At 46.0% G+C, this 69812-nt stretch overlaps 2 protein-coding genes across 3 annotated transcripts; one reads left to right on the forward strand and one right to left on the reverse strand.

The window, feature by feature from the left end:
• The first annotated feature begins 4206 nt into the window (after nt 1-4206).
• EIF4A3 (eukaryotic translation initiation factor 4A3) lies at nt 4207-10796 on the forward strand. The gene is made up of 12 exons (XM_086482309.1): nt 4207-4413; nt 4590-4662; nt 5489-5555; nt 6546-6608; nt 7080-7212; nt 7856-7936; nt 8375-8516; nt 9046-9184; nt 9683-9798; nt 10056-10163; nt 10261-10388; nt 10602-10796. The coding sequence occupies exons 1-12, from the start codon at nt 4245-4247 to the stop codon at nt 10616-10618; spliced, it is 1236 nt and encodes a 411-aa protein (XP_086338435.1). The 5' UTR covers nt 4207-4244; the 3' UTR covers nt 10619-10796.
• A 1818-nt stretch (nt 10797-12614) lies between these two features.
• Nucleotides 12615-55308, reverse strand: ATL2 (atlastin GTPase 2). 2 transcript variants are annotated; one of them, XM_086482310.1, is made up of 14 exons: nt 55179-55308; nt 35567-35847; nt 30607-30741; nt 29100-29204; nt 27911-27961; nt 25731-25787; nt 24637-24729; nt 24215-24353; nt 23239-23366; nt 21100-21156; nt 19783-19854; nt 16771-17202; nt 15200-15214; nt 14537-15098 (listed from the first exon to the last, which is right to left on the reverse strand). In XM_086482310.1, the coding sequence occupies exons 1-14, from the start codon at nt 55306-55308 to the stop codon at nt 14991-14993; spliced, it is 1803 nt and encodes a 600-aa protein (XP_086338436.1). In that variant the 3' UTR covers nt 14537-14990. The 2 variants fall into 2 exon arrangements, with proteins under 2 accessions (XP_086338437.1, XP_086338436.1); XM_086482311.1 differs by lacking the exons at nt 15200-15214; nt 55179-55308 and having other exon boundaries at nt 12615-14578; nt 35567-35619.
• Between the last annotated feature and the right edge of the window lie 14504 nt (nt 55309-69812).

The raw sequence follows: 69812 nt of genomic DNA on the forward strand, positions 1-69812 counted from the left end.
ACTGCCAGCCAACATCATGTTTGATCTAGAAGCTAAAATTGGGTTGAGGTCAGCTTCAAAAGTAAATGAGATTCAGCCAAGCTGAACCAAAAAGCAGAACCCAGAAAGCTGATACAGAACTGGTGACATACCCAAGAGCACCGATTTCATACCAGGTTTGGAAGAAGCCTACCTTCAGAGAACTGTTACCTCAAAGTCTTAAGCCAAAAGAACCTGAAACAAGTCTTTTTTTTTTTTTTTCTTTTCTTTTCTTTTCTTTTCCTTTCTTTCTTTTTTTTTTTGAAGCTGTTTTGTTCAGGATCCTGGATGGAGCTGTCCTGGCTGTCAGGGTAGTCAGAGATTCACTTCCACCTTAGTGCATTAAAGCACAGCTACTTTAAAAGCATTTGCAAATGCCTTGCCAGTCCTTGGAATTAAAAAGCACTACGGTGAAAAGTACTTCACATCAAACAAAGAAAATGTGGATGAAGTCCATGCACTATAAAGGGGACAACCTGAGACACAAGAGGTGCAGAGATGTCAGCACTTCTGAAGCCAATGTTAGGATTGGGGTGATTTTTCCCCTCTGCTAGGACATGCAGCCCTCTCCCTCACGTAAAAAAGATAAGGCTTGACAGCCCTCTGTTGTTCTGTATTACCATCCCACTCCACCTGCACATGGTTTGCTCCTACTCAGGCAGCTCCCAAGGGAGCCTTTCGGTCACCAGAAGTCCAGATCATAACCAAAAACTGACAAGTGGGAAACTCTCCTCAAGTCACCACCCTCACATGCCCAACTAATGTCTATTAAATCACTCCCATCGGAAACGAAACATCTTGTCCTGAATTGTTCTCAGTAGAACACATTCTTTAGCCTCCTTCTTTTGTGGAAACGAAAGGAGAAACCTTTCTAAACGTGATGGCTGGATTTGTGTCTGGATTCCCTGCAGGACATCGCAGAAACATCAAACACAAATTAAACACCCTGTGTAGGGAACCGGCAATAACTTATGGTTCCTTCTGCAAAGTTAATTGAAATCACCTCCAAGGAGCTGCAGATCAAGGGTCAACCAGGATTCTTTTAACAAAGAAAGCTTTCTGCCTTTCAACTCACTCCATAAAGTGCTAAGTCTCGGCTGCTTGAGGGACATTGATATACCCTGGAAAAAGGTGGTCAAGCGGCTGAACAAGCCAAATCACAACCCTCAAGGCTCACCCTTCCATCTCCATCCTTTTCCAGCTTAGGGAATAAATCTTTGACCTCCTAAAAAAAATAAGTACAATAGAAGAGAAACTCGCCAGCTGCAGGAACACAGCTTAAAGCATCCAAACAGCTGCTTAAAACAAATCCCATCTTTTACAGGGCAAATGGAACACAATTAAAAAACTCTTTTTGCAAACTAACAATGCTCTATTTCCACGGACACCCAAAGAAACAAACTCCTCTCCACAAAGTCTGATACACGAGCCCCAGTAGTGGATGCAGACAGGTGTAAAAACCACTTGATTCCTGCTTCCGTTTTGGGAGAGAAAGGGGATGAAGGCCCCATGCCTACTCTGGGACCCTGAAGATACAGTGGCGCTGTAATTTCATTTTGGAAACAGTAAGCTATTCACAGAGACACACAGTAAAAGGACAGAATACAACAGGAACAAGCTGCGACAAGGGAAACCTCGACTGGTCATAAGGAAAACATTCTTCCTCCTGAGTGCACTGCAGCCCTGGGACAGGCCCAGAGAAGACACGGGGTCTCCATCCTGTGAGATACTCAAACCTAGACTAGATAAGCCCTGAGCAACCTGATCTAGCTTGAAAGTCACCCCTGCTGTGAGGAGGACTAGCCCAGATGCCTCCAGAGTCCTCTTCCCACCTAATCCTGCTGCGGTCAGACACTACAGACCAGCTCCTCTCCAAGGGAAGCTGTCTGTGTTCCTAAGGAAATGCAGCTGTGCTGGGGTATGCCAGCTCAGGACCGGTGCTTGTGGTCTAGGGGAGGCAAAGTTTACTTTTCACAGTCACTTCCTTCGACTCTACAGATTCACTGCCCAGAACTCACTGTCCATCCCTCTCTCAACAAGCCAGCTTTCAGCCTTTCCCTGCTCACCTCCTTCCTCAGCTCCTTCGGCCAAATGCTGGCTGAGGAAAGCTTTACCTCCTGCCCCTGCCTCCTCTGGGAGGGCCTGGACTTGAGCCTCAGCCACATCCAAGGAAGGGCTGCGCACCTGCTGGGAGCTGCAGGCTACCTCAGGCTTCCCAATGAAAACGCAGCATGCACCAGCCATCCTACAAACAGCGCCCCCACAGCTATTTGTGAAACAAAGCTGCAAGGACCAAGCCCCTCATATCTGTATTCATCCCTGTAAGGACAACGGAAGAGCACAGCCAATGTCACTGACATGACAAGTATGACAGGGACCAAACAGCATGGCTCCTCCGTCACAAACTCAATCCAGGCATGTTAGCACCATGCCACCCTCCCACATTCCCCCACAAAGTCAGAAAATCTGTACCATGTCCCCTCCTGACAGCTTGCCAATACATTACACATAAGGAGAAGGGAGACCGTCATACCTTGCGCCTCCAGCATCGTGCTCACAACAGCTTTACCACTTTCAGCCTCTTTGTTTGCTTTCAGGTTCTTTAATAAGAAAAATGAGGAAAAAGCATCACAGTCTGCCCCAGGGTAGGGGTGACACACCCCAAACCTGCCGGCTCCACTCAAACATGCAGCTCCTCACAGATCTGCTTAAGACCAGAACATGTGCAGCACTCAGCCTGACTCACCTCAGGCACCCTCAGACATGCTGGGACTGGAAATGTTTGTGGTTTTGAAATAACTTCATTTTACCACGTCAAACATTTTAGATCAGGACTCATAAGAGTTCCCTGCCAAGCAGGAGACAGCCTTTTCCCATAAAAGTTTAAGGGTTTGCTCAGAGCCAAGTATCCAGGGTACCCACAGCAGGAAGAGGGTAAAGCCTCTCCTCCGTTCAAGGATGAAAAGATCAGCGTAGAAGAAGAAAAAGGGGAAAAGGTGGAAGACACAAATTCTGCTGAAATCCCAGATGGGAATGGAAGATAAGGGAGTGCAGCAGACCCACATCTAAACCCTCTGCCCCAAAAGCAAACCTAGAGATCCAGCTCCGTGAAAACTGGATCCCAGCTACTTGCTGGGATGGACAGAGAAATAGAGAGGGCATTGGCTGAAGAAAGGCAAAGCATGAGTCCTTCTCTCTGGTCTCTGTTGAGAACCTCTAAATCTTGCTCAACTGCCTTGTCTGAGCTCAGGTTTGCAAATCAACTGTCATTTGACACGCCTAGGCTTGCAGAGGAGGTGACAGGGGGCTGACAGCCAGGCTATCCTTCCTTTGCAAATTGCTTGGGGTGTCCCCAGATCTAGACACTTGGCTTTTACACAGGCAAGACAGGCCATGTGTAAAGACTTACGGTTTTCTAAGGGCGACGCATCACCATGCAACCACAGATCAGGGACCACCCACCTCAAGAAAGAGGTTAAGCAGGGAACTGAACCCGCGTTCCCCACACATAACCTCTGCTTCTCTCCCTTTCCATAGGATCACAGAACGGTTTGGGTTGGAAGTGACCTCAAAGATCACCTAGTTCCAATCCCCTGCCACGGCAGGGACACCTCCCACTAGACCAGGCTGCTCAAGGCTCCATCCAGCCTGGCCTTGAACACTGCCAGGGAGGGGGCAGCCACAGCTTCTCTGGGCAACCTGTGCCAGTGTCTCACCATCTTCAGGGTGAAGAACTTCTTCCTTTTATCTAATCTAAACCTGCCCTCTCCCAGCTTCCAACCATGACCCCTCGTCCTATTTTCAAGGTACCCCTCGTACCCCTTTCCAAAGTGTTTTAAGAAGGAGCTACGGCCTCACACGAGGCAAACAGGCCACGCAGGCGGCGGTACCAGCAGCCAGCCCACAGCGCACTACAGACACGCAGCGCGGCGGGAGGGGTGGTGAGGATGCTCCCCACACGCTGGTGCAGGGCCCCCCCAGCACCCAAGGGCCTGCAGAGACCAAGGCCTAGGCCGCACCGGCCCTCCTCAGCCCCGACCCCACTCACCACGTCGCCGCGCATGCGTACGCCGCGTCCTCCCGCCCTTCCGCAGGGCCGCGCATGCGCACGCTGCGTCCTCCCGCGCACCCCTCTGCTCGCGCGCATGCGCAGCGGCCCCGTCTCTTGGTCCGCGGCGGCAGCGGCGCCATCGCCGGTGCGTGAGGGGCTAGCGGCGGCCTCAGCCATGTCGGGGTCGGCGGGATCTGGCGGAACGGGTTCGGCGCGGAAGCGGCTGATGAAGGAGGAGGACATGACAAAAGTGGAGTTCGAGACGAGCGAGGAGGTCGATGTGACGCCCACCTTCGACACCATGGGGCTTCGGGAAGACCTGCTGCGCGGCATCTACGCCTACGGTGCGGGCGGCAGCGAGGGGGAGAGGGGAGAGAGGGGGAGGGGGGGGGGGTTGTCGCCGGTGGCGGCACCCGGATGTGGGGCGGCGCGCCTGCGCGGTGGAGCCGCCGCCTGCTCGGTTCCGGGGCTGCCCCGGCACCGTTGACGGTAACGGTGACGGTAACGGCCGCCCCCGCAGGTTTTGAGAAGCCCTCGGCCATCCAGCAGAGAGCCATCAAGCAGATCATCAAGGGGAGAGACGTGATCGCCCAGTAAGTGGGGCCGCCGGCGAGGGGGTGGCCTGCTCGCGGGTGCTGGGGGGGAGGGGGGCCCTATCCCGCAGAGGCTGCGGGCCCTGCGCAGGGTGTCGGTCACGCCCGCTGCCTGGGAGCTGGAAGCGAGGTCTGTCACCCGTGGTCCCGGGCTGCTGCATGGCAGGATTCGGGAGATCACCTCACGAGTGATGCAGGGCTAACTTGCACAAAGGCTGCAATCCTAACAGTTGTTAATGTCAAAGTTTATTAGATTTAGGTGTGTCCCTGTAATAAGGATTCAGCCAAGATACTGTGTATTCTTAATGAATAGCGTTCCGAGACTCTTTGGAATGTTCTCCAGTAAAGCCAGAGAAGTATAGAGACAACAGCAGTCTCAATCAAGGGAAAAAGTAAGCGGAAGAAAATCCATTGTGTCGCTACAGACAAAGAAGGATATGCATGCCACTAAAAAAAATCCTTTCTAGGTCACTAGTGGGAATTGTTAACCTTCCAAATTGTATTGGATTATCTACTGTTTTCTTTAAAAGAAAAAAAATTATGTACATCAAATTGCAGGAAGATAAAGTGATGCTCTGTTAAGGAGTAAACGTGCCAGAGCTGGGAACCCTGCAACAGAGCACTCTGTCTCTGATACTGCAGTTCTCAAAGCTGCTTGTCTGCAGATCACACCGTGATCGTTGCAGAACTTTGTCAGATATACTGTTAGCAGCATTGACTTCCTTGCGGTGAAAGAGTGGCGTAGAGCAGAGGGGTGGAATATATTGAAATTGCCTCTATTGTTTGTCCAGGCATCCAGAGTACTCACCAAAGATTTGTTTCTCAGGTCACAGTCAGGAACAGGGAAGACAGCAACATTCTCCATCTCCGTTCTGCAGTGCCTGGATATACAGGTAGTTCCATAGCACGTGCTAAAAGTTATTTGTAACTAAACTTAATAATAAAGGCCTTCTTTTTTAAAGTGAATAAATGAAGCTTTATGTTGAAATGTTTTCATTACGGGTAGTGAACCTCTGACAAATTTCTGACTGCAAATTTCACCAGACTGTACTCTGTAATGATTTTGCTGTTAAACCTACCCTGGCAAAATAAGTTCAGATAAAGCCTTGTAATTACAAAGCTGGCTTTAACAGCTGACCTCTTTCACATGTCAGAGGGTCAAATCAGTCTCTTAGCCGGCAGAATTGTCCTCAGACAGTCCTAACAGCAACCTGTCTGAACAGTTGGCGCACATCGCACAGAATTTTGACTGCCAAGTGTTTGCTTTTGTTCTAGTCAGGGATATCGTGTCCATCCGATTGTTATTTTACTTGAATGTGTAGATGCTGTTGAATAAAACTACTATTTTCCGTGGGCCAATACCCTCTTAAATAAAGCTTAGATTGTTATGCACCTGTCACTGCCTGGGGGCGTAAAAATAAATGGTGCATGTTCTAAAGGGAAAGGTCAGCTTTTTGCTTCATTTCGGTAAAGTGCTCGTAATATTTTTCAGGTGCAACACTTTGCAGCATCTTGGAATCCTTGTGCAATGCAAAGTTTTTATGTGAACTGAAGATATGAAATTGAAGTGATTTAAATTTGTATCTGTTCTTTTTCAAGAAAAGTACACGCTCCTGTAATTGTTTTCAGAAATTAGGTTGGAATGAAAACTGAGCTATCAAAGAACTGCTTCAGTGTTGTCAAAAGTAACTTCATTAAGAGGCTGTTCCTGTGTAAATGCCTTTTGTTCGAGCAGCTTTTTAGGTGTGCTGACGCTTGCAAACACTAGGTTTTAGCACAGAATTCTGTGATTAATCCTTCAGATGTACTGTGGGATCTGTAATCTTTTATGCTTTGATATCTGCCCGGTGATGAACTGTTGTGTGATCACCTCTTTTAATAAGGTTCGCGAGACCCAGGCACTGATCTTGGCACCAACCCGGGAGCTGGCTGTGCAGATTCAGAAGGTGGGAGCATTTCAGTTGCTGTCTGTAAAGTACTCAAGGCCTGGGGCTGATTCCCAGGTGTTCCTGAGCAGAGTTCCAAGCACAGCTTCTGCTTTTTCTTTCTGTTCCTGAAAGGCCTAAGAAATTCTGACAAAGGGCTGTTTTGCTTATCTGCATTGTATCCGTTCTTGCTTACGTGACCCTGTTGGTTAGCAGTCTAAGGTTTTACATGTTCCTAACTGAATTTTTAAGGACAGCACTTTTAAAGCAGTTCCCTGGGGAACTCAGTTCCCAGTGTTTGAAAGCCTGCTGTTGAGGAGGTTTGGGTAACGGACACTAAAAAAAAGTCCCTCTAGCTGCTTCTGCGTCCATCTCTTAAACCAAAAAACCCACCCAAAACCCCACTGTATGGCTATGCAGACCTGCATCCCTTCACAAATACAAACTTCGGGAGAGCTCAGTTAATTAAGCTGTTCCTTTGTATCAACACAGGGGCTTCTTGCTCTGGGAGACTACATGAATGTCCAGTGTCACGCCTGCATCGGAGGGACCAACGTGGGGGAAGATATCAGAAAACTGGATTACGGGCAGCACGTCGTCGCTGGCACACCAGGCCGTGTGTTTGGTAAGGAGATGCGGGAGGCTGCCATCAGCTTCAGACATGAGCTGAGCCATGGGAACCTGCTGCAGCTTTTGTGCGCTTAGGTTTGAAATAGCCCGAAAATGACGTTTGTTGCAACAGCGTTACTGGAACGCCAGTGCAAAGTATAACAAGGTAATCGCTTACTGCAGCAATACCTGGGAAAGGCTGGAGAGAGACCCGTGGGGGTGGCACTGGGATTTTCTCCGTGTTTTGCTTTTCATTGTTGTAATGTTTTATTTATATGGTGGCATGGGAACAAACAACAACGTGTGAGTTTGCCTCATGTTTCGATGAAAAGTTCATCATTTTGTGTTTCTCGCATCCAGCTGCAGATACTGTGGGAGACTGGGTCACCTGGCCTGTGCACCCCACAGCTGGGGTCCTCTGAGCTTCCCTGCAGCAGCTGCTTCCTTAGCTGGGCTGCAGAGGCATGCCCCTAGGTTGCAGGTTGTAGTGGGCAAGCTGTGGCCTTTGGGTGTGCCTTCTGATACCAAACACCAGCCTGTGTTGGCAGCAGGGGAAGTGCCTGTCCCTCCTCCACCGGAATGCCCTGCCAGCAGCTGGGAGCAGTGCAGGCTCACTGGTTTTTAGAGCCCTTTTCATCTGACAAAGCAAAATCTTACAGATATGATTCGTCGTCGAAGTTTAAGGACCCGTGCCATCAAAATGCTGGTTCTGGATGAAGCAGATGAAATGCTCAACAAAGGTAAAATACTTGCCTCCCTTTTACTTCCTTTCTCCTCAGCTCTTTGAGATTCCAGGGTGTCTCAGCTGGCAGTCCGGCTTTTACACAGGCAAACCAAACAATTGGTTTTGCCAAAGTTAGATGATTATCATTAATTACAGCTTGTAACAGGTTAAACTACTTAATATGCCTTGTCTAGTTAGGTTGTAGTGCCCTTTTCAGTAGCTGCAAATTCTCGAGTGCTGCCTTTTGTGCTTTACTCTGTGCCATGGCCGCATTGTAGTGCGTTTGGGAAGAGAGGAGCAATATGTGACGCTGGCTTTGAGTTACTGATTCACTTTGTTGATGTTCATCTCGTAGCATAGGCCCAATACTGAATTCCAGATCAAATGGTGAAAGAGCAGGATATTTGAGAGAAAGATGTGCTAACTGTTCTGTGCTACTTGATTCGCTTCTCAGGTTTTAAGGAGCAGATTTATGATGTGTACAGGTACCTGCCTCCAGCTACACAGGTGGTTCTGATCAGTGCCACTTTGCCTCATGAAATTCTGGAGATGACCAACAAATTCATGACGGACCCCATTCGCATCTTGGTGAAACGGTGAGTGAGCTTCCTTGGGAAGAACAGCAGCTCTTGGAGTTGATCTGGCCCTGGGCGGTTCACGGTACAAGCGGCTTTGAAATGTGCAGAGTCTCTCTCCCATTCCTTCTCACCGTTGCAGTTTGCCTAGGTGGCTGCAGGCATCCTCATGTCTCTTGGGCTTTATCCTCGTCCAGTTCTGTTTGCTGCTGCTCAGCCTCATCTTCCCCACATATAGCAGTCACTTCTGGAAATCCACCTTTCACACCTGCCCAATTCCTGTGCTCCTCCTGAGGACCTTTTTTTAGGTCTCCTCCATTCATTTGCTCTTCTGTCGCGAGCCAAAAAAGCCCTTAGCCAACTGACCCTGAATGCCCTTAGAGGTGGAGCCATTCGAGAGCAGGCTTCTCCAGGGATTTTGTAGAACAATTTGAACTTGAGTACAGACCCAGCAACCCACAGCACAGAGGTGTGATCTCTGCTGAAGCATGCCCAGCCCTTCTAACGACACTGTATGTGCTCACCTACTTCCTGTTCTCCTTCCCTGCAGTGATGAGTTGACCCTGGAAGGAATCAAGCAGTTTTTCGTGGCTGTGGAGAGGGAAGAATGGAAGTTTGACACCTTGTGCGATCTCTACGACACACTCACCATCACCCAGGCTGTCATCTTCTGTAACACCAAGAGAAAGGTACAGCTGCCATGAGGTGGGCATGTTACTTTCTGAGGGCGACTCGGAGGAGGGTGCTAGGACAAACACAGTTAAGAGGTCTGGTTGTTTCCCTGTTTGGGAATAGTTTAGTGAGAACAGAGGTTTGTCTTTGGGATGTGCCTAGCTTAAACGAGCGGTTGCAGACAGACCTGAGATAGCTGGCAGGAATTGCCTTTTCAGAGACATAGAACTGATTCAGTAATAATGTGCTTATTCTTCTAACTGCTTAAAATCACTGAAACACCCCACTTTCTGAATAAATGCCCTTAATTCCTTTCCCTTTAGGGCCAGTAGAGCTCTGTATCGTACAGCCCATGCTTTGTAAGATTTACTTCCTTTAGCTCCCAAATGCTTGTTAAAGTGTCTCCCAGTCCTTACCAGCATATGTCACTGCAAACATTCTCCAAGCACAACAAGCACTTTTGGCTGTCCTGAGCAAAGAGCTGACTAACCCTGGCTGCTTGGCTATGCGCACAGGTAGACTGGCTCACAGAGAAGATGAGAGAAGCCAACTTCACTGTTTCATCCATGCACGGGGACATGCCGCAAAAGGAGAGGGAGTCCATCATGAAAGAATTCAGATCCGGTGCAAGGTAAACACCTTTAAACAGTGACTCTGTATTTTAAACTCTTTGAGAAGTATTCTCAAGAATTCTCTCTGAAAGATCAAAGCTGTCTGGGTGCTGCCTGGGACAGCTTCCCTTGCAGCAAAAGCGTGGGTGCTGCCAGTGTGCTCTGGGCAGGTGCACAGAGCAGCAGGGGATGCCCCGTGCTGGAGGCTGTGACCTCTTGGCTCTCGCACCCACCTCAGTCCAGTGGACCAGCCCTAACTGTCCCCTTCTCTTTGCAGCCGAGTCCTTATCTCCACAGATGTTTGGGCTAGAGGCCTGGATGTGCCTCAGGTGTCCCTGATCATTAACTACGACTTGCCCAACAACAGAGAACTCTACATACACAGGTAAGCTTGGCCTTCAGGAGCAGGCGGGGGGAGGTTGTGCAGCTGCATTACCCTTCCCCAAGGTGGCTCCATCCTCTCTTTCCTTCTGCCTCCACAGAATTGGCCGGTCAGGGAGATACGGCCGAAAAGGTGTAGCCATCAACTTTGTGAAGAACGATGACATCCGCATCCTGCGAGACATTGAGCAGTACTATTCCACCCAGATAGACGAGATGCCCATGAACGGTGAGTGTGGGCCAGCCCCAGCAAGGCCTGCTGCCCTCCTCCAGTTTGGAACTGGTGTGCTGCAGCTGAAAGGGATGCTTTGTTTTGCCGCATTCCCAAGCCCAACCCACCTTTGCTTCCCCTGGGGAAGAACCTGGAGGTGTGCTGTACTGCTGGTCTGTAGCTCTGGGCGCACTTAGCGCATACTTACAGTCTCATTTTCTCTTGTTTTAGTTGCTGATCTTATCTGAAGGTCCACATTTACCAGGGAGCCGCGCTGTTCGGTAGCCTCCATAATTCTGTTTTGGACCCCCATCCTTTTGTCATATTGCTGGTTTTTATGTTCTTAAGTTGAGCTGCACTTGGGAACTTGTGTAAATAATGTCTCCTGCCCACATCTTTTAATAAAAAAAGAAAGTTTTACCATAACCTCTGCTTGATTACTTTAACCCAAGATAGCAACAGGCAGGGGCGTTTGAAACACTGCCATACTTGGCAGGCACAATTGAAAAAACCACTGGACACAGCATATCTAGGTTTGTAAAGTACAGGGCTTCCTGTTCTCCAACCTTCATTATCACTGTACCATGCTACCTGATGTACTTTCTAGTTTCCTTAGCTTGACTCAGGATCAGCCATCTACAGGAAAAAGCTGTGGCCTGTACCTAGCGTGCTCGAAAGAAAACTGACTTGCACGATAGCCAGAAATTTCCTGTTTGTGCCTTTCTGGAGACAGAACTCATACCAGTCATTGTTCCAGATGAGTATTTCACCTCCCAAGGAGCCCAGGGACTTGAGCAGGCGTTTGTGAGTGTGAGTGCCTCTTGTGATGCCAGCAAAGAAACACATTCTAATCGGCATTTCCTGAAGAAACAGAAAGAGCAAGTGTCTTCTGTCTTGTCACCTTCTCTACCTCTTTCTGATCCTGTAGCTTGTTATATCTTCACACTTGTCTCTCCTCATCTGCCTCCCCACACATCATGCTGTACTTTGTCACCTATTGTATCTTCCACATAGCTCTGTTGTACCCTTTTTGAGGTGAGAGCTGGCCAGAGCTGTACTGCTGATGTGCAGTAAGTGACCATGTTTTGTTCTCCACTTTTCTGTTAAATAGGTTTTTGCTTGCACAGCACTGGAACAGCTCACAGAGCTCCTTCCCTGAGCCCATAGCAGAGCAGCCCTTTATGCCCCCCCCACATTCCACTAGTGAAGTTCAGTTGTTGCCTTGTACCTGCTCTGTGCATGATCCTGATGGTCTTACCAGTACAGGGGCAAAGCTGAGCCATGCTTAACCTGCCTTTGCTAAGAATACTAACAGTAAGGGCTTGCCTAGTAACAGAGGTGAGTGCCACAGCTTCTTGCCCCTGTGTGCAGTCAGCAGCAAGGCTGAGCCAGCATTCACAGCAGGCACACACTCGCACCCCCCATGCAGGCCAACGTTCAGCACCAGTACCTTCATCCTGTCCCTCTCCAGCTGGTCAGGGTGAAGGTCCAGCAGTGGGAAACACACACACAAGCTCTGGCTCCCTCCAGCAACCGGGCAAAGAGGCTCAGTTCAGCCAGTAGCTGGCCTCTGGCTCACCAGTCCACTCCAGCAGCTGGTACACAGATACAGCCCCCAGCCCCACTCCAGTTGCTGGTTCAGCCCACCCTTGCACACAGCCCCTGTGGATGCCCCCACCAGGCACAAGTCGATACTGGAACTGGCCCTTGGAGCCTTCCCCTGCAGAGGGAGGCACACACATACAAAGAGGTCTCTGTTGAACTCCAGACCCTACAGTTCACCTGGACCTCCTGGTCCCTCGAGGAGCAATCAATGCCTATCCAGCCCAGACTTAGGATTGCTGCAGCGCCTGGCTCCCAGGCCCTGTATCCTACTTGCCAGCTAAATCTGCCTCAATACTCATCCATTTCACACCACCTCACCGCACTTGCTTTCCACTCATGCCGCTCTGCTGGCACTCCAAACATACAGCCCCCATGAACAGAGCTCCTACTCCAGCTGGCCCCACCTTCAGGAACTCTTTCCCCCTACAGACCCCGTTTCAGTCTTCCACTAGAAGGGCAGCATCTGAGTCAAGCCCTCCAGCTTTGCTGTCCCCACCCTGGACTGAAGTCTGCTCTCCCCAGCACTGCAGGGCACAGCCAGACCTCAAATCTGACTCCTACCTTCCTGGAGAACACAGGCTTGTCCCTCCAAGCCCCACTATTCAACTATTTATAATAAAGAGATTCATCACCAAAGCATTAGATTGTTTAAATAACAGTATTTAATCTGTACAGTTTGAAAGAAGATACCATAAAATGCAACATTCCTACCTCACCTTCAGCATTGCTCATCTGGAGCCGAGCCCTCCTTTCCCAAGGACAGGTAACCACCATGCCCCAGCAGTTCTTTATGGTACAAAAGTCACAGTGCAATTGCTTTAGTCCTAGACAGATGATTTCCCTCCCTCAAGAGAGAGACTGATGAAGCTCAAATGTTGATGGAAACTGTTACCATTTAGGAATGCAAAAACCCCTAGCTATTGCACACAGTTGTTTCCAGCTAAAACTACAGCAGTTAATTATTCAGCTGCCTTTACACTCCACACATCTGAAAATGCCTTAGTTGAGACCGATTTAGTCAAGAGTGCAAACAGAGCCAGCAACAGGACTGCAGAATGATACAGTTGTTGGAGGGCAGAAGCTGACAAGCAACTCCACAAATCAAGCAGCATGCTTTAGAGAGTTTTCCTATAGAGGGAGGGGATACGAGCCAGACAGATGTCATCTTTCAGAGACAAGCATGAGAGGAACATCAGCTTCAGTAGAAAGCTATTGAGTACAACAGACAATTTGTTTATATAATTGTCAGGATAAGTATTTGAGATAGTTTATGTAGTAGAATACATACTTGAACATCTTTTAAAAATAAGCACGAATTTCATTTCATATATACACAACTGGTTTTAATCATGTACTGAAAATAAATTACAGGAAATAACTTTAAAATGCAACAGAAGACAAGAGTTTCACAACAAACATTCCCACTGATTTTCCCAAGGGGGTGAGAGATTGCAGTGCTCAAGGCAGGTAAATATATCACAAATATATCAAAAAACTTCAAATTGTCGATGCATTCACACATTTACATGAGCCACAAACATTCCTTTACAGGGACTGCACTTAGCTACCACAGAACCAGGTTTTGCCATAAACTACAAAACTTTGATACAAAATTGTATTTATATATTTATATTTCATATACATGCCCTATCTGTGATTTCTTAAAAAATAAAAACTAAACACACTGTACAGACAATCCTAACTCATTGCTTGGTAGCTGTAGGCAACAGTTTTGGATGGAATTTCTCCCCCAGTAGAATTAATGGCAATATTATATACATGAAGGCTAAACTGCAGAAAAAGACAGCTCAGTTCTGATATGCACCTCCCTTGGGACCAGGTCTGCAAGTTCAAGGCAAAGACACCCTCCACTCTGCCCCACTGCCACCCCTAGAAGTCAGCTCCGCCATCAGCAGTGTGAGGAACCAACACATGCATTTGTGTAACACTGGTATAAAAGGCAATAAAGCAAGATACACATCTTAATGGAGCGGTTCTAAGCGCTTCAGCAGCTCAATACAGAGAAACACTCGTCACAGGCAGCGAGGGGACAGCACGGAGCTGGGTACGCTTGGCCAGAGCATACCTTCTGTGGGTCTGATCATCACCCTTCCCTGAAATTACCTCCTGCAGAGGACAGATCCCCACCGTAAGCCAGAGACTGCATCAACTCAAACACCAGGGGAAGATCCCTGCCCCCCACCCCTCAAATGCACACGGTTCACCAGGACCGTATGTGAAACACGCAGCCTCCCTCCCGCCCCCAGCAGCTTCCATGGCACCAGTTCATCTTGGAACCAGAGCACCAACAAACTTACTCTTCCCAGGTGATGGCAGCAATCTTTGAAGCCAGTCACACTAAACTACTTCTACAGTTGATTGTAAACTTTGGTTTATTTTTTTATTTTTTTTTTAAATTGAGTTCTCATGGTACAGCAAGCATGTCTAGGATGTGAGGGCAGAGTTGAAGAGGAGATGAACTGTCAGTCTGTCTTTAGTCTGGCATGGTGAGACACCTGCTTGGTCAGGCCTGCTTTGATAGAGTTTTTTACAGACTGCCTCATATGATCCTCCATCAAATTATCACTCATGGGCTTCAACACCTGTGGAATGAAAGACGTGCAAAAGAAACAAAAAAATGAGGTAACCAAGGAGAATAAGATATAAAAACATACAAAGAGATGAGACTTGAAATAATGAAAAAAACTTAGAATGCTGAAGTCTGACACAAACTGGCATGAACTGAAAGAGAAATGAGTTTCACTGCTTAGTAATGAGGTTAAATCAGTCACATGCTACAGACACGAGTGAGATCCCTCCTACACAGCAGTATTTCACTGAATTCAAACCACTTTACAGTTCCTAGAAGATGGATGTGCAATTCCATACCCTATATGCAGCATCAGTCTGGTATGGTTACAGCATTTATGCAGACCGGCCCAGACGGTCCAGCTTATTGTCCTATATGTGTAAGTGTGAACACTTCAGATACAGAAAGAAAGTTAAAAATACTGGCTAGTTTTTCTTCTTGTTATTGTTGGATGAGAGTCGCTGTCGCGGCACTGGTGTAAGAGCACGGCGAATCGTTCGGCGTCTAAGGACTTCAAAGAGTTTGGAAAACACCTAAAACATGAATTCAGCTGTTAGGAAAAGCAGCTCTTGGAAGGCAGTGAAAAAGTCAATCAAGTTCAGAAAAAAGAAACCGACTGCCAGTAACTTCTCACCTTCCTGGGATTCCTCTGAAGCAAGGAGGGAAAAGAAAGGCAGAGATTCAGAAAAATCAATAGCAAGACCATAGTATATAATCAGAGTAACTCAGACAGGACCTGTGGGTGCTTTGCAGACTATTGGTGACGTGCAACTCCATCACCACCAGCAAGCTCTTTTGGAGACCACCCTCCGCTAACCCTTGCTAGCATTAGGCAAGTTCTCTCGCCTCCAGGGAAGGTCAGCAGGCAAATCCGTGCTTGAGATATTTGTCTTTGAGCTAAACCAGAACTAATTCTTTCCAGTGATTTTACTTTTTTAGCTAAGTCTCTTTAAGTAACTGCACTTTCTGCAGCAGCAGATGTGCTTGGCCAGCACTACAGGTAGAACCGACACTTTCCACTTGCCTTGCAGTGCTCTTCAGCCCCAAGCTCCAAAGCAAGGAGCTACGGTGGTACAGGACAGCCTCAGCTGTAATGGCTAGTTAGGGGTGTAACTCTAACTGTAGTACCCTGGTGCTTAGCTCCTTACTCCTATCATAAATCCCTGTTTCTGCTCCTGGGTAACTCAACGTCACCTGATTGCTCAGACAGGTCTGGTACAGCATACCACTGCCTGTGACAAGCCTTGAACAGCGTAACTTTTCAGATGTAGAAGAGAGCCTCTGTTTAGAAGGCTCTGGGTAGTTACTTGCTTGAGCCTTGTAGGACCCGTTTTAATGTCATCCCAGACAAGTTCAGCGAGCCCTTTATTTCTAGTAACAACAGCGGCAGAGTGCTTCCCTTCTGCTGGCACTGGACATTGCTATTCGGAACGCTCTGCACGCTACTCGTCAGAGTTGGTCAGGAATTCTCTACACTGACTTTAGTGGCACAGCTATGTCCACTGGATTCAGGCAGCAAAAATCTCTGCACAGAAGGCTTTCTCCTCCAGCTTTGGTCCTCTTATCCTCATGTCATCTTTTCTTTCAGGAATTAGTCTGTTTGTCAAGTATTTCTTGCAACAGCAGTTGCACCACCTGAAGTTGTCGCAGACAACACAAGTCTTCCTGAAGGAAGAAACCTGCTGTACACACTCTCGTAGCAGTTGCTGCAAGTCAGTCTGGTTGCTGCAAGTCAGCAGCCAGTTCTCCAACGTCTAATCAGCCTCCCAGTGTCACATTACCAGGTGAGGAGAGGGAGGGCAGCAGCATTTCACCTTCCCCATTTCTTGCACTACCCGAGGTATTTTATCCACCACATGCATAGGGCAAGTTTATCACTTTAAACGTACCTTTAGAAGCACAATTCCTTGCTCTGAAAAAGGAACAAGATTTTTAAAAGAGTCCCTCCACTCTTTAGCATCCAAGCAACTAGTAAGGCCTTTAAGTAACTTTTTTTATATAACATCCTAAGCTTGTTTAACATTCTGTGTGTGCAGCATCTCTTACTGAAGAGGGCAGTCACTCCTCTGAGCAGATTTTCCCCTTTGGCAGCACTAGCACTCTCCATTAGGTCTAGATCAGCTTTTCACTCCCAGCACTGAACAGAAGTTTTTTTGATACGTCCACTCAAGAAAGGAAGATTTTGCATTAAAAACAGATACTAACCTGTTCCCATATAGCTTCAGCAATCTGATCAATGGCTGTTCCAACTTCTCTGAATTCCCCAGAGTACTTAACGTATGCCCAAGTACAAAACGATACAAGAGCCATCCCCAGCACGAGATTACACAGGGTAGCTATGGAGTTCATACCAAGGAACCCAGTCAGTCCTGAGGTTATATACATGGCAAACATGACGGCAAATAGAGTGGCAGGGGTACGAGCAGCATAGAAGATGTTTTTGCCATCATTGTGCTTCACAAAGTTTGCATAGATCTCGTCGATTTCCATTTCAAGCTGTTCCTGGTAGCGACGACAGAACTCCTCCCCTCCCATCTTCTTCACCAAGCGGAACTGCCTGACAGCTGACTCTCTGAAATCCTGGTGCTTCCGCTCAAGGTCTGATGGGGCAATGTAAGGCTTATCTCCCCCACAAACCTGTGAAAGCAATTAGAGAGGAGGTCATCACATCCTGTGTATCCTCTGCTGTGCAGAAAGCAAACCTGCTCCTTGCTGCCGCCCCTCTCAAGCCAGCATCAGACTACCTCCTGCAGCTTTCTTGGCTCTGTAAGCTCTAGAGTCCTGTCTCAAGTGAAGCGGCTAAACCGTACTTTGCATCACACAGAGCTACAGCACATGACTGAAGTCATACTTTCAACTGCTCCCTTCGGGCAAGCCCACAAGGACAGGACATCAGCCACACGTGCATTTCTGTTATGAAATGGAGAAATAAAGGACCACCAGGAGGCAGAGAAAATTCAGCTTGAGGAAGGTTAAGGAGAACTCTGAAGGCCACCATCCCTCCCCTCAGCTTTCTACTCCTGGTCGCCCATCTCAGTGAAAGGGTCAGTGAAGAGCTTGAACAAACAGGGTCAACATGTTTATTCCTGTTTATTGCTGCCACTAGCAGGCTCCATGGAACTCACCAGGTGCTCTGAATTCACAAGAGCTAGCTGCTGACATCTTTAGCCTGTTCTTCCCTAGGCTATCCTCTAGGCTTGATTCTGATCGACTTGTGAGAGTACATTTCTGCTGAAGGGACAAGACCATGGACTCAAACGGATACCTGTGATGTTGACACCACCATCTTCCTCTCCCTGAATCAGCATGAGTATGAAAACAGTTAGACTCCAAGGATTACTACTCTGCCAGACTGACTTCACACCTCTTGAGGATTCTGAATAGATATTACCTAGGCCATCAGAGACATACCTATGGCAGATCAGCTCCAACCCCTCCAGACTCTCAGTGTCAGACTATGTCTAAAAGCTGAAGGCTTTTTCCATACGATGTCAAACAACAGCCTTGCCTCTCCTGCCTCAAGGTAGTCTTATCACAGTGCTTGTCATCTCATGTCTCAAGCGCAGCAACACCTTTAACTTTCTCCCACTGCTATCCCTTCAGCAAGGTACATAGAAGACCACTTTCTCAGCATAGCATCCCTGTTCTGGCTAGCTTCTCTAAGCCAAACCTCACTGTAGAGATCCTGACACACGCACTCTGCCCTTTGTTCAAGCTGAACAACCACCTTTCTGCTTTTTCTGAATTGAAGTCTTCCACATCTGGCAGAACTCCCTGAAAAATTGCTGCTAGTCTCATCCTCCAAAACAGTCTTTTCACGTTGCCCAGAGAGTGTAAAAAACACTAGGAGCTGCTGATACAGACAACCACACAAATAACTGCCACGGTTTTCTTATACTCTGTGACCACACCTATTGTTCCTTACATTTAAGGTCATTAGGGGGACAGTATTTTGGTTACGCTCACTCAGCAAAGGAGGGCTTTGGTTCATGAGAACTCAGAAGCTACAGTAAGAACTATCTTGACAAAATCCAGTCTTAAATCCAAAGAGTTTCAACTTCTGTTCCCAAAAATAGAAGTTTCAGGAGCTGCATCACATTAAGATCATCATCTGAGACATCTGGATAAAAAATTCTTCAAGACGTTTGTGTGTATCTCTACAGTGATGTAAAATATATAGTACTGCGGAACATCACTATGGAAACAGAGTCTGCTTAAGAGAACATCTGTTCCTGTTTATTCCTTGCCACAAGTACCTGACAGCTACAGTATCTCAACAGCCATGGAAGACTCAAGGTAGGAAGGCGGATTTGGCACTTATTATAAGCAACCCATTTCAAGAGCTTTCCCAAAATGGAAAAAAACCTAAGGAGTCCCTCTACACCAGCAGAGCATTCTCAAAACAGCCTGCTAACAACTGGAACTGGCTAGTCTGCCACTAGCATTAGGCCTTCTGATTTCAAAATGGAAAGCTTCATCAGCAGTTAAGACCAGAATTAGTCTAGTTAATGGGGAGCTATGTTTGCAGCATGTTATCACACCTACTTGTCTTTTCCAGTTGTAGAGTTTTACAATAAGCATAGTCCTGTTAAGCTTTATGAGACATGTAACTGTTTTCAGAATTTCCCATGACAAAACCTCGCATAACACTACGTTGAAGTATGAAGTTCATCCAGACATTCAGCTTGCAGTGGTATTACATCACTATCTTCAAGAGAAGGAAGTAGGAAATTACATACACAGCTTTCTCAGACAAGATAATGCTTGTATTTCAAGGGTTGGGTTTTTTTTTTTTAAAAAAATAGAATAATTTTAATCCTTGCATTTTACAGCTAATGAATGACCACAATTCAGAAGCATGAGGCTATAATACTAGAACTCTACCCTTGCACAACCCTGCCCCACCAAACGTCATCTCACCCGTTTGCCCGTTTCATGTCACAGGATTTTAAGACGTCTGTCAAGAGCAGAAGGGAGAACTAACAGGTGGTATCTTAGAAACACGCCCATTCTCATACCTCCCCAGCAATTTCTGTCTCGGAGAATCCTGGTTTTGCTGCATCAGACATCTAACCTCAGAGCAGAGTGCACAAAACACACAAATACTGGCCCTAAGCTACTTTTCTCCGTCAACGTGCTCACAACCAACACCGAGCATGTTAAAACTGAAGGCCTGTATTTGCAAGTAGGCAGTTAGAAAAAGTTGCGTCACTGTACCTGCTCCATGCCTTTACTGTACAAGTCTTTTGCTCCTGCCACAGCAGCAAGATTGTTTGCTTCAGCTGTTGCCTAGAAAACATTGAGTACCATGTATCATCACAGCATTATAGGCTCGTTACACACATGTAGTTACACTGCCCAACACCCCCCCCCACAACCTCCAAAACTTCAGATTGCCAGGAAAATGCCCCACAAAAACTATGTGAAGGTTAGTGACACACATTAAAACAGATTACTGACTAGGAGAACGTTTTCTTCAGCTTTCTAGTACAGCTGCAGACAAACTCCCACGGGCTTGTACAGGCTTTTCATCATGAGTAATCTCTTCTGAATGCTCTATTGTTAATAAGCAAATAAGGATCACTAAACTATTAAATGTTAATCTTGATACATCACTACCTGTGAGGAAAGAAGCAAGCTGATATTATTTCTGCATTACATATGTTGTGTTTGTCTGGCAGAATTTGTAAGAACTTAAGACTACTTTCAACCTGTCTCACATCAGGGACAGTTATTCTAGCTAACGGGGCAAGATGTCATCTTCTGTACCTCCCAGCCACATTTATGGCATACTAAGTAGAGGAAATGACAGCAGCCTTTATTTCATTGTGATGAGTTTTCTGAACTCCCCCAAAAGTCTAAAGATTCAATTCCTTAAAGGACAACAAGACACCAAGAATGGTCATGTCTTCATGAAGTGACACAGGAAGCTTAAAAAAAAGCTCAAGTCTTAGAAACACAAAATGGTTAAAACTGACCCTAAAGCCCACAGCTTGATGAAAGCTCTTCATCTCAAATAATTCAAGGGTTCAACACACAGCTTTGTACAATCAGTTTGTGTTCAGATCATATAAAGCTGATTACACCCTCTTTGGATCAATCCAGAAAAGAAACCTCAATGCAATTATCCAATCTAACAAACCCACATGGAGTAGCCCAACACTGCAAAACAGTGGTGATAGCTGCATCACTATAAGCCTCTCCCATTTTATCTGCTGCATCTGATGCTAAAAGCCCTCTGAATACAGTCTGAAAGATACAGACAAAATAGCAAGTTACAGGAAAACACATGCCTAGAATTGAAGCAACTTAAAAACATCCCAACCAAACAGGTCCATCTACCAAATGGAGCAGAGGTGTAACACAAATGTGTACCCAGGCTACACAGTTCAGATGGGTTTGAAAGCACACAGCTCCTTCAACAACTACAGCTCTTTCTGTGGGAGCTTCAGACCTGCAGCAGTCACGATCTTCAACTGAAAGAACTTGCAAAGTATATATCTATCAGATCATCTGAAAGAAAAAACAAAATACCTGCAACATAGATTTCGGATGAGGTAGCTCCTCTCCTTGATAGATTTTAATATAAGCCTAAATGGGAGAAAGAAAAAAGGTTTCTTTTTCCTGAACATTTATGGCTGAGATGGAGAAAAGAGGAATGATCTAAAGAGAGTTCATAGATTATTTCTTTGTATTAACACTAAATATTCAATTAAGCAAATTTCTTCATACAAGTCTGGCATTCTCACAGTTATTCCTAGTGCTTTAACCCTGTTACTTTACAGGCTTGCCAGCAGGCTTCTTCTCCCTCAAACACATAAGTTCTTTGCTAGACAGGGAATCTTCACCCAAAACAAAAGAGGGAAGATGACTATCTCGCACAGCCTTTCTCCAAGAGATCTGTCCAAACACACCCCAGTAGTGCTAGTAGAACCAGCACTGACATTTCCCCATATGCCTTGCTCCCTTGAAGTGTGCAAGGGGGGGGGGGGGAGGCAGATCAAAGCACTAATGCAGACAGAGACGAGTTGCCAAATACTTCTGGAAACCAAGCAGGCAGCCTATCCCTCCGTGCCTCAGCCCACCAATCTTCAGGTGTCCTTTCTTTCACCAGGGTTGCAGGGAAGAGAACATGTCCTTCATGTCTTCTCCAGCCCATGGCACAGCTCTTTGGGACAGACTAGGGGACAGTGCATAGCAGGCAGCAGTAGCCATTTCAGCGCTTTGGACAAGCTGAGCAAGTTAGACCAACGAGGCCACTCTCAGTCCCTTGGAGGCTGGGCAGTTATTCTTCATGCTACTACTGCTCTCCCCCTGGCCTGTCTACAAGCCTCCGCCCTGAGGATTTTTCTCTGTAAAGGAGGAACGAACAAGGTTATCAGCATCCCTATGTACTCAATGCTCTAGGTTGTAGGACAACCTACAAAAATGTATAGTTATACAGGACTCTGTTCCCTTGACACCCTCCTTGCTTCTCTAGCTTTTTCCTCCAAGTAAAAGCCCTCCATCTTCCAACTCAGACTTCACAATCTCAGTTTAGGATGCACAGTCCCAAGACAGCAGACCTATTTAGTTACATAACCACAGTGTTTCCACAGCACCCTGCATGACTGCTCCCAGACTGGATACCAGACATGAATGAGGTAGTTTTTCAACAGCTGAGGTTTTAAACTAAGTTTTCAGGGTGCAGTCCTGTCTAAACCACTGTTGAATGCACACTCCCTACACTGTATAGGATCAGGTCTTACTAGAGAAGTGGAACAAAAAGGAGCATGCAACTATGTAAATACAGAGGCTGAACACAGGAGCTCCAGAGTGTTGATTTTGCACTTGTCAGAACAGCTACGACTTCTGCATCCCATACAGTGTCTTTCCTTTAACCCTTGTAAAATGAAGTAACATTTTATAAAGAATTCTGGTCTCAGGTTTCTCCCTTGCATAGCTTCTTACTTTCAGCCCAATTCTGTTCTACCTTTAACGTGCAGGCTTAAAAGTAGTAATGCAAAATTAATGTCTTTAGGAATGAGTACCACTTTCTCCTACCAAACCAACTGTCTAAGTCATTCCAATTCAAAAAAAGGTTACGCACACCAGACCAACACATGGTGATGTACAGATTATGTTATCACATTTCTGCTGGTGTCACCATGATACCAAAACAGCTGCAAATATCATACACAAGTATTTCACAGCATATGGTGGTACTGCACAGGCAAGTGTTTAGAAAGCATCTTCCTTGCACGTTAAAAATACAGAGGGGGGTACTTGAAATTTTCACTGCACACCTAGCAGTTTAAGAGCTAACTTTCTATCATAGCATCTACATGAGACCTTTAAAAAAACGAACAAAAAGAACCAACACATCCAAGCAAACTAGGATTTCAAAGTAGGGAAAAAAAAATCTCTTAACACAGCTTGAAGTATTTCAGCCTATTTACAAAGAAAAGCAAAACCAAACCACCACAATTTTGCCAACAGTAGCTTGCTAAGAGCTATATTGTTAGGAAGTTGTGTGCCAGTTCTGGAAAGTCAGAGTGATGAAATGAAAATAAAAGTAAGCTGATCAGTGACTGTCAGCCTAGATATCTTATCTTCTCTGGGAACAACATGCCCTAAAATTAGAATATTTTCTTTTAAGCCATTAACAGAAATAATTAGTATGAGTTTGCTTACCTTGAAGTATTCTACAAGATCTCTACAGGTCACCTTGGATCCACTAATCTCTTTTTCTACCAAGTTTTCAGGGGCAAGCAGCAATGGTACCAAATTCCGCAGTTCTTTCTTAAAATCCTCATCTATGTCTAGTAAAATTCAATCAATTTCAGAAGAAAAAAAAGTAGTTAGTTTTCTTTTCAATCTTACATTTTCTAAAGGAACACTGATAACCCATGACTCTTCAAAATCCTTAGCATCACAACTCTTGACGGCATTTTTAAGATATTTAAAGGCTTAAATACACAGTATAGCTTTAGTAAATTTTACCTACTTTTTAATCTTGACTTCCAACTGAGAAAAGAAGGTTCCATAGTCCTTGTAATATTTAAAGTGCATTTCCCTAATTACACCAACATCTTGCACAACAATCCTGTGCCCAGAAGTAGTCGGCATCCCACTATCACAAACCCACTTTTCTAGCCTTTGCCATTCTGATACATTCCTGAGGGTCAAGCAGCAATCGGAGGAATCCTGACTGCCTTTGACTTTGCAGCAGCAACCACCTACGGCTTTTACTTTGAAGTCATTCTCGTTCTGATCTTTGGTTTAGCAAGTTCTTAAAAGAAAAGCTTTTCAATTTTAAGAAAGTAAAGTCTTAAATTTTGTGAAGTCTCCCCTCTGGAATCCTTACTTATCTTTAGAATCCTTATTTAATGACCTTTAAGTATATCTCAAGTTATCAGATTACAATCGACAGCCAGACACAAAGATATCCGTTCCCTCTGTCTGCTTAACTCTACCTTTTAAATCACTGAAAAGAACACACAAGATGCATCTCTAGATTCCATAGTTTCACCTTTCAGCCCTACATTTCTCCACTCAAGCATTTCGATAGCCAACAATTTCAGTGTTTAACTTCCGTTATAAAAGAAAATAAACTCAGTGATCTGAATCAAGAAACACACAATGGAAAGCTTCCTACCATTCAACCTACCATTCAACCTCCCATCAAAATTTGGATTTGTTGCAACTTTAAGACCAGGGTGGGGCAACAGGAAACAGCCAAGATTACTGAAACAGGAGTGAATATGCTTCCTTACATTCTGTAGCTCTTCATGTTGGTTTTGCTTTACCTGAAGAAAAAAAAGGTAGTAAGAACTGCTAATAGTTTTGCAGTACTGCAGTTAAGGTCAGGTATCAGTTTAAAAGCAGTAAGGGCACAAAAGTATGTTTAAGGTTTCATTCCTGAACCCAGAAATGTCAAGTTCTAAACCCCAGAACTCCGCACACAAGTGGGAATACCACAAACGTATTCTTTTATTAGCACAAAGAGTTAGCTCGTCATGCATCAGGACCCTGATGGTAAGTGGTCACTTAAGTTAGAAGACCACACTAGGACTACTGGAGACAACTTACCTGCAATCTTTTCTCTAGAAACTTTTTTCCTCCTTCCAAGCCATATGCATGTTCATAAGGATAACTCCAATCTCTAATTAAGAACATTAGTGTCTGTAACAGGAAGAACAGCAGTGAACAGCTTAGATCGTTCCTAGGGTCAGAAACTAGCACTCACGTGATTATTTAAAAAATTTCTAAGCTTGGGTGCTGTAAATGAAGTAGCCTAGTAGTTTTGTGGCATGAGTGTTTGCTTGTTTAAAAAAAAACAACAAAAAACACAAAACCAAACCAACCACACCAAACCCACACACGAAACACACAAATGCAACTCACTCCTTATCTGAAAGGAAGTACCCAAGTGCCTCAAAAAGATAGCTCCCCTGTTCCATGGGTTTGCCTTTTGCTATACCACAGGGATTACATTATCCTCTCTCCCATCAGCTGAAGACAGAAAACAAACCTTGACATTACACTTATATCAGATGAGGCGCTTCACAAAGAATGCATAGATCCAGGACTCTCACTTGCAGGCTGAATAGTCTGGAGACACAAGAGTCTTAAACCTCACCACTAACAGCAGTCGACTAGTACCCTTACAGGTTAAGGAGGATACTTCATGACGGAAGAGATCTCAGTCTTTGTCTCCACTAAACAGAAGCAGCCTCAAAACCTTCTCTGTCCTAGCAAACGGTCAGGAAATGCTAGCAGATTTGAGACTTTTAACGCTTCAAGTAAATGAAACAACATAGCTCTCCCTCAACCCTATTTCTTAGAGGCCATGAGCTTTACTCAGAACCAGCAAAGACCAACCGTATCTCAAAGATTAATGAGTAAGAAGGTAGCACGAAACTTTTCTCCTTAATGCCTGCACGTCACTCAACACTTTCATTCCTTTTATGCCTTAGAACCCAGGCACAAATCTGTACTTGCCCAAAATGAGATCCTCTTCAGCATTTTTCCCATTTTGCCAAGAAAGGTGATGACAGGGAAAGAAAAATCAATCTTGTAAAGAACAGGAAAGTTTCAGCCCAACTAATTTCTCTTCATAGATTATCCTGAGCTCATTTTCTACACATTCACTTGATTAAGATCCATTTAACATGTACAGTTACCTGAAACGGCTTTTGGTAAATTTCTTCCATAGCTAGTCTTCCATATTCTGTAAACAACTGACAGAAAGTAAAGTATAAGGGTGCCACATATAAAACACATTTTTCTACTGTAAAATACTCTATTATGTCATTAGAAAATAAAGCGTTTCAACTTAACTCCTATCATGGGTTGAGAATGGCCAATACACCTCAAGAACAAGTACATCAATCCTCAGTAAAATTCATGAGGAGACATGATTTCCGCTGGTTTCACCACAACTGTCACTGCACCACAGCTCTAAGTGGGCATCTTGTGGGCTGTTCTTAGAGGAAAGCTGGCTGTGACTCTCAGCAAGCCAGTTTCCAACACTTGTTTCCTAGGCTAAGGAGATAAGCCTGTAACATTTGTCCCTTACTTCCTATAAAATATTTATTCCTGGAAATCTCAAGGAACTCAGCTAGACCAAATGTATCAGACATTTAAATACAAGCCAAGTTCACCAGCTTCCCAGATCTCTACTTTAGCTCGTGACCTTAACTGATAACTTGTTGCTTCCACCATCTTTAATACCAGCAGCCACATTCCTCACTGGACTGAGTGGGCCAAACAACCCACAAGAACATGAATTATGGGCTGCGCTGGCTGTTTCAGCAGAGGTCAATACTGTCAGGTGTTGATCCATGCTAGCCCCTTCACAGATCTTGGAGGTCAAGATGAAGGAAGCACACCAGCATCCTCTAGTACCAGGCAACTGTTCTTCTGGATTAAAACTAACTCCTGGAACATCTCAGACAAGTTTCACGGCTAAAAGGACAACTCCCCTTGTGCCGATTACAAGAGCACCCAAGAACTTACAAGACTTCCTTAACAGAAGTTAACTTCCAAGCCCTTGTTACCCTGAGCAAAAGCAGCTCTGAAGTGGCCAAGCACCCACACAAGACTGGCTCCTTTGATCCTAACTCCCTACCCCATTCACTTCCCCACTGCATTGATATGGTAGCAAGAGACTAACAGTATTTCAGAATAATTCAGAACTTGCCGTCGTAACAGAAATTCAGAACTCCCTTCTCTCAGCCCACAATTCCTTGCCCCAATTTTAAATGCATGGGCATTTCCAAATCCTCTACCCACTGCTTATATATATGTATAAAATCACCCTTCTCTTCCCTCCTTTCCCTCAAATCTCACCCTCCAGTACAATAGAAAGGGATTTCTCTATTCAGATAGCACTAAAGCTGCCAAAGAACCAAAGTCATGAGGAAAGCCTGGCTTTCAAATAATTAGCTGTGGGTTTGTTTGCAGTGCTTGGTTGGGTTTTTTTGGGGGGGGTTGGGGTCTTGGCCCAGTGATACAACTCTGTTAACTGAGAACGGCATCACAAGACTATGTTTAGTTAGCGCTCTTCTACTTCCAGTATTGGCAGCCAGTCCTCTGCAGCACTGACCAAGACAGAAGTCCTTTCAATCAGAAGACATGTAAAATAGTTTTAAGCTGTGACAAGGTCATGGCCTGAGCATAGGCAGGCACTTGTTAATACACAAGCTAGCTTTTAAAGCTACAGGTTTTAAGTTAAGGAGATAAGGTTCTTGCATCATTCACACGAAGCCAGAATTCAGTGGCCTTTGACCACAATGTTCCATGAGAGGATGAAAACCCCACAGTAAAAAGAGAGGACAACACTCTCCTGCTTTTGTTTCCAAGCAGAAATAAAACTCTGTAGAAGTTTCTCAGTTGAAAAACTAGAGAAGGTTTCTCGGTAGAACATACTCTTTCTGCCCTGACCCAAGCTCTCACACTTCTTTAGAAACAGTGATGAAATGCCACCCATTTTCCTATTTTAGGGAAAAAGGAGAAGCATTGGAATTTTGCCATTAAGTACTTCCATAAACCATTTTCTGTTCTCGTCCTTTTGGGAATTTCAGAACTTACCATATAGAGAACAGACTTTAGAAAGGCAAGATTTAGCCAGATTATAAGCTATTTTACCTCTCCGTTGGCACAGCAGAGGCATCACAGCATCATGGAGTTGATGCAAATAACATTGTTAGAGGCAGTACTACTTTTACCACCAGGTCAGCTTCGGTGCTTTTTATGAAGTAGTAGGCAGCTCCCAAATCAAGTCACATTAGTAGCAACTTCAAGAACAATGTCAAGACTATCAGTTCAAAAGCAGCTTAATATAAACTCAGTATATTCTTACCTGCAAATGTTGAAGGTCATCTTCCTGAATATTCTGGGACAAGTTGTATACCTACAAGAGGCAGTAAAAGCATTACAGTGTAACATGAAACCATTATCTTACATTCATGTAGTCTCCTTTAGGTACCTTGCGTATTTTTACCCCCTTCAGAAAAGTCTAACTACCTGAAGTAGTTAGCAAGCAGAAAGGTGTCACAGAATTTATCTCAAACAGGAGTCACTTCCTTATAACAAAGTGCTAGGGACAAAACCTTCGCTGACTACCCTGATCCTTCTCAGAACTTCTTAGATCCTTCTTTCCAAGGAAGCAAGCCATGCAGGAATCAGAGAAGACTGCTGAATGCTTCAAATCACCACATTAGTGAGAGACAGGAGGATTGAGAAGAGCACATCTGTTCGCTATCCTCAAGTCCAAGCGCTCCAGGATTCACTGATCCAGCAGCAGTAATCTCTAACACAGAAATGACTGGTGGGTAGTTCACTGGGGTTTTCTGCTTTCAAATTTTCCTAGTGAAATCTGATTTTTATCCAGGGAGCTTGTGATTGTTTCACTAGCACAAACACTGAACAGCAGTAAACTCAAAGATGCATCAATAATCCCCAACTTCTCCTAATCACAGGAACAAACCAAAAAAAGCCAAACAAACAAAAAACCCACCAAAACCAACCCCACAGGGCAGAAGTAGTGTTCTACACACTCTTGTTACTTTCATATTGTAGCGTGTCTGAAGAAGGTCTCTCGTCATCCCTCAGAAACCTGCTCACTTTCAGCACATTTAAGGTATAACCTTAGAAGTAGTTTTGGGATAGCACAAGAGGACTGTCAGAAATTTAACAGCAGAAGCAACTGTAAGTTTAGCTGATCACAGTGTAATTTTACCCCAAGCTAAAGTCTTAAAAAAAGCTTCTGCAACTCATCTGCACAGAAGCAGTTGCTCCTTTGTCATTTTTTTGTGATTCCCCAGTTCAGCCAGCATTTTAGCTCAGTTTGGCCTTGGAAAACTTTGATTCCACAGAGAAACTTATGTAGTATACTACACTGAAAATAAGACATTAAGGGTGAAAGCTTAAATGATAGTTGGAGGAACACATGCAGGTGAACTTTCATAGCATGGCTAGAGAGATATGCTTCGCATGTTCAGCATAGTGTTCCTATAACTGCCATTATTTGCCAGCACAGGTATTCTCACCTGGACAGAACTTGTCATGGTGCTCAGAGCAAAAACCGTCGCACAGTCTTTGATAGTGGATTGGCTATCAAAGGCACCTTGGGTATCCATGAGTAGCACAGCAACCTAGAGAGTTTTAAAGAGCAGCAATAGTTAACCAAATTGTTAAAAAATTCAAACTCCAGGCCATTGGGATAAATTCTACCTCAAGCAGACCAAGTCTCTGTCCCTATATCTACTTATTAAGTCTCGGTCAGCTCCCTTCCCACGCCTACAGCTAAGTAAGCAACAACTAGAGGCTCATGTTATCAGCTGCAAGTCCTTGGCCTTGCTACACTATCCCACAGAAAAGGCCTCACTCAGCCCAGCGGGGGTACAGTGCAGAGTAACACACAGCTCTTATTCACTGGAAGAACTTCAGTCTCAATGGACAAGCCAGGATAGTCCATTAAAGCAAAGAGATAGTTACTTTTAAAAATACATCCATCTTAAAATAATTATTTTCAGAAGAAAACAAGATAATTGATACTGTCTGCTGGAATGACAAGTAATGATATCATTTTGATGATAAAAGTTAGTCTGTCAATTCCTACCTTTGGAATCTACTACAATTCCCTTCTCTTTCAGTTAGGGATGACTGAGAAGCAAGAACAAGTGAGTGATTTGTCCCCAGAGCCTTGCAACTTAACTGTTTTTTAGCCAGAGAACTGCTTGGTTAGCTATGAAGTTTGATAAAACTTCCTGCACATCCCCAAGCCACTATCTGTTTAAGATCAATGTCCCATACTAATTGGCCATCAGCTGTTTCCTTTGCAAATGCAAAAGGTATGAAAGTAGATAACCAAGAGCTTACGATTCAGGAGAATATGAATAGCTCAAGATATACCACCAGTATTGTGAAGTAAATATTTATTAACAACATTAATACTTTGTTTCAGCAAGATAATAAACACCTACAACCAAACTTCATAGTTAAACTGACTTAAGAGTTAAAGATGCACCAGCTTTCATTAGAAAAGAGCAAGTGCCTTATTAGAATTGGTCCTTTTTTACAGGCTATCTGTTAAACTACACGGAAGGACAAGCTTCCAGACACTGAAGCTGTTTCCAGTACTTACAGCTATGCATTACATTTCACTAAGACACAGCAGCAAGCTAGAACACATTCTCACCTCTCAAAAAGCAGTGTTTGTAACAGACCTATTCTTATCATAGCATTTGTCTATATAAGGTATCTATAGCCACAGTTTTACAACATCCACAGGATAACACACCCATCAGCCTGAACAGAGTAGACTTTGCCAAAACAAAGTACTCTCAGAATAGGACTATTTTTGGAGATTGAATCTGCAACCCAGCAGGAAAATTCACACTTGCACTGATATAAGGTTTCCAAATATGCTACGCAGCTACTGAATGCAAAGGAAAGTAACGGATTTCTGAACTGCCTCCATGAAACCCATGGTATTAAAGGTATACACACAGAAACAAAAATCCTTACATACACCTATTTAAGTCAAGCACTTACCTTTGTTCCATTGGGCTTATCAATTACAAACACTTCACTCCAAATCTGAATGCCAGTGGTTTCCCGTTCACATCCACCTCTCCACGTAAATCCAGTCAACGGCTCAGTGTTTCCACCTATCCAGCAAGGAGAAGTCTACAAAACAAGAGGAGAAATTTATTTAAAACCAAAGAGATTTTTTTTAAACATGCCATGTTTTAGCAGACTTCCGCATTGTTCTCTTTTTCCTCAGAGCAACTGACAACACTATACATAAAAATATTAAAACACAATGCTACTCTGCTGTGTTTCAAGGATCATCCACAAAAAAAATGTTGTTTGAGTCTACTGTATTTCAGTGGTTGCACAATTCTTCAGCCACTGAAGAGTGTATGCGCATAGCTTTCAAGTCTCAAGCACTTACTGAGAATAGCTCCGTTTTGTCCATAGATTCCACTTGACACTCATGCTCTTCTCTCACAGTTGAGAGAACTGATAACTTAACTCAAACACAGTTTTAAACAGCATGTATTTTAACTACAGGAACAGCTAAACCTCTGCAAGGAACAAAAAAACCTGATCTTCACTTAATCCTCTCCCTTCCCCCTCACAAACAGGTCAGCTGCTGAAACTAGCTAAGCATCTAAGCCCCTGCACTAACAGAGGCCAGCACGAGACTACCAACACCAGCTTGCAGAAGCCAAAGAGAACAGGCAAGGACTAGAAGATCTACAATCAATACTTGTCATAGTTAAAAAATAATTTTTCCTAAGTGATCTGGATTCAAGAGAGAAGGTCACCTTGAGAGTTTGACACGTCAATCAACCCATCCACATTAAAATTCTATTGGCATGTTGCCCACTTTGGGTAAGCCTATCAGAGTCAAGTACAGTTTGCAGCTAACACTTCCGGCTGATGGTACTGTAACAAGGTCTTCAGTCCTCAAGGACAAGCAACACACAGCGAAGTGGCTCACACAGAAGAATCCAGCCATTACATGCGCATATTTAACCCAGAAGTGTAGTTTATGTACTGGGCAAGCAAGAAGCATGAATAGGCGCCCTGAGGAAGTTTCACTGCAATGGGTTTATACACACTGAAGTCCTTCAAAAGAGAAGGGCTAGGCAGACAATGGTTTAACTGATGAGGGGGCTTAGAGAAAAACCTTTATTTCACAGGCTAGAACACAGCACAGTGGCAGAACAGAAAAAGACATTTAATGAATTTGCCTCTGACTGCCCAGAGAAGATTACCAGCCAGGAAAGTGTGCTCTTTCAAAGGTCAAAGGGGAGGCTTCTCAATTCACTAGGCTATGGTCTCTACCTTGCTGACTCTGCACTGGCAGCTTTCAGAAAAGAGCTCAAGACACAACTCATCTCAGAGAGCAGCATAAGCACTCATGGCTGTGCAGAATAAAATACTACAAATAAGTGAAACTGCTTATTTCTAAAGGGGCATGGAGAAAAAAACCTGCACACATTTCTCATGCCTAGCAGCACGCAGAGCAAACCATATTAGGAGAGAAAGGCAACCAAGCAGTTCTATACCAGCATTCTCCAAAATACTAAGTGCACACCATTCAGGTCTATTTGGATTAGACATGGCAAAAGTAAATGAGATGAGCAGACAGAAATTCAGAAAGTGAACACAGGTATCTAAGTGAAGAGAACCACAGCTCTTTACAGGTAGGTTGGTTGGTTGAGGTTCCCCCTCCCCCCATGTTTTGTTTGGCTGGTTTTGGGGGATTTTGTTGTGTCATGCGCATACACCTCTACCAGAGAGACTAAGCAAAACCTGAACGGCTTTCCCCTGCAGTTTTTTTATCCCACAAGATGCTTATGCACCCACTGATCACTCTAGAAATCAAAGCTCCAGGCCTGCTTTGGGCTTCAGTACACTCCAAGACACAGTTTTGCAATGCTGAATCATCTCTCACAGGTATGTGTTGACAGACTATAGCTTTTCACTTTTTCAAAAGAATCTGTTACATTATTCAACAATACATTCCACTTGTCGTTTATACAAGAATACTTTTTCCCAGTTTTGTCCAGAAATCCTTACTTGTAGCAATTCAGACCAAAACTACACAAATCTTTTGACAAGTCCCTCAATGAGTATTAGATACAATCACATTTGATTTCGTACGTGATTCACGTTACAGGAGACTTCAGTGTCTTAACAGGCAGAACTTCAGCGGAAGCTGCACTTAAAAGCCTGTCTCTGACTGACCTTTGCATCAGTTTGAAGCACTCCTAGCTTGTTACCTCTGTCTTCCCTCAGTTAAAAGTCAGTATGTTAACTGCCTCCATCCACTAAGTTGTCTTGAAAGATATTCAGGAGATGAGGAGGAAAAACATGACTGTTCCTGCGTGAAATCAAGCTAGAAGTTGTGCTACAATTCTGTATCAGTCATCTGAAAGGTAATTCTCTATATTCCACACTAAGGAATGGACAAATGCAGCTTTATTTGCATAGTGCTATTAGCACACAGCACACCTTGCAGATTAACACAAGCTAAGAAGGTCATACCCCTGTAAAAAAAGCTTTTAAATCTAAATTTACTAGTGTTACTGCACCCAAATCTTAATAAGGCTTAAACTGCAACAAAGATCACAAGATCCTTGCAGCAGCTTGCTGAGTACACAACTGCTGCTGTTTTGTGGCAGAACATTCTGTTCCGTTTCAAATAAGGAATCACAACACTAAGTATCAATGCTTGAAACGAGATGCCCACCACCCTGAAGTCAGTGACCAATCTCAGCCATGCCAAAATCCTACCCGTGACTTCAATTGGCACAAGCGAGATTTTTTGGTATTGTAACTTTTCACACAACCTCCAGCTCCTGGTTTAAGACAAGAAAATGGGATTCTGAAGTACCTTAGCAAGTTCTTCATCACACATGCTAAGTGACCAGAAAGGAGGATACCCCAAAATTGCTTGATTAGTGTATGAACTGAAGGCAGACGCTTTAGTATTTTGTGCAAGATCCAATATTCAGTTCACACAAATCACATACCTGTGATTAAGCCTGACTGAAGATGGAGAGATCAGGCTAAAGGGTACGATAAAACTATACCAAGGCCTCCGTTCCTGTTCTGAAAGTTGCATAAGCATTGAGGATACCATTTGACTCAATACAATCCAACAGTGTCCAGAAGAAGAGGTGTTGCACTTTTCTCTCACCCCCAACTCCCATCAGTCAGTTTGCAGCAGCTCTGGTGCTTGTCAAACTCTTTCCCTAAGACAGTTTATGTCACTGAGCTGGCAGAAAAATAATTCAGCAAAGTGCAGTGTCTTCTGATGCATCGTTGAGTTGGATCACTCCAGCTAAGGGCCTGCAAGCATTACAGCTTCAGAATACAAACGCCTGGCCAGAAGCAGCACATGGAGAGCAAGACCTTTCTGCTTTTGGTAAGCAGTAGCTGTTACAGCAGATGGCCAAGTTTGCCTTCAGCTTCTGTATAAGTGAAATAAATGGTACTGTGAAGGACACCTATAGAAAACTGAAAAAAGTGATTGCACAGTAAAGGGAACAGAGATACTTATTACACAAGGCTGAAACAGGGCTTCAATCCGTTTTGCTTTACAGACTTTTGAACAATCTGGAAGTTAGAGTATTTGCTTAAAGCCCAGCCCTTCTGTTTCTGGAAGAAACTAGCCCTACCTCCACCCAGCCACCACCTAGCTCAGATGTTATACTTTTTGGGAGTTTGGAGTTTTCTGTTTGGGATTTTTTTTCTGGTTTGCTTTTAATATAAACAGGACACTAGAGAGAGTTTATATACACACATAAGAGGCCACCCACTGCACAGCTGTATCAATGAAACATTTATTCCTCCCTAGATTAAAACTGTCCTAAGAAGCTGGGAGTACCAGCTTGCTACTTTGTATTCCTCCTACCATATTCCCAGTGTCTGTCTTACAGAGCTCTTGGCAAATCGGTGAGAGGAACTCAATATCCAGCACTATTGGAGTGACAGAAAGGAAGTCTTGATCTGCCAGCTACCAGCAGCTTCTTTGCAATATTCCCATACTTCCCGCAACTGCAGGGTTCATCTTGATTTCTCCTCAAGCCAGCTAGCACAAAGGTAAAATAGATGCAGTCACGGTTAGTGTCTGCTACCATGAATTCCAACTCTAAAGAATAGTGACCGGAAAAGGAATCAGTTCTGGGTTGTTTTATTTTTGTTTTGTGGGGTTTGTTTGTTTGTTTTTGGTTTTGTTTTTTAAGAGCTTCAAAAGGCAACAAAACACTCAATTGTCAATGTTAACTACACAGATTAAAAGAAACACATCACAACCTGTGACAGGCAGATGTATATGCTCACAGAAAGCCCTACCCCACCTTCTCCAGATCCGTCAAGAGTTGAAGGTATAATAGACACAAGGCAACAGCAGCCAAAAGGTACAAGCTACACGAAGAAACTAAATTTTGGTGGGGGCATTCATTAACCAATGACTTAAAAGGACTTTTAAGGGTTCCTGGATTACGTTCAGAGACACATTCCAAGCAGCAAACAGGAAACTTTCTCCTTTTTGCCATAACTCTGATTTAAGCAGATTTAGTCCTCCAGTAGCTAGCTGATAAGACTCTTCTTTTTGCAACAATGGGTAAGCTCATGCTACCATATGATTTTAGGGGATCAAGTCAAAGCAAGATTCCTCCAAGACACCACTTGAACAAGCCCTTGCCCAAAGCTCAACTAGAAGGCCACCACATTCCTTCATTCAAGTTTTTCTCATGCCCACTTACATCAGGATACCAATAAGTTCCCTTGATAACTGCAGGAAAACTTATCTTGAAAAACTGTCACTTAAATACACTTCTTTGCAGAGTAGAAAGAGTAGCTGGCTTCCCCACACCCCAATAAGTGAGAAAAATTTGATCTGATATATTTGTGCTCAAGTCATCAAATAAAAAGGTAAATGACTGAAATACCAAACTACTTTACTCCTGCAGGGAAAACCCAAATTACTCACCCTGTTATACATGTATCTAAGCATGAAGTCCAGCAGAAAAGATTTTCCTTTGCGGAAAGCTCCTGCTACAGACACAACTACTATGTTAAGATCTTTGATGTGTTCCTGAAGCAAGATTTTCTCCAATGCTTCTTCATCTAATTCAAAGTTGTGGTCATCTTCATGAGCAAGAACAATCTGTATGGGGCGTGGCTTATCCAAATCCACCTCGTCATCTGAGTCTGGCAGGGCATCTGAGTCAGGTAGGGCGTCTTCCTCCTCCTCTTCTTCATAAAGCTTACCTGCAAATTGACAGGTTACAACACATTAGTAAGTCAGAGCTTAGGGCACCAGACATTTCTTTGAAGTGAAGCCTTGAGCTGGGCTTTTGTTCCCAGCAGCAAGACTGATGTTCTTGGGAATGCACATATGCAGACAGTGAGATCAACATCCATTTTCATCAGCTTTGCATACAGTCTACATTTCAGATCTTCAGCACTCTCTACGTTTTAAGAAATCACAAAACAAAACTGGTGTTCAACATCAAAATCCCTTTTAAAGGCTTCTTAAGTGTAACTTCCATTAAAAATAAAAGGCCTTTTATCTGGGAAAATTTAGTTTAAAATAAGCTCCCAAGAGGACCAAAAGAGGCCATTTTTAGATCACCACCTTCTTATACTATCATGAGGGATTTTTTTTTTTAAAAAAAAAATGTTTTCTGTCAGTTTTGCTTGCCAACACGTATAAGCAAGACCACTGATCCAGTATGCAAACCCAGGATTGCATACATAGGCAGATGACCAAGTTCCTCTCTAATTCCACACATTACACCTGTTTGAATTCTCAATACAGCACAGACTTCAGAGTGCCTATTCACTGCTTGCAAGAGGATACACTCCCACATGTGTGCAAGGCCTAACACTTCCGAGATAACAAAACATATTGAAGTAGTTCCTGGCTTCGAATTCTTCCTATGGCACATTATTAAGCAAGACTTAACAGTAAATACCAACTCTTCCAAAATGAGTTAAGAGAGTATTTCTACACAATTTAAGAATCTATACCTTTTCAGGATCAACTCGTAGCTAAAAACTACAACCCAGATGATATTTAAGTTACTAATCAATGATAACTTAAGGTAACATAGCCGTTCAGACAAACATCACAATAGCACCCGTATCCTATTTTTCCGACTTCCAGAATTCAGGAGTTACCAGGTTAGAGGCCCAAACCGACCTGTCTGAGATGCAGTCTCCTCTCTTGAAGAAGTACCACAGCACTTAAGTCTGCCCCACAGCAGAAACAAACTCTACCACTGACCTGATTCCACATTCCCTATCAAGCATCTGGGAGCAGCTTTGCACTTAGAATTGCCTCCAACTCCAGATTTACATTTTGCCGTATTCTGTTAAACCCCCATGTGCACAAACCTGACTGAAGTACCTTCCTAGCCATTACTTAACTAAGAACATCATTGTATGAATCTAAGTACGTTGGACTGCTAGTCATGCTTGTATTTCCAGACATTGCTCTAATGTAGACAAAGCAGCAGGCATCTCCTGTTACTTGATGCACTGCACTCAGGTATGTTACATGGCCCCCACACTTCCTGTGGAAGCGGCCCAGCAGCAGTATTCTCTTGCAGGACGTGTCATGAGGCACCATGGAACACACCACAGTTGAATTCATTCATGGTAGAGACCCTGCCAACACCCGCAGGACCTGCCAAGTCATCCCTGATAGACTTTGCATCCTAGATACCATCTGCAGCAAAAGTCTTATGAACAGCGCTCCAACACACTCTTTTGTGGCTCTAATAAGACATTTGAATTATCACCATGAACTTGTAAAACTGGTAATACGGTGACCCTGGAGTTTTTCCATCAGCCATCTCTTTGGCTGGTTCTGACATTTCACTTCATTGTAAATCAAAGAGGACATTTCTACTTCCAAGCACTGCACCTGTGCTGCCTCAAAGGCCAGTGGCACTGAAATCTTAATATATTCAAACCACTTTTTTTTTAAGCTAGGGTAGTACTTGGTTGGAATAGGAAGTTAAACTTCAATGCTTAAATACTAAGCAGCTCGAACTAAACTCCAATGTTATCCAAGTGGGCATGCAAAACAGCATCTAGCATCACCCTAACTCAAACTGTTTGACAAAGCAGACCAAAAAATTCAATCACACCAGCAGGCCTGACAACTGGAAGGAGTAACTTTAAAAACGAAATCTATCAACAGGATGCCAAACTATACAAGCTACACACAATATTGGTCACCACTTCAGAAGAAAAAGCTCTCACCTTTGGCCTAATGCTTTTTTATTCCCAGAAATAAAACAAACCCTTTTTGGAAAGAGTTTACAAAACAGGTTTTGCCCCATATAGGCAGCATCCTTTGTAGGCCAGAAAACTTGGGAAAGTAGCCCAGGCGAGGTACGAAGACTTTGACAGTCAGAAAGAAAGCCTTCAGCATCACAGCCTAGAAACATAAAGGGAACAATTCCATTGATAAAAGCATTAAGATCAGATAGCTCCAAGAAGAGCCGCCTCTGTTTTACCAATCAGATATTCATACAATGGATCGAAGCCTCTGCTTCTACATATTCCCCAGGCAACAAGTTTAACCTGATTACTTAAAACCGCCTTATTTAAATGCGTACTTCACTTCAGCTGCAGTAAGGTATCCGTTTTGTGCACTAAGGTAGACTGTAAAATAGTCTAAAGCAATACCTGCAACTTCTCTTCATTCACTTGGAGCATGGCATTAACCGTCTTCTGGAAGTCATCAGACCCTTAGCAGACCTCAAAGCGCAAGTTCTAGGAGCATCCTTCCACCAATGCAGAGCATTGCCACCAAAGCCAAGAAGCTTTCCAAACAAACAAGTAGAGTGGACTTTTATCATTAGTTATTTCTAAACAAGCAGATTCTCCCTATCACAAATAGATAGTACTATCAAGAGCTTACACACAATAAAGCCCATTAAAAGCTCACGACATCTTGTTAACAGTATTCTGCACCCCTGGAGCTCACTTAGCTCAGAGGGGACAGGACAGAAGATTCATCTTAGGTCTTACGCAATTCCTATTGGCTTTCCAATTTCTGCTGGTAAGCGAAATCTAAGCCCAGAGGATCAAGTGGAGTTTGTTTTGGGTTGGATTGGTTTGTTGAAAATTTTTTTGATCAGACACCCTAATGTATCTGAACGCTCTCAACCTGCCTACAGAAAACACCATCACTGCCATGAATCAAGCACTTTAGAGGGTGGAGAACTACAGTGTTGACAGCTGTGAAGGAAACTTGATCCATCCAGAAGGGCTGGTTTGATAACTTCATGCTCAAATTGTAGTGCACACCCTCCCCTTCAAGAGAGTCTGAACTAGTTAGCAATTACCAGGACAGACATTGCACAAGTTAAGCATGTCAACTGTACAACAAGTGCTACTGCTCGTCCCAGCAGTATAATCAGCATATGCTAACCTGTCACATGCTCCTCAGCAGATGTCACAACCTTTTTGGTCCTTCATTCTACCTTCTCACTGCTTATGCTGTTACTCTGGCTAGTCACTGTCTCTAGCAGCACTGGAGTACTTTAGAAGCTTGTTAGAAGGCTTTGGCCTCCTGGACAGAAGGATCGCATTCCACATCCAAGAACTACTTTTAGAGCAGTGTCTCAAAACAATAGTCAGGACAAGAAGTCCCACTTCAGAATCCAGTTTTCTGCCAAAGCTGCAGAAGCATTATAGTAAGTTCTGTCAACACTTCATAAAACAAGCATGCTGATAGCACTATCGAGTCAGGCCAGGAGTTAAAATTTAGAACATGAAGCCCTACTCCTACTCCCCCACCCTGCTTTCCTCACCTGCCCCAGCATGGTTATCGTGTACTACTCGAAACTCAGAATTTAAGTGGATTTGTCCTAAAGCCCAGTCTAAGGACCACAAACTGCTCTAGGTTCTTGCAATAGTCCAGTCCCAGCAAGTCAAGTACAGGAATAGATGAGAACTAGCTCTAGAACAGCTGGCTTTCACAGCATGACCACCCCTATGCTGAAGTGTTTCTAGCCAACTGGACAGTAATTTGGATGTGCAAGGCTCATGGCAGCCTCCCTATATAGGTCTCCATGACAACACACTCAGTACTGCTACAGAGGCAACCAAAACAACAGAATTTTGTGGGATTGGGGGGAGAGGCGGGTGTTTATTTTTTTTATAGTGCCTCTTAACACTTTGAGAAGTCCAGTTCCATCCCAGTAGTGGGGCTACAGACCCAGCACATCCACCCCATTCACTCATGCTCAGAAGGGTCGTTTCAGAGGCATGGCTGATGGCTCCTTGCACCACACACAGAGCAACCAGACAATGCTGCCTCATGCTGGTAGATTCATCCAACTCAGTCACAGGGCTGGTCTCAATGCTGTTGGAAATCCACATGTGCACAGAAGACTGGACCTCAGGCTTTTAGCACATACAGAAAAGCTCTAGTCTGTCAAAGCATGCAGCGCTAGAGCTCGCAGCGCAGCGAGGGCCCAGAAATCCACATCTACATTTTTCTTTTTTCAAGATGTTCATCTGAACTTTAAAGCTTCTGTACTACCAAACTAACATACTCCAGACTATAGTCGTATCTACCACTCTGGCCGCAGCTGATGCAAAAACATCAACTGGACTTTCCCCGCCCCCAAAGTCTGCCATCTATTCAAGCCTATTACTATGGTTGTTTGCTAATCACTCCCTATTCCATTCTGGCTTCTTCCAACCTGAATCATTCATTTAAAGCACGTGAACTAATGCAAAGATCTGACTGTGCATAATCACTTCCTAACCCAGGTCAAACAAGCTAGGAGATACAACAGAAGCACCTGTGTTCAGCAAGACATACAAGCAGGCAGATTTGAATGGAAGCAAATATAGCCAAGAGAGGATACTACCACTCCATTTCCCTATAAGTTCTTCACTCCACTCAGCAATAACTACAGCAGGACTACTATTGACACTCATCAGCTAAGTATTCAGAACAAGCACCATTTGTTGAAACACTAAGCCAGATTTTGAGAATACTAGCTTCTAGTGTATGTACAGACAATATTTCAACTGAACAACCCATTTCTTATAGTACAAGGTAAAATGAAAAGCTAATTCCTGCTTCCCCTAAGCACACAACTAGCAGCTAATGACCTATTTGTCCTGCAGCGTAAGAACACTGGAGTGAGAAGTCAGCTCAACCTGCGTGCTACAAAAATAAGACAGCCTGCTTTACATGCAAGTTCCTCCCTTGAAGCACATTAATTGAAATAAAGTACCAATATAGTTACCTTTAACTTCCAAAACAAACAGAGCTTGAGCTCATTAAATACTTCACTCATTACAAAAAACGCACACACTAATTGCTAAACTCAGTTGTTTTTAGATACAGTGTTTTTGATCAACAAGCACTGAATGACAACTAGCAATTGCTTCTCTAGACCATGGGTTGGACACAGACAACTGCACACAGATGCATTAAAATAAATTTAAATCACATTTGCTTTTCAGTGGCTTAAGACTTGGACTATAACAAATTCTAAAGAAGTCACCACCTTCATTAGTGTAGATGGCTCTCATCAGCACTCCTTCCACTTGCTCTATCACACGGAGTTACGAAGACTTCACTGTGTACATCAAGCTGGTAGTCTTAACATGCTGTTTGCACAGAAACCTGCACTCTGCTAGAAGTCCAACTTTAAATCAAAACTTCCAGTACCCCTGGATACTTCAGTTCTCAGCATCCTTGAACTCTCTTTTTCCTGGTGCTCTACAGGCACTACATGTTTGCATCCATACAAAAGCCATCAAAGTCTCTCACTCATAGTTCAATACAGATATGGGACAGGTTCCCACACACACCTAAATTGTAAAGCAAGCTGCAGTAGGCTACACTAATCTCAAGCCATCTGGCTTGGAATCTTGTCCTACCTCCACGGGCTGAGGGAGTTCACAGCTTGAATCAAAAAGCTTAAAATAAGTTATCATGAGGAAACTGCTGCACCACATTTAAATGTAATGCATTCTCTCAGAGCTTCACCTAGGAAATTTTCCTTAGAGAAAGGACAAACTATTTAAATGTTTCTTGTTTTGGTGTAGTGAAGTGAGGAAAGTGTAGGCATGTGTGAACAGAGTTCCAGAGTGTAGGGGAAAAATAGGTTAACCTTCAAACTTTATTTGGACAAGGTAAAAAAATCTGGCACATCTGCTGGGAAAAAAAAAAAAAAAAATCACACCACAAGATTTAAGTCACAAATTTGTCCTTGCCTTTCTCCAGCAGTCCTGTGCCATGCAATAAACTCACAGTAGGACCCACATGAAAGCTATGGGGCTGCCACAGACCTTAATGCATCACTGCTTTCCTATTGCTGAGCAAATACTGCCAAGCAGCTCATTTTAAGGCCAGAAATAATTAAATGTTTCAAACATTTCAGCTATAAATAGGACTGATGAGCTAAGTTCCAAAGACTTGTTTGAATATCCAATAAGACTGACAGAGGAGCAGGGGAGAGGGGAAGATGCATTTAACTCCCTCTGTTCCTTCAGGGCAATGGGATGTCAAGGGACAGATCTAGAACTGTTACATAAACTCTGAGTAAAAGCAAGAAGTACCTGAAGCTACAATTCTGCCAGAGAAGGGAAAAAAGAAGATATTGTGATGACCTAGATACCTACAAAGCATCATAACTAATCAAACAACAGGCCTGTCTACTCCTAAGTGCTTTAAATTGCTTCTCTGTTGAATGGTCTGCATGCACACACAGGAGCAGACAGCCCTCTCATAGCTGTGCAAAATACTGGTAAGCTGGCATTTTGCATTCTCCATTTAAGGGGACAGAAAAGCTAGAGGGAGACTTCATTACAATGAAGAGGTGCAGCAAAAAAGCCAACCCCCAAATTCACTTGTTTTCAGCAAATACATACAAATAAGAGAATACCAAAAAGGAGAGAAAAGACAGATGCAGCGCAAACCCTGACACAACCTAGTAAGTAACAAAAAAAGTTTTATATATATATATATAAATAAGGATTGTTTTTCTGAAAGCACGTCATGAACTTAGTAAGAAAGATGTTTCTCCATAGCTACAAGGAAAAACTTGGAGGGTAGGGATAGTGACAAAGCAGGCTTCTCATCCTTCTTCCACTCTGCCTAAAAAACTCAGCTATTATTAGCACACTCACTGAAGGACCTAACAGGATCTCTACCCACAGTAAGGTTTACCAGTACTTTTCCAGCCCTCCCAAAGAATGCTGCTTTAGTATACCAAGGCAGATAAAGGCACTAAAAGGCTCCTTCCTCACCTTTTCTCCCTTTTCTTACCCATCCCCCAGGTTCTTGAGGATGGGAATGAGAATACACAGGATCTGACAACACCCTAGTTCACCATGGACTCTGGAAACACAAGTGAAAGCTCTTCACCAACACGTAGGCTAACCAGATCCTTACAGGCCACACAGATTTAAACCAGGCAGACTTCTGCCTGTATTTCAGAGTGACTTGATTTAAGGTTTTTGCTCACCGAAGAAGATTCAGTCAGCATCTTCTAATTGATTTAGGCCATAACTACATTTTATGTAACTTGTACGTATTCCTCATGTCAGCAGCTGATAATTTAAGCAATGATCAGCTAACTCAAACCAAGGTTTTGAGTGAGAAGGACAAGGAGAAAAGAGTAAGGAAAGAGATGCCAACTGCGATTACCCCCTGTTTGATCTTTAGATTAGCAACCAGAATAGGTTTAGTCACCCAGCAGCATCTGCACCATGGCCACAAGGGAGCTCAGCAGTAAGCAAAGCAAGCACTCACTTCTGCTGTATAGCAAGGTATGCCAAAGGGCCAGTTTCCATACTCATTTCCAGGATAAATAAGCTGTGAGAGCATCAACGGGTTTAAAGGAAACACAGCAAGCTGAAGAGGCTTTAATTTTTCCTTTTTGATCAAACCATGCTTCTAACAATCTGAAGCTTCTAAGCAAAAGCAATCTTTAGCCCAACCTCCAGTTTACACTCAGCTTCCCACCTCCCTTTAAATTCCTGCAGCCAAGAGAGCCTTCCATCCTGCTTTTCCAGCACTGAACTCCATAATTCTGTCTTAATAAAAAGTCTCACATTTCCCACACTTCCTTTCAAAGAATAAAGAGCACTACAGAGAGACACTGGGTTTACTTTAAGAAGCTGCCTTCTCTAGATCACACAGCTAGCAAAACTGATACTGTAACTACCTTCAGACACCTTCATGGAATATTTCAATTCTTCCTCCCTCTCCCTTCTCAACTGTTCTTAACCCAGTAGTGTCACTAACATGCCCATCAGACAAAAGAGAAGTGTGATCGGGGAAGACACAACATGGTTTAGTAGGCATGGTGGTATTAGGTCAATGGTTGGACTTGATCTTAGAGGTCTATTCCAACTTAATGATTCTCTGTGCCCATACAATTAATGCCGAGATCAACAATGTGAATCAAAACAGAGAAAAAGCCTCACAAGTCACATTTAGGGAGAACTGAAACCTAAAAAAACTCCACACAAATCACATTTTGCATGTGTTCACTTTCTGCCCACTGGAGGAAGATATTTTTCTCACACAGCTAAAACAAAAAGTAGTTTTCATGACAGTCCCTGCTGCTAAGCATGTAGAGAAAGAGGCCTGGACTGCCAGATCACTCCCCTGCAACTAACCTGTAATATCTGCTATGGCACCTAACTATGTCCATACACTTCAGAGCTCTGCACCTACACTCCACAGCTCCCGAGTCTCTGCCAAGCATCATTGCCATTGCTGCAAAAAGTCCCTTGCTAAGGCAACAGCTCACAGTACATCTATTCTGTGAACAGGACAGTGCCAGTAACTGCTGCCTCCTCTCTCCCCTATTGCCTCTTCAAGCCTGTTTCAGTAGCACAGCTGAGTCTCAACCACCCACTCACCCAAGGGCTCTCCCACTCGCTCCCATTTCCAGCACCACACAGTACCACACTGCCTTTCCTGCTAATTTTGACTCTTAGCAGTATGGGATACGTGGCAAGTCAGCTAAACAAGCCAGATCAGCAGAAAAAGCAGTTTTCTACAAACTGTATCACTTCAGTAAGAGTCCAACAAGCACTAGAGCTGAAGACACAAAGCAGAACTACACAGCTTCATCTGCAGGGCACAGGGTTCGTTCAGCTGCACTGTTGAAGAGCACAGGGCTGCTGCCCTCTGTGTTGGCATCACTGTCCTAGGTCCAGGTACCAACTTACCTTGAACAAACAAGGTGATGTGCCTCTACAGCCTCTGAAACAGCTGCATCAGCACAGCTGAGGGGGAGGCACAAGCTGCTTGACTGGGCATTGGTGCCAAAAGAGAAGTTCAGCTTTGTGACAACCTAGTTAAGCTGGAAAACTTCTCCAGACTCTCAGAACTCACAAGTACAGTTAAGAAGCATGTTCATGTGGAGACTGGCTTAGTGATATGGGATAACACCGCAAAGATGGTTAGACAACTGGGCTGTAACTGGATCTGATTGTGTGTAGCCAAGGATTTGTCTAGATCTGAAAGAGTTCAGATATAGGCTGGGCTAGCCAACATATTAGTTAACCTTCCCTTACAGCAAGGTTTCCTTCCTTTCCAAATGGAGATTAACATTCGTTTCAGTTTTGTCACTAACATAGGCTAGGACATGTAACTGGTGGGAAGATCTTGAGCTTGGTACAATCCTTCCTGCACTAGAGGAGCATCCCCTTGAACATTCCTACTGAATACACTGTACCTGCTCAGAGCTGTCTCTCCTAAAGATTACATAATTTTGATTTCCAAATCAGCAGTTGTCACAAGGACACTGTAAAACATGCTAACTCAGTTCCACACAACAAGCACCTTCGTATCAGTTCAAAGGGCTCAAGACTTACCTAAGCTTCTTTAACATTCACAACACTTGTTACCACAGAAACCGCAGGCACTGCTAGCAAAACAAGAGTCTTAACAGGAGCATTTTTGGGTTTTAAACAGCATTTTCCTGGGTCAAACACACGCCATTGTTACGTGTACGCCAATGGCAAATACAGCATTGAGGGGAAGAAGCAGAGAGTAATCCAGAGGTATGGCAAGCCACACCATCCTCCTGAAAGGAACAAATACAGAAGGGGAGCTAGTCACTACTTCTCTTCACATCGAGTTCTTGGACTAGGCTGAATACATCCAGCCATCTAACCACTTTTCTACAGGGCAGCAGACCACACTGTATGTTCAGACTACAAATGGTTTAACATCCATCTTTCACTTGGGCAGAGAAAGAAGAGGGAAATACAGTCTTCAGACAGTTGCATGTTTAACACCCCCCTCCAAACAACAGTTTGGGTTTTGTAAATAGTATTTATTGTCCTCATTCTGTGGATCCATGAAATCTTTCCTTACAGTGTATGGAAGGAAACAAACACTGGGGAGAGAAGTCTAGGTTTAGAAGATGAACCCAAACAGAGATAAGATAGCAGTGTGCTGCTCCTTAAAGCTCACAAAAGCTTAATATAGTCAGTTTTAATACACTACAGAAATAAGTCAACAAGTTTAGACTACAGAACAGTTCAGTTTGATATTTGATTAATGAAGCAGTGATATGCCTGCAACTCAAAGTACTTTGACTCCAAGAATAACGTTCAGTCTATCACAAGCTAGCTTCTAACCTCTTCAAAAGCACCAGATTGCATTTTAAAGGTCTTCTCAAACAAGCAGGATTCCTAGTAGCATCTGAAAGTTCCATGAGTATTTAATCGCATCTGCTATCTAAATATTCACAGTGGATAGCGCACTCATTTTTCCATTGAAAAAATAAGCTTAAAAGCAGAAGTTGTATTTCTTAATGCTCCTACCACCATTATTTTATTTTGAGATTTTTATTACTTTTTTTTGCCTTTTATATCTCTGAGCATAACATGTGGTAAGTTTTCAGTAGCTACTTACTTCTACAGTACTAGTAGCTCCAGAAAATACCCTGGTTCTGTGCCCCAACCCCCAAAGCCATTACTTACTGCACTTTTTCAAACTTCGCTGTACTAAGAAGCCTGACATATGAGTATTTAGAAAGATTTCCTTTTAAGTACATTGTACTGCATTCCCTCCCTTATCCCCATGACAAGATTTTGTTGCTTGAAGATAAATGATAACTGCCTTGAGGGCAGCTTTGAGGCCATGTTTAGCATCACCTGCTGTCACTAACAAGAACAATTCCTTAGTATTAGTTCAGAACTGCGAAGTATTAAGAAGTTATTTCTCAAAACCAAAAAGACTTCTTGTTTTAATAAAGTGATGTGGTTATATCAATAACCTTAACCTAATTTTCTACAGCAGTCATTTTCACTACTATTCTATGTTTAAGCAATACATTAAAGGAAGCCAAGCTTCTGCCTCCATGCCTAACAGGTCACGTACTTCGAGTGACTGCTCCTCCCCTGAAATCAGTACTGTGATGATCGCCATACTAGGCTGAGGACTGAAAGATGGTACCTCTCATTTCCCAATTGTTTAAGGTTCCCCCAGTAGATCACACTACACATACCAAGATAAATGAACAGCCACGAGTAAAAGCCAAAAGACCCTTTCTTACATTTACCTAAGGAGCTGAAAATGCAGAAGGAATAAGACACAGCATGCAAGCTTGCAGGCAGTAGTACCATAGGATTGGGCTTACAGAGACAGTTAAAATAACTGCACTTATTTTTCACTCAGCAATACCACCCTGTTTGGGAAGATAAAAGGTGAGGACAACTTTTCCAAGTAAGCACAACATACAAGAAGTAGTCCTAACACATCAGTACAAGCAGTTGACACACATTCTCCAATGGGTTTCAATCCAAGTAAAAAACCAGCCTTGTTGTCCTAGAATCATTATACAACACATTGCTCAAAAAGACACTTCAAATATTTTACTGAGACCACTAAGAACTTGTACATTCAACACGACTATCTAAGGCGATGGTGAGCAAAAAAAAGTGTCCTACAATTTGACACTAGCTACAGACTGGGACCTGATTCTGATCTCACTTGAGCAACAACCGCGTAAGAGCAAATTAAGTTCTACTCTCAAATATCAATTTACTGGAAACTACGTTCTACACTCCACATCTGTAACCTGTACAACATTTCAATAGTTCAAGTCTTCAACTCCACTGCCTTTCAGGTTTTGGCTTCTATTTCAGTCTTTCAAGAGAAACCTGCCAAGACTTGCAGTAGCACACAAACCCTGTTTTGCCATGCAGAAATCACGTATCTGGGGCTGAATATGCAATCAGTCATTTGCTCATTGCACTGAAAATAAAGCTGGAAATACATCTAGAGAATGGATTGGACATCTATCCTCCTAGCAGAAGCATATCAGAATATCCCTCATACCATATACAAGCTGTAAATAGAGGTCCAGTAACCAAACCGTAAGCAGAGTCCTTTCCCAAAAGGCAGTTTGTGCAGTCTTACAGCTTTGACAGTTCTCTTTTCCTCCAGGATACAGAAGAGCAGGACGATTCTTTCAAAAGAAGTTGGTCTTTCAGAAATCATTTCTGCAGAGGTCCAAATGGACTTCTCTTTCACATTATATTCGATTTCCTATTCGCCCTGCTCATGAGTTCATCAAGCTGGCATCAAACAGGAATTCCAATAGCCACTTACCTGTGCTCACTCAGGTAATTTTTGTCAGACTGCCGTGGATGCTATATGGCTCAGTAATGCATCTTTGGTGTCAAACATTCTGCTTTAAGTTTTTTCCAACCTTAGAGAGGAGTAAGCTACTAACGACTGTAAAATTAGCATAGCTATTTTTTGAGTTTTGTTAATGGAAAAAGGATAAAAGACTTATTTAGCTTCACAGACCATACTAAGCACAAAGACCTACTATTCTCACACTAGAATGAGACACAAACCTCTGCTGTTACCTCAAGGAGTAACGTCCCCATGGAGCAGCTGGAATTCTCAGTGATAGACTCCAGGCAAACTAACTGGATAGCTTTAGGATATGTAACAACCTATTATGGAGGCAATTAAGTGAGCTTACCAGCTACAGCACTATAATGCCATACATACGCTCCTTCCCAAACACAAAAGGGGAGAGGTAAGCTCCTTGCTTTGCTGCAGAGCGAGAACTCCAGTTAAACACCAACAGGTAGTTATCTGCCTAGCGTTAACTTATACTCTAGATCATCTCCCGGTAACTTGTTTGTACAGCTACAGAATACACTGGGTGTCACCTTCAAGTCTTAGGAGATAAATTCAGTCAAATAAGAATTAACAGTGGAGGAAGGAATAGACAGATTTTCAAATTCCTCTAGATTTCATTCTAGGTTTAAGTGGGCAGAGGATCAACTTCCTAATTTAAATGCCTTCTGAGTTCCTCCGACTTTTATACTAATGTCTTTCAAAACGAATGCTTATCAAGACATAAAATCTTGCATTCTTGGAAGTGAACACTACACAATATATTAATTTATTTCAGAAATAAACAAAAATTAAAGGTCAGACAAGTTAGCTACCAACACTCGTAGAACATTAGTCCCTATCACATATTACTTTGCTGCTGGAAATGACTTGATTATAATCCTCGTCCTAACAGACATCACTCATGTCATATCAGTGATTTCTCTGCAGCTAACTGAAATAGCAGACATCAATCTGAGCAATGCTTTCACATCTATTTCAAAATTGCTCATCTGTTTGTTCTAGTGTTTCAGATATAAATCCCAACCCCATAAATGTATTCATGTAAATTAACTCCCTACACAGCACCATGACCTCAAAATCAGCTACAGGATGAAGCAATATTCTCCATGTCAACAACAACCTTCCAAAAATCAAAGAAAGTTACTTCCATCTTTCCTCCAGGACATCTCAGGAAGATCAGGTTGCCAAAAATGTTTTGAGAAAGACACCAAATCACTCTCCAGTAAAAATATTACGAACCAGTGTGTATAAGTATTTCTGAAAACTTTCAGTTATTTACAAATGACAAATACAACAGGCATGCCTATGCAGAAGCTTAGAAAATATTTTTGTGCCTTGTTCACCTCAGTTGACATTAAAGACAAAACCTTAAAATACTAATGACTGATATAGTAAATTTAAGAAGTTAATGCAGGATTTAACAAAAAGTTGGAAAAATGCACTCAAACTGGCAGCTGGCAGATCCCATTGTAGGCACAGCATGAAGCACCAGTAAAACCAAGGAAACAATTCAGTCTGATTTTAAAGTTTAAAACTTCTCATTCAAAGACTGCCATACCAGGATATCAAAAAATCACCCCTAGGACAGGGCCTATTCATGACTGCAGTGCAGTAACAAAAGCAACTTGAAATCTAACTTTTCCATCTAAGCTGAAGTTTAAGAACAGTTAGAAACTTTTTTTCCAGACTGTGCTAAGATGCACAACAGTCTACCAACAACAGTCACAAAGTTAAAACTAGTTTTGTCATAGTGCTAAAGCGAAACCTGTGACCCACCTTGCGCTGAGAGACTACCAAGTTTGGGTCACTACCAAAACAAGAAAACACAGAAATTCATTTATCTGCATTTCCATTTGCTTATTACATCTGTTTTTGCAGTTAGGCAAAACCCAAAGTCTGAGAGGAGGTAAGTGCCCTTCCTGTTACATTGGAGGGAAATCCCCAGCGCTCCTTCCCTCCAGTTGGCGGTATTTTATTACCATAATCAGTAAGCAAACATTCACAACTGATATTTAACCAAAACACAGGGGTTGCAGTTGGCATAAGATACCTGAGAAGTGTCAGCATTCCTGCAAGACCGGTCTCAAGCACTCCTGTGCATCCAACACGAACAAGAGCTGCTTGGCCTCCTAAACTAGGAAAGACTGTTGTATTTCAAGGAACACTTTTAGTTCAAGTAAAACTGTTCTGTGCTAAAACTATTTCAGAAATGTTTTTAAGCTGCAAGCAGACGAACATGAAAAGGAAAGAACACAGCCTCCCTCAATCCCACTCCCTGCTTTGAGAAGAGTTGCAGTTGAAACACTGCAGAGCTACTCCTATTATTTCACCACTAGTGACTTTAGGGTAAGCTAGAGCATAGCAGCTGTTAAGCAACACTTAGTAATGGTACAGGAGTTATAGGCCTCTCCTGTTACATGTCTCTTCTTGTAAGTATTCAAATCAATCACTCTGCTTTACTTCATTGTACAGAAGGCTCTTCTGCAGGCAGGCACAGATCATCCATAGCTACACATGCAGATCCTATCAATTAAGTCACTCCACGTCTAAAGTACACGAGCAACTTAACAGCGACATGCGCACGTCTCCGCCACTGATGATGCCACAGCCACCTCAAAGGCCATTTATTACAGGTGTGCTGGAGCTTTTATGACCCTGAGAAAGTTATGCGATAATCTAATGCTTTGATATCATGAAGCTACATAGTGGTGAAAACACAAAGAACCATCAAAGAAAATTCAGCAGTGCTGGGGGGTGGGGAGGAAGTAACCAAGCAGTAAAGCAGTATGATATCCTCAATTTCCATCTTTAGACTCTTTTAAATTATTAAAATTGCAATGCTGCCAAACACAGTCAACCATTTCCATGTGCTCATAAGCATTGCCTTTTCCTCCCTGTAAAAAAAGTCAGCAGAGTAGCCTCTCCACACTGGCCAGTTTATAGTGCTGTTAGATTTTCTAGTATCTAGATGGTTTGCAAATGAAGCAACTGAAACCAGTAGTGGCACATGGCATCCGCTAGATTTCATTTAATAGTGCCCAGTGCAATCATTCTGCTTCCAAAATAAGTGAGAATTATACAAGAAACATGTTAAAATAGTCCAGTGTTCTAGTGCAGTGCTAAAAACCTCCCACAATTCAACTTAGTGTTCAAGTCAGTACAGTCCTCACAGGCCCCAGGTACCCCCTCATGCAGACTATGGTAGACAGAGGGTTACAAGCTCCCGGCTTTTAAGCTATTCTTGAGAAATAACCATATTAAAAAAAAAACAACACACCCATATGCGCAGACTCCAGCACATCGGAGGCTCAACACCAAGCCAGAGACATGTCCCATCACTACCAGAGGATATATTACAAGCAAGAGGAGCACTGACGGTGGAGCGCACCGGGTCCCTACGGGGGACGGCTCACCACAGATCAGCCACCTCCTTCCCCGAGCCGCCCGGCACCGCTCCCTTCGCAGGCCGACGTGGCTCCGCGGAAGCCAGCGGCCTCGCTCCGGCAGGGTGTGAGGGGAGCGCCCCGCGGCGCAGGAGCCCCGGCGGGCAGCACCCGCCGCGATGTACACATGGGCAGGCGGCGGGGCGGCCCGGCCACGCCGCAGCGGGGAATAAGGTTACCGACCGCCGGCCCGCGCTCACGGCCGCCCCCGCTCCGGTACGAGCCGTCGTCCGCACAGTGGGAGGCCCTGGCCACGCAGGGAGAGGGGGGTGACCCCGCTCAGCAGCCAGGCCCAGCGTAGGGGCAGCCACGCCACCTTCCCCGCTGCCTCTCGAGGGCAGGTGTCGGGGCTGGCGGCCGCCCCCGCCATTTTGAGGAGGGGGGAGACACCGGGGCCTCCCCCCCCACCCACCCCCCCCCCAGCGCCGCCCGCCGACAGGTCGCACCACCCAGCCCCGTGCCTCCCGCGGGCAGCCCGGCTACTGGCCCGCCGCCGCCGCCCGGGGAGTGGGAGCGCGTTACCTGCCGGGTCGGGCCGTTGACGGGCCGGACCCGCGCTCCGCTCCGCGTCCCTTTCCGCCATCTTGTCCGGGTTTAAAATTAACTCGCCGTGACGTCACGGCTCCGCCGCGAGACCTTTATCGCCCGCCGGCGGCTGCGGCGCGCTGGCCGCGAGCAGGGTGGGTCCTAGTGCCCCCGGCTGCCTAGCCGGGGAGGAGCGCGGTGGCGCACCGCACGCATAGCCCGCGCCCTGCCGTTCGTGGGGCGGCGCATGCGCGGTTATTCCCCGCCCACGGCCCGCGCATGCGTCGCCGCCTCACTCCGGGGAGGCGGCCTGGGGAGATGCCGGCAGACTGACGGCTCGGCGGGCGGCGAGGAAGGGGGGTGGGGTCCCCCGCCTGCACCGGGAGGAGGGCCCCCCCTCCGCCTGAGCGGGGAGGCGAAGCCTCACGCGGTGTGGGGGGCTTCTCACAGGGCTCCAGCGCATGGGGTGAGGGGGGCCTCGAGGGGCCTGGGGTGTTTGGGGCAAAGGGGTGAAGGTGGCACAGTGGGTGAGGAGGCCCCAAGGCCACGGGACGTTTCAGGGGGAGCATCCCTTGGAGATTCCTCGCTCGTCATTGGTCTGCTGCTCCCAGCACAGCTTGCTCGTGTAGGAAACCCAGTGAGCTGACGGTGTGCTACCAGGCCTGCCCCTTAAGGCTATGAGATGGCGTGCACTGCTGCCTGCACTGCGCCATTGCCCGCTGGGCCCTTGCTTCCCTTTTCCACTTCTGTTGGGCCACAGGGACAGCCAGGAAAGCAACCCAAGAGCTCTGCATTTCTGGCGGTAACACCAGCTCCTCCATCGAGTTCTCTCTCCCTGTGGCACTGCCACTGCATTTGGGCTGGGAACACACAAAAGGACAGCTTTGAACCACAGCAGGTCGCACAGGTTCCCAAAGGACCAAACGTTCCTGCTGTTGCTGGGTTTTATAAGAGTCTTGATCCTCTACACCCTAACTGACCTTACTGCACAAAGGTTTTAGGACTGTGAGGTTTCCTGTTACTAAAGGTCATGTAAACCTTCACAATTAAATCAGTGTGACATTTGTCTGATAGATCAGCATGTAAAGTGGGCAACAACTTTGCAAAAACTCACCTCACCGTGCTAATGCTCTCTGTAGAAACCGTTTTTCTCAAAGTCTTGAGCTATGCTAACTTACTTGGTCCTGGGAATGTAACTATTGATTGACAGCAATCTAAAAAATAAGCAGAGTTTGGTTCTGCCTAAATGGATGTGGAGGGAAAGGTCAGAAGATATCTTCAAAGCAAAACAACGGGCAGTCGTGGCACCTGGGTCAGAAGATATCTTCAAAGCAAAACAACAGGCAGTCGTGGCACCTGGAAGTGCTTTCCAAACCTTCTCCAAACCTCACTTTTGGTCCTTTACTACTGAGCTACCACATAAGGGTCTTAACATTGGGGTCCATTACACTTGGTGCTGTGCTTACAGTGGCAGTGCTTACCTCAGAGAGTTTAATGTCTAAAACACATTAAAAGGACATTAAAATATGTAAAACATGCTGTTACCACAGCAAGTGAAACTGTGGAAGGATACAATGAACAAACTGATATATTCAATTCTAGTTATGTCACTTGTAACAATAAAATATGCAATACTGTAAAACTGTCAAGAATTTATTATTCTAGATTTACATCTGCGTAAATGGAAGCAGGATTCAACCCCTTTGTACAGAAGTGTTAGTAAGAATGCTAGGAAAAAAGTTGCCATTGGCCTTTTGCAGTTTAATACCCTCTACTTATTTGAGGAACATGAGCGTGCCGTTGCCTGTCTTTCTAACCTCATCCCAAGTCAAGAGGAAAACCTTTCTTGACATCAGAAAAAAGGCAGAGCACACTCTACATACAGAGGTATTTCAGAGATACACAGGAAATCAGACAAAGGGAAATACCTTGAAGTAAAACACACTGAAAGCTAGAAACACTGTTAACTGACCATCTTAAGCTTCAGCAGCTCAATGTGAAAACTAAAAAAATGAGGAAAAACCCCACAATACTAAAGAAGTTTCCCAGTTCTGTTGTAAGTAAACGGCCTTGTTTCTGATCAAGTCTGGAACAGTTTACCCAGAGAGGAGTTTGAAATAGTGCACATACAGACAGATTTCTGCTGCGTGCAATGGGGTTTGCTGCTGCTGTAATGTGAGAACAGAAGTCAAAAACTTGGAGGTCACCTTAATTCTGTCCTTTTATGTTTGCAGGAAGGAAGGAGACCTTTTCTGAGTCAAGGCTTTTGCTATCGATGTGTCATCTGGCTGCAGAGGTCCACATCTCCACCACATACCTAGCTGCGTGCCACTTTCCTCTGAGCCAGGCTATGCAAGGATTTAGCACTGAAATTGCTTAAGCTAGACATGGATTTGGCCTGAAGGGAGTTTGGGAGCAACTGCCCAAACCACTGGCAGGCTGTGGTGCGGAGGGACCGCCAGAGCAGGAAGGACATGTCTAACCCACAAGTGCAGGCTGGGCCAGTAGTCCCCTCAGCCAGCAAAGGCACAGTTTTGTGCTACGGATGGCATCTTCTGGATTTGGCCATGCTGGTTTAAAAAACTCCACTGTCCCTTGCTTGTCCCAAAGCTGCTTTGGGCCAGTCAACACAACAAGTGTAATCAGAGCAATAAGCCAGGTCTGCCCAAGGCAGGGGCTGCTCAGCCACCCTACAAGGAGACCTGTCCCCTCCCGCAGCTGGGAGCGAAATGGATCCACCGCAATGTCTCCTGGCCTTCAGACAGCATGGCAGGGGACAGGACAGTTCCTGATCGTGCAGGCAGAGTCACCCACTGTACACTAGAAAAGGCCACATCAGACTCAGGCTCTTTATGCCTTGCTGTATAATATGCGTCTCTACCCCTGTCAGCTAACCTGTGCAATGCTTCTGGGTTTGTTTAAGGTGACCTGCATGATGACAAATCCATAAGCCAAACACCCACCTGGAGCATGCTGAATACCACTCCTGGGCTGGGGAACTGAGCGATCTCCCATCCTGAAGGGCTGAGGGTCCTGGGATGAGCTGGAGAGGTCTGTGTTGGTGGTACTGCGCTTACCAATGTCTTTCCTCATCTGCTTCAGGCTGTAGAATCCAAACTAGTGACGAGGTGAGTCTCATTCTCCCCTCCAGGCTAGGCAACTCCACAGGCAGCCAGGAGCTGAGGACAAACAGCTGTGAGATAAAGGTGGTTCTTCTAGCAGCCCCCACAGTGTGCAGCAGTAAGGCGGCACCTCTAATCCCTGAGTCGCAGTCCCTAGGGCCACCCAGGGCTTCCCAAGGGAGAAAGAAGACTGGGGAGATGAGGAGGAGTCACCCTGCAGTGGTGAACCAGCGCTAGCACTGGGCACAGCCAGGGCAGGCAGTGGTCAGCTGCTCTCCCACCATGCACCACCAAGAGAGTTGCATCACTCAGGCGAGTTTAAGATTTCCCAACGGCCTCCCACTGGGAAATCCGCCTGGATCTCAGGCTTGTTCCCAGAGATAAACATTTGTCCTCCCAGAGTCTGGAAAAGCCTTACAAGGTACCTCGTCTGGCTTTTCTTTGCGAAGCGCCTAGGCTGTGGTGCCCGGCCCTGCTCCTCATGGGTTTCACCTGCTCACAGCTTCCCACCTCTTCCAGCTGGAGCCCTCGTGCCTTCTGCGTGGTGCCAGCAGGCACTGGATGCTGTGCTGCCCACTGACCCCCTGCCCTCTCTGCCGCTGGATACTCCCGTTGACTCCCTCTTCCCATCACCTGCACCCTGCCCACGTGCAGAAACACACTGCATGGTTCAGCCTGGGCTGGCTGGTGTTTGCCTCACCACCTCTGCAAGGATCTCGGCCCCGTCAACAGGCAAGTTTGGTTGCCTGTGCATTTTTTGTGATGTTCAATATTCCCCAAGAGTATCTTCCTCAGATTCAGGGGTACCTTCATCTGTCGTGCAGGAGATCTGAAAGTTGTCATGTGTCACTAGAGAGCGCCCAGTGCAGCCCTGAGTTTGTAGGTACCTGTGTGGGTTTGCGTGACCTGGATCTTGCCAGAGCAAAGCCAAGGTGGGACTCAGCATGGATCCAAACCTAGTTCTCCTGCAGGCTTCCCTGCAGAGAGCTCCAAGGAAGCAGAGAGGCCGTCGAGAGCAGAAAGCAAGTTGGGAAGGAGGGGAAAAAACCATTTACCCAATCTCCTGAGCCTGCAGCTGTCCCACATGCCGAGAGGACATGCCTTTTTAGCTGGCAGCAGCACACATGCTCAAGAGACAGCGAGCAGCTCCTTGCATACCACTCATTTATGGCAAGAGTGGGGAGATACATCCCATTCTCCCCTGGTGATGACTCAAGAGCTGCTCCTCTGGGGAGGAAGGAGGAAATAGCGTTGGATTTGAGCTGCTGTCAGAGCGGGTCAGAGCATGTTGCTGGCTGCAGGAATTGCCTGGAGGTGCTTTCGCAGGAGGGGCTGGACCGGTTTACTGTCTCTCCCAGTGCAGCCCAGTGCCAAATACCTTTGAAATGGGCATAATCCATTCTCAGCCTGAAGGAGCTATTGCACAATCTCCCCAGGATTAAGTGTTTAAATCAAGGGGCTGTAGTACAGCCGGGGGAAGGGCAGTGGGCAGACTCCAGAGCCATGCTTGCCTGTGCCATGTGTGTTAGGGGGGCTCTCTGAGTTGGTGGCAGTCTCGCAGGTGCAAATGAGAGCCTTCTCCCCCATCCTGCCCTGTCTTCCCTTGTCAGGGTGATCCAAGTCTTCAAAGGATTAAATGGCTAAGTGGTTTTCTTCTGCTCCTGAAGCTCTGCAGCCAGCCTTTCATGTCCAAGCCTTTGCTCAAACAGGACTCCTATCATTTGGGTCTGTATACACACAGGGCGATTTCCATCTCATTGTGCAAGAGCACAACAAGATAAGGCTGCTTTTAAAACCCGGGCTAGATACTGACTCCCGTGGAGGCTGCAGTGCTGCTTAGACCTGCCAATACGCCTGCAAACCCCAGGACTGCCCCACTGCAGAGCTGGCTCTGTCTACAGCCACCATGCTGCCTCCACCCTCCCCCAGAAGATGTCTGCCTACCTACTGCCTGTTCCGCAGTGATATTTGACCTGCATGTCTAAAAATGAGACCAGCTCTGCTACTGGGGAGTATGCATGCACATGTGAAATGCCAGTATGGTGAAATGTGTTTCCACATAGGCTTTAAACTGCTTTTTCTCATCTGACCTGGGCATCTCTAAGCACCTCTGGGGTTCGGGTCCCCTTGGTGGCATTTCCTAACAGCACCTTAGGCCATCAAGGCCACCACAGGGAAAGAACTTTTCCACACTCCCAGACTCTAGCTCCCAAACCTCTTGTCCTAGAAAAAGAGGAATTGCTCCAGCTGCCACTGTGATGCCTATCAAATGTCTTGCAAAGATAATCACATCAGCCACTGAACCTGTACAGCCTCCCTCCAAGGCATGGAGCTGCATCTGCTTCGCTGGTACACACAGCAAGGCACTTGGTTCAAGGAAGAGGGAGTCCCCAGTGCTACAGCCCACACTGCTAGTGCTTTTTCTGCGTGGTGCAGCCTGCAAAAATCAGGTTACCAGAGACAATTTGGGATGAGAGGAAGTACTCCACCATCACAGAGGCATCAGGGCCAATTGAGAGCCTCACTTGGAAAAATGCTGTGTAGACATTCTATTCTTTAATGTCATAAAATAAGACTGCTTGCTTAGTGTGCTGCAGATATTTGCTAGGAAACACTCCTATCAGCACTGGCTGTACCTTTTAGAAGAGGATATTTGGCTAGCAGCTTAACTGACCTTCCATATCACAAGCCAACTCCTTCTCTATGGGGTAAAGCATCTGTGTGTGATACTGATTTGAACAAAGCGGTGCAGCTTTACACCTGGGGAGGGTATTTTGCATTGAGCCCTGTGCAGGCAGACCTGTCGCCTGGTTGCATATGGGGTTGAGTATGATTGCCGTGGCACACAAAGGTTGCTAATTACACAGTGGAGTTTATTTGCATCCTTTGCAGCTGCATGAATCTGGCTCTGCTGGGCGAGATTTACAGGTCCTCATGAGGAGGCAGGTGGTTTATTCCCAGGGTTTCACACGGTTTCTTCCCATGCAAGTCCAGACTAGCTGCATGGAGATGAGTTGTGCTTTAAAGAGGAAATCTGCTGTAAATTCCCACAGCACTAGAGAAGCTGAGTTGCAGCTCTCATTGTCCTTTCCTGGAAGGCAAGCCCTCTGCAACACAGGGTCTCCCACCCACCCTGGATGAGGCTGCATCAGGCCATCACTCCATCAGGATGGGTTTGGATGCAATTGAGCCACACGGTCACAGCCCACCCTGCCCAGCTTGGGAAAGTTTTGGACTAGCACAGGCTGCCTCGCCAAGGACTTAGGTACCTCAAAGACATGGTAGCTGTCAGCAGGAGCTGGTGTGCAACCCAGTGATGGAGGGACCTAAAGGAAACTGCAGGTCAGATGGTGACCTGAGATTCTCCCACCAGCACTGTGGACTTATGAGAGGGTGCCGGGGCAGCAGCACACTCCAGGGCCAGGATGCTCTGAAGCAGGCCTGGATCTGGGACATGATCCCTAACACACTGATGAAACTGTCTGGATCCAATCTCTGGCATTGAATCAGAGTCTGGGGCTGAGTCTAGACATGAAGGACCGGACCAGTTCTGCTGACTGCATTTCCAGGTTCAGGCTGGCCTCTGGGCCAAGCTAAGTACACAAAGCAGAAAGTGCCATTTAATCTGGCTGGATTAACATGTGAATTTAATTAGATTTAATCTACTCTCAATAAAATCTAGAACACGCTGCAGAAAAATGGCATTTAATCTTTCTCCAAGCCTCTTTGTACACATCTGAGAAGAGGGCCCGCAGCACAACCATGGGCAATCGCAATGAAATGAGAAGCCAAGTTTTAGCAGCACCCAGAGGATGGGGCTGAGATCAGCATCCAGTCATCTTTGGATTTGTGCCGTCTGATTCAGAGTTTCTCCTGCCCCAAAACCTCTCAGTGTGACAGAGGAAAGCATGGGGAAGGCAGAGGTGGGGGCTGGAAGGCATGGTCATGGGCACTGGTACCCGCCGGCCCCAGCCTTGCTCCTGGGCTTGCTTAAGAGGCAGCAGGGCTTGTGTCACAGAGGGCTGTGCTGCTCTGCTGGCTCCAGGGGAGTTTCAGCAACTGCAGGTCTCCCCTTGTTTAGCTGTGAAACACACTCCCCTGGGCCCAGCAAGCATGTCAAAATAAAGGCAGGCACTCTGAAGCGAGTGTGCGTGGCCTTTGGGAAAACCACAGTGCCAGGTTGCTGCTGGGGGCTGCTCCTCGAGAGCATGGCTGGATCCTCCAGTAAGACCGTACAATGGATTCAGGTACTGTCCTGTGCACACTCATGTCAGCTTGTTCTGTGCACCCAGTCAGCCACAAAAAGCATGGTATTGCACTGGCTTTGAACGCATTTAGGTAGTTCAACAAAAGAAGACTCCAGTGGCTCATCACAAGGAAAAACATAAAATTATTTGGAAATATTAATCAGGGGGATATCACCTATTTTGTGCAGCTCAAGTAATGTCAACTTTCAAGAAAGAGAGAAACAGTGGGAGAAGGAGAGGGAGAAGGCATTTTATTCTTTTCCTGATTCTGCCTGCCCTGGATAAATGCAGCCTGGCTGTAGCAGAGGGCTGGAGGGTTAGCTGCCCAAAGCAAAGGCAAATTCATTTGAGATCCAGGGATTAAGATACAATCATTTGATCTCAGATTAAACAGGGGATGAGCACCACAAAGGATAGCTTAAAACATTTGGAAAGGTGTTAAGGAAAATCAAGCAGGATTAAATAACAAAATAGCTGCATTAAGCGAGAATGCCTCCCCGGTTCATGGGAAGCCAGGCACCAAAGAGCCTGCCAGCAGGGACAGGAGAGCATGCTGGTGATACGGCTCTGCAGTATTTGGGGTTTGAGCGATCGACTGTATGGCAAGAGCAGGGCAGCTTGCTATGTGTGGCAGGTGAGCTGTGCACGTGCACAAGTGATCTGGCAGAGCCAGTGTCCCATCCCAGCCCCACCAGTCCCATTCACGGCTCTCTGTGCATGGCATAAGGGCAGCTCGGGGTCCCCACTGTCCTGGAGCAGCCTCAGGGATGGAGCAGAAGGAACCACGGTGGACCCAGCTCATGACTCCTGCCAGCTTTGCGAGCAGCGTTTTGGGAGGAGAGGAGCACTAGGGCTGCCACATGGCTGCCGTGCTGGATGAGGGACACTTGGTGGGTACACAAGACACTTCACATCATCCCAGGCCCCCCACTGCTCCCCCACCAGCGCTGGCCTCTGGCTGCCAGGCCGGTTCTTGGCATGGCCCCACTGCTTGCAGTACCCTGACTTCTGTGCAGGGAGACACAGAGCACAACTGAGAAGCCCAGAGCATCTTTCCTCGACTGCCACAGGGCCACGCTGATGCCTTGCTCTGCCAGCACAGTATTTCCGGAGGGGGCAAAACACAAGCAGGGGATGACTTGAGCTTTCTCAGTGCCATTCAGCTGTCCCTCAGGGTTTCTGTTTCCCACCCACTCCGTTGAAAACAACAGAAACTCGCCCTGCCCTGCACCACTTTGTTGCTGGTATTGAACTGCTCTCCCTCACCCTCAGGGCAGCACGACCACCTGCCAAAAGCCCTTATTAGGAAGAAATTATCCTGAAAAAATAGGCTAGCTAGCTGTAAATGCATGCGCAAGGACAGGAACCCCTGGGCAGCAAGGCTTAGGCTCTGAGCGCAGTGTGGCTGCTTCCCAGCCTTGCTTTGGGAGCTTTTGGGAGCTTTCACCACTGCCGTTGTTTCTTTTCCTGAACTTGGCCTGTATTTCCTAGGACAAATTATCCAGCTCCCTCGAGTGAGTGCTCATTTGCAGCCAGCACGAATCATCACTAGCCATGCCCACAGGTTTCCCCATGTCCTCCACATGCCTGTTTGGGCTACTTTGTTGTGCAGCACCTTCAAAATCTTTAATACACTGCTGTTAAATGGGTGTCAGCCCAGATGGGCAACACCACCTGAAATCAGTGCCTGGGGACTGTGATGCTGGCCCAACCCCTACGTGCTGGTAGCAGCTGCATGGGGGGTCCACAGCTCAGCCCCAGCTTTTGCTCCACTGCAGCTTTATGAAATGCAGAGAGTGGCCATGAGGCTGGAGGCCACAGAGGTGTGCTGGGTGGAGACCTGGCATCCCAGCGGCAGGCACTGTTCCCTGCTTGAGCCCATTGAGCCGCAGCAACCCGCAGATAAATACCAGCCTTTTCTGACAGTGGCCAAAGCCACCTCCCCACTGCAAACATTGGGCTGCTGGCTTTACAAAACAGCTTGTACCCTTGTGAGGCTGGTGCCTCCATCACCAAAAAGCACCTTGCAATGAGGTATGCCAAGGCTGGAAAGGGTCTGAGCAGGGGACTGCCAAAAGCATGTAACCGCTTTTCCTTCTTTGTCTTGTCCAGGGGACAGCGGTCCTACATCCTACAGCCTGTTTTCCAGGCAACCCCACAGCCAGCCGCAGCCACCTGGCAGGCACAGTGACCCCGAGCGATTATTTAACAGCAGATTGTATAACAGAGCAGGGCAGACACTACATTTCTGTGCCTGACCTCAGCCCTGGGACATCTTCCACCCAGAAAACTTTCAGTCTAACCTTTCAAACCTTGAGCATCTGATGCCATCCTTCAGAGAGGAGGGATCAGTAGGGACTGAGTAGCTCTAGGCAGGAATGGGCTGCCCAGCACATTCCAGTCCCATGGAGGGGAGAAGAGGAGGGAGCCTAATGCCCCACCAAGGGCTCAGGTGTGGAGCCCAGACCCCGCCAAAATGTCCAGACTGACCCTGCAAAGCCCCCCTGCTCCCTGGTATGCATCGAAATAAAGCACTATACTCACCTCTCTATGTCAGGATGAGCTGTGCCAGCAAGGTGGATGAGCTGGCCTTGGGCAGGACAATCCAGCTACCCTGGGGTCCAGCCACACTGCCTCTGGGGTCTGGGCACAGCTGAGCCCCTTGGACCTGCCCCAGCAGGTCCTGGGCAGTGCCCAGGAGGCAGTGGAGAGGTGCCTTCTTGTGCTGGTTATGTCCCCAAACTGCATTGCTCCCAGGAAGATGCTCCTTTGTGTGGCTGAGGAGACAGTTCAGGGCAGTGCCCTATAGCCATCAGTGGTCAGAAGGATGCTGCAATGTTGCTAGGAGGCAGCCATAGGCAGGCCTTGCTTATTACTGCTGGGCACTTGCCAGCTGATTCAGACCCATCTCATTCAGAAATCAATCAAAACCAGGTTCTCCTGAAGCCTTATTTGAACAGATGCAACAAGGAGCTTCTTTCTGAGCTTGACTTCAGCTTGCCCTGGCTCCAAGCATTCCCTTTCAGCAGGTCTCAGTGGCTGTGAACAGCCCCTCCAGGACAAGCATGGATCTTCTGGGAAGCTGGAGAGGACCCAGCAGGGTCAACCAGGCTGGTTGAGGTCAGGAGACATTGCCTACAGGGAGAGGTGGGGATGGCTGTCTTGGTTAGATGGGAAAGAGAGGAGGTTGGGGCAATTTAACAGAAGTCTACAGTGACCTGGAGGGCAGATACAAGGAGGTTGGAGCCAGTCTTTCCAGTAGGTCAAGACAATATAACATGAAGGAAGAGGCAGAGATTGCAGTTCAGGTAGGGTGTTAGGAAAAATTCCTTCCCCAGAAGGGTGGTGCAGCCCAGGGACATGTATCCAAAGAGAAGGGGCCCCCATCCTTAGAAGTTTTTCAACCTTAGCTCTGCAGAGCCCCAGCTGCTCTGACCTGGCATTGGCAACAGTTCTGCTCAAAGGGTTGGCTGGACCAGACACCTCCACAGGTCCCTTCCCACCAGCACTTTTATGAGTCCGTGATAAATTGGGTGGCAATTCTACACCAAACTAAGCTGAAATCAGCCTCCTGCCTTCAGCCATACATGCCAACTTACATCAAACACTGCTCTTGTACAACTTATAGATGTACCTGTCCATAGAGGGTTTTGCAGCAGCCTGAGCTCAGGAGCGCACAGTTTACTGACAGCCACAGAAAAAATAGTTTCAAAGGGCAAGATCAGAAAATTCAATATTTAAAATCCATTACTCTTTCCACAGCTGGGCTGGGGAGCCAGCTACTGCAATATAATTAAGTCTAGTCATTAACCAAGGGGCTAAAGAGGTGTGATGCTCTCTAAGGAGAAGGGTGCTGTGTTATTGAGCCTGAGGTCTGTGTGCGCCAGCACTGGGAGATGATGTGCAGCGAGGAACAGGGATGGTCCTGCAATGCCTAGCAAGAAGCAAAGAAGGATGCTGAGTCCATGAGCAGCCACCATGCTTTACCCCTCTATACCCTGCAGCAGTGACCAGCTATCAGAGCTCACCTGAAACCATGTCTTACTGATTTCTTTGGCAGGGAAGAAAAGAATAAAAGGATGAATGAATGTATTTTTAATAAGTTACATAAACAATTAACTCCAAAGCTGCCTTATAAATAGATGGCACAAGCTGTCAGTGCTTTCACTGAGAGGTGTACTGGGCCTTTAACACAGAAAACATTTTGGCTGTTTCAAAGGCAAACTGCCCTCCCTTTGGGCAAGTCAGATCTCAGCTGGAGGAAGCAGCTTTGGCCTGCTAGGAATATTTTGATTTTGCAAAGCTAGTTTGCTTCATTTACAGGCAGTGGGGAATTCCTTTGGAGCTAGCTGGTCCTTGGATCTTAAAAGCCTCGCATGTATGACTGGTGCTTTGCAGCACAAAGCAGGCTTGGGCTATATCCTGGTGTGCTGCTGCTGGTGGGTGTGCTGGGGGCTGCTCAGCCTTCCTGGGGTGCGAGAGCTCTGAGCCAGCTAGGCAGCAAGCTGTCTGGCTCAGATCAGCTTCTGAAAGAGCCAAACTAAGCAAGGACACAGTTTGAATGCAGTAATGCTACAGGAACGCGCTTGCTGTGGCTGAAGCTACCTGGCTACACCTGGTTTCACCACAGACAAGCAAGTAAGCCAGTGCTGCAGCACCTGATCCTGCTTTTGGGGCCTGCAGTGCTCCTGCTGGCAGGGACAGCCCCTGCCTGGCAGTCACCCCCTCCGGTGTGATGCAAGAGATGCCTTTGCACTTTGCCTCTGTAGCAAACCCGAGCTGGCAGCAAACCCTCAAGGAAGGCAGCTTGGGGGCACAGAATCACAGACTGGGGTTGGAAGGGGCCTCTGGAGATCATCTAGTCCAGCCCCCGCACCGAAGCAGGTTCACCCAGAGCAGGTCACACAGGATCGCATCCAGGCAGGTTTTGAATATCTCCAGGGAAGGAGACTCCACAACCTCCCTGGGCAGCCTGTGCCAGGGCTCTGGCACCCTCAGACTAAAGAAGTTTTTCCTCATGTTCAGCCCATTGCCCCTTGTCCCGTCACTGGGCACCACTGAAAAGAGCCTGGCCCCATCCTCTTGACACCCACCCCTTAGGTATTTATAAGCGTTGATAAGGTCACCTCTCAGCCTTCTCTTCTACAGGCTAAAGAGCCCCAGGTCTCTCAGCCTTTCCTCGTAGGAGAGATGCTCCAGTCCCCTCATCATCTTCGTGGCCCTCCACTGGACTCTCTCCAGCAGTTTTCTGTCCCTCGTGAACCTGAGGGCCCAGGACTGGACACAGTACTCCAGATGTGGCCTCACCATGGCCAAGTAGAGGAGGAAGAGAACTTCCCTCAACCTGCCGGCCACACTCTTCTTCATCCACCCCAGGAGACCATTGGCCTTCTTGGCCACAAGGGCACGTGGCTGGCTCATGGCTAACTTGTCTACCACAACTCCCAGGTCCTTCTCCAGAGAGCTGCTCTCCAGCAGGTCGACCCTGAGCCTGTACTGGTGCCTGGGGTTATTCCTCCCCAGGTGCAGGACCCTACACTTCCCCTTGTTGAACTTCATTGGGTTCCTCTCCGCCTGCTCTCCAGCCTGTCCAGGTCTCGCTGAATGGCAGCACAGCCCTCTGGCGTGTCAGCCACTCCTCCCAGTTTTGTGTCATCAGCAAACTTGCTGAGGCGGCACTCTGTCCCTTCATCCAGGTCATTGAGGAATATGTTGAACAAGACCAGACCCAGCACTGACCCCTGGGGAACAATGCTAGTCACAGGCCTCCAGCTGGACTCAGCACTGCTGATCACAACCCTTTGAGCTCTGTCCTTCAGCCAGTTCTCAACCCACCTCATGTCCACTCGTCTATCCCACACTTCCTAAGCTTACCCATGAGGATGTGATGGGAAACAGTGTCAAAAGCCTTGCAGAAGTCGAGGCAGACAACATCCACTGCTTTCCCTTTGTCCACCCAGCCAGTCATGCCATCCTAGAAGGCTATCAGGTTGGTCAGGCATGATTTCCCCTTGGTGAATCCTTGACTGCTCCTGATAACCTTATTTTCCTCCACATGCTTAGAGGTAACAGCCAGAATGAGCTGTTCCATCACCTTTCAGGGATGGAGGTGAGGCTGACTGGTCTGTAGTTTCCTGGGCCCTCCTTCTTGCCCTTTTTGAAGACTGGAGTGTCTTTGGCTTTCCTCCAGTCCTCAGGCACCTCTCCTGTTTGCCATGACCTTTCAAAGGTGATGGAGAGTGGCCTAGCAACAGCACCTGCCAGCTCCCTCAGCACTCATCCCATTGGGGCCCACAGACTTGTGGGTGTCCAGTTTGCCTAAAAGATCCCTCACCCAATCCTCCTTGACCAAGGGGCAGTCTTCCTTCCTCCATACTTTCTCTCTTACCTCCAGGGTATGCGATTCCTGAGGACCAGCCTTAGCAGCAAAGACTAAGGCGAAGAAGACAGTCAGTAACTCTGCCTTCTCTGTATCCTCCATCACCAGGGCACCTGCCTCGTTCAGCAGGGGGCCCACATTTTCCCTGGTCTTCCTTTTGCTACTGATGTATTTAAAGAATGCCTTCTTGTTGACTTTGACGTTCCTAGCCAGACTTAATTCCAAACAGACCTTAGCCTTCCTCGTTGCATCCCTGCATACTCTGACAGCATTCCTATATTCCTCCCAAGTGGTTAGTCCCTTTTTCCACATGTTGTAAACTTCCTTTTTCCCTTTGAGTTTTCCAGAAGCTCCTTGCTCATCCAAGCAGGCCTTCTGCCTCCTTTGCTTGATTTCTTCCTCATAGGGATGCCTCAGTTTTGGGCTTGGAGGAAGAGGCGCTTGAATAGTGACCAGCTCTTTTGGGCCCCCCCTACCTTCTACAGCCTTAGCCCATAGGATCCCTTCAAGCAGGTCTTTAAAGAGGCCAAAGGTAGCTCTCCTGAAGTCCAGGGTTGTAATCCTCCTTATTGCACTGCTCTTTCCGTGCAGGATCCTGAACTCCACCATCTTGTGGTCTTTGCAGACAAGGCTGACCCCAGCCTTCACATCCCTGACCAGTCCTTCTTTGTTTGTTAGTATGAGGTCCAGCAGTTCACTTCTCCTTATTGGCTCCTCCACCACCTGGGCCAAAAAGTCATCATCAGTGTTTTTCAGGAACCTCTTGGACTGCGGCTGCTTGGTTGTGTTGCTTTTCTAGCAAATATCAGGGTGGCTGAAGTTCCCCATGAGGACCAGGGCCTGTGATAGTGAGGCTGCTTCCAGCTGTCTGTAGAAGGCTTCATCAACTTCCTTCTCCTGATCAGGTGGCCTGTAGTAAACACCTACAACAGTGTCACCCATATTAGCCTGCCCCTTAAGTCTCATCCATTAGCTCTCGACTTGTTCTTCATCCTGCCCTGGGCAAAGCTCAATACACTTCAGGTGCTCTCTCACATAAAGAGCAACCCCACCACCTCACCTAGTTGGCCTATCTTTCCTAGGGTACATAGCCATCCATGACAGCATTCCAGTCACGCGAGCTGTCCCACCATGTCTCAGTAACTGCAATGAGATCATGGCCCTGTGACCAAATACCGATCCATACTTCTTCATGTTTGTTCCCCATGCTGCATGCATTGGGGCACAGCATTTCAGAGAGGTAACTGAGCATGCAGATTTCCCTGGAGGGGTGCAGGAGGATCCACCATAGCCATACATGCCCTTGAGGTGGCTGGCCTTCTGGTACTTGTCTCCGGAGGCAGCTAAGGAACATTGTTGCTGCTCTGGTTGGCCTGGCTTATTCCCCAGTTGGATGCATTGTTACGAGTGTTGCCACTTTGGACCCCACCCCTGAGTCCTTCAGTTTAAAGTCTGCCTCACCAAGTTGGCCAGCCTGTTGCCAGATACCCGTACCTCTTCCAGACAGGTGGATTCCATCCCTCCCTAACATTACAGTCAAACAATTGTTGTAAAAGCCAAAACCCTCATGACAGCACCAGCCATGCAGCCAGAAGTTGATATGCATTATTCATCTATTTCTGGCTGCCTCCTTTCCTCCAACTGGTAAAATGGAGGAAAAGATAACTTGGGCACCAATATTTTTCACTTTCACCCCCAGGGCTTTGTAGTCTTTCTTGATTCTACCCAGATCTTGCAGCATCATTCATACCCACATGAAAGAGTAACAGTCTGTGCTCTTAAGCTGTGGCACCCTCTCAACTACATCTCGAATCTCAGCTCCTGGAAGGCAGCACACCTCCCGTGACTTTCTGTCAGGTTGGCAGATGGGCCTTAGTGGCCTTTAACAGTCACCCACTACAAGCACTCATCATTTCTTTTTCCAGTATCCACTGTGTGCTGCTGGTGTAGTTTCTCCTTGCTGTGTTTGCTCATGGGTGCCTATAGCTGCTAAAGCTTCATACCTATTTTCAGTTGTGATGCTGGAGGGTGGAGACTGAAGCAGAGTCCTGCTTTTGTGGGCCACCAAGGTCCAAGGTGCCTCATTCGCAATAGTGTCTGCAACAGGAACATGGTTATGAAACCACCGATCTATCTCCATCTCAGCTCCTCTTAACACTATGCAGCCTTTTGACTGTTTCCTACAGCTCTGCCACCTGACGTAAATGATCCTCAACTTGTGCACACCCTGTGCAGGTACTTCCTTTTTCACCAGGTGAGGGGTCTGGGCACTCACTGCAATCTACCACCTGAACCAAAATCTCCTTCCTTACCAGTTCCGTCTGAATGGATGCATCAGACATCTCCAGGGTTTTCCCTGTAGGAGCACTGCTTTTAACTCTGAGGCGTGTACCCACCATTTTGGCAGAGACCTGGAGCACTTCCCTGCGGTGCTGACCTCTGAGCAGTTTGGAGGGCCCTCCCTGCACGCCCTGTCTGTGCGAATTGCTGCACAAACTGCCACACCATGCCGCAAACGCAGGGGGTTAGGGATCACAGAACGCTTACCATATGGCAGGACATTTGTACGACAGCTCCGGTCAAAGAGTTTGGCCAAGGAGTGCATCTGGGTGCAAGTGATCCCTTATCACATATTCATGTGGCTGTGTTTACCAGCCTGCTCCTCCAGCTGTCTGCAAGGAGCAGGAGTTTCTACCCTGCTCAAAGGGCAGGAGCTCACAGTTGCTTTTGCCATTTGATCACACTGACCCAGCAATGCTTTAACCCTTAAGGACAACCTGCCACATTGCATGGCAGGGTGTGTTCACTAAGTCACAAGTGTTGGAGGTGTCCTGGAACAGAAAAGGTTGAGACCCCAGGTCCTGTGTCTCACCCAGGCCAGCGGGACAAATGGCGCAGTGTATGCTGCCTGGCACAACCACCTGGGGAGTGGGGATGCTGGCAGCTCCCCTGTGCTTTCAGTTTACTCCTGTCTCCAGCGAGACAGCAGCCTTGATAGGGAGGAGCAGCCCAGGAGCACTCGGGCAGCTTGCGCAATAGACACAGAGCAAGGGGCTCTCACAGCCCCGAGGCAGAGGGTTGCTAGAAATGCCAAACCCAGTTGGTTCTTCTTTTCCCTTGAGAGTTACAAAATCCATGGCCAAGGTTAAACACTGAAGAGACTGTTACCTCTGGCTCTGGGCTGACCCTTGGAAAACACAGGCTCTGGCCTGAAAGAAGGGAGCACGGACAAAAGGAAAACCCAATAAAGAGCAAATCCAGAAGGAGAGCAGAGCAGGAGCAAGCCCCAGCTGAAGCCAAGCAGGGAGGGCAAAGGAACAGATTTCCAGCTGGCTCAATTTTTCCCTGAGCTACACAGCTGCTGTGCAATTGATGCACCATTCCCGTTCCGAAACGCTGTTCAAAGCCAATTTTTGTTAGATGTAATGAGGATGTAAAACAAAAAGAAAGTGGAAATTTCCCAAAAATAACCAATGTGGTTTATTTGGTACCAAAACAACTGTTTTGTTTTGGGCATAAGGAGAAGGACCTGGGAGTAGTGGCAAGCAGCAAGTTGACCATGAGCCAGCCATGTGCCCTTGTGGCCAAGAAGGCCAATGGTCTCCTGGGGTGCATGAAGAAGAGTGTGGCCGGCAGGTCAAGGGAGGTACAACCTGCTGTAGGTGAACCTGCTTTGGCAGAGGGGGTTGGACTAGATGATCTCTAGAGGTCCCTTCCAACTCCCACCATTCCGTGATTCTGTGATCTGGCTCCCAAGTTTGAAGCTGGCCCTGTTCTTTGCCAGGAGTGAAGATAATGCTAGGGAATCCAGAGAACAGCCATGGCTTGACAGCACATAGCTGGCAGGAC

This window comes from Leptosomus discolor, chromosome 2 (genome assembly GCF_034619465.1).
Source record: "Leptosomus discolor isolate bLepDis1 chromosome 2, bLepDis1.hap2, whole genome shotgun sequence".
Lineage (NCBI taxonomy): Eukaryota > Metazoa > Chordata > Aves > Leptosomiformes > Leptosomidae > Leptosomus > Leptosomus discolor.

Excerpts from the sequence above, each read along its gene's own strand:
- EIF4A3 (XM_086482309.1), top strand. The coding sequence starts at position 4,245 with ATGTCGGGGTCGGCGGGATCTGGCGGAACGGGTTCGGCGCGGAAGCGG. Across the intron at positions 4,663-5,488 it reads GGGAGAGACGTGATCGCCCA|GTCACAGTCAGGAACAGGGA; the intron begins GTAAGTGGGGCC and ends TTTGTTTCTCAG. Across the intron at positions 9,185-9,682 it reads TCTGTAACACCAAGAGAAAG|GTAGACTGGCTCACAGAGAA; the intron begins GTACAGCTGCCA and ends CTATGCGCACAG.
- ATL2 (XM_086482310.1), bottom strand. The coding sequence starts at position 55,308 with ATGAGGAAAGACATTGGTAAGCGCAGTACCACCAACACAGACCTCTCC. Across the intron at positions 27,962-29,099 it reads CCATGACAAGTTCTGTCCAG|GTATACAACTTGTCCCAGAA; the intron begins GTGAGAATACCT and ends TGCCTCTTGTAG. Across the intron at positions 25,788-27,910 it reads ATGACCTTCAACATTTGCAG|TTGTTTACAGAATATGGAAG; the intron begins GTAAGAATATAC and ends ACTTTCTGTCAG.